Source organism: Chenopodium album, chromosome 9, assembly GCF_948465745.1.
Source record: "Chenopodium album chromosome 9, dcCheAlbu1.1, whole genome shotgun sequence".
Taxonomy (NCBI): Eukaryota; Viridiplantae; Streptophyta; class Magnoliopsida; order Caryophyllales; family Amaranthaceae; genus Chenopodium; species Chenopodium album.
The window spans coordinates 4725402-4789701 of record NC_137842.1 but is presented as its reverse complement, the minus strand read 5'-3'; the positions used below and the strand labels follow the sequence as shown (position 1 = coordinate 4789701).

General features: G+C 35.3%; 4 protein-coding genes and 1 pseudogene across 4 annotated transcripts; 3 read left to right on the top strand and 2 right to left on the bottom strand.

The window, feature by feature from the left end:
* Positions 1–29692: 29692 nt before the first annotated feature.
* LOC145557355 (uncharacterized) lies at positions 29693–31343 on the bottom strand. Its single transcript, XM_081618541.1, has 2 exons — positions 31314–31343; positions 29693–30112 (listed from the first exon to the last, which is right to left on the bottom strand). Exons 1-2 carry the CDS (start codon positions 31341–31343, stop codon positions 29693–29695), a joined length of 450 nt encoding a protein of 149 aa, XP_081474667.1.
* A 4538-nt stretch (positions 31344–35881) lies between these two features.
* On the top strand, positions 35882–38513 carry LOC145557354 (glyoxylate/hydroxypyruvate reductase HPR3 pseudogene; annotated as a pseudogene).
* A 6556-nt stretch (positions 38514–45069) lies between these two features.
* LOC145557353 (putative acetyltransferase At3g50280) lies at positions 45070–45750 on the top strand. The gene has a single exon (XM_081618539.1). It carries the CDS (start codon positions 45070–45072, stop codon positions 45748–45750), a length of 681 nt encoding a protein of 226 aa, XP_081474665.1.
* A 59-nt stretch (positions 45751–45809) lies between these two features.
* On the top strand, positions 45810–46433 carry LOC145557352 (putative acetyltransferase At3g50280). The gene has a single exon (XM_081618538.1). It carries the CDS (start codon positions 45810–45812, stop codon positions 46431–46433), a length of 624 nt encoding a protein of 207 aa, XP_081474664.1.
* A 13936-nt stretch (positions 46434–60369) lies between these two features.
* Positions 60370–62573, bottom strand: LOC145559437 (glyoxylate/hydroxypyruvate reductase HPR3-like). Its single transcript, XM_081620858.1, has 2 exons — positions 62085–62573; positions 60370–61108 (listed from the first exon to the last, which is right to left on the bottom strand). The coding sequence occupies exons 1-2, from the start codon at positions 62571–62573 to the stop codon at positions 60584–60586; spliced, it is 1014 nt and encodes a 337-aa protein (XP_081476984.1). The 3' UTR covers positions 60370–60583.
* Positions 62574–64300: the final 1727 nt, after the last annotated feature.

The following is a 64300-nucleotide window of genomic DNA, read 5'->3' as shown; positions in this document are numbered from 1 at the left end:
TTTCAAGTTCTCTATCCATGTTATAATTGACCGGCACATACTCTTAGGCAATTTAATTGACTAAAATAAAATAGGACGTAAGTGGGGTAGTTTAGGTATTTAAAAATTGTAAAAGAAATATAGTGGAGTTAATAGTTTATTTAAAAGTAATGAATGTGACAGAAAAGAAATAATAAAAAAATAGTAATGGGTTTGGGTGGGACCATGAGAGGAGAAAGATATTATATATAAATGTAATTTTTTGGAAAAAGAGAAATTGTAACAATTATAAAAAACACGGTCGCATTTGATAAGTGCAACACTTATTAAAACATAGATGGAGTAATTCATATTATAAGTGTAGGGAATAATTTCAAGCCTTTAAAATCCCACTAGCTTGAATTCCACTGTGATCATACACTAAAGTACGGTGGCGTCCAAAAGGGAAGAAGATAGAGCAAAAGAGTCGCCAACAAGTTTTTAAGGAACTTGTAAACCGTTCACGAGGTGAAAGTTACACCCCTTAACGATCCAAGAGATCGTCAACTCCATAAGGTCATGAACCAAATAAGGGTTCGGGGATGAAGGTAAAAATCCAACCTAAAAGAGATTGAACCTGCCCTAATAATAGGCCTCTACTTTATTCTACTCGTATTCATGTGCGCTTTCTGACTAACATGCAATCAATAGGTTTAACCCTAAACCTGTTTAATCTATGTTGGTTGAGTATTAATGCACAAATAAACTATTATTGGCGATCACTTGAATTATAATCATATTAACCCTAACAAGATTATTAATATCTTATCAAGCATGATTACAAGTACAAAATTCCCTTTAACATGCAATAAAAGGTGTGATCAAGCAATAAAGAAATAGCATTAAGCAACATAAAAATAATCATCATCAAAATAATAATAATAATAATACACATAATCATCATAAATTATAACAATTATAATAATTATCATGTTCATGTTAATATTAAAGCATAATAAACATAGCAAGATCCTAGGCATGATACTAACAAGATTAATAACAAACCCTAGCATGTCACTAAGCAATAAAAATCAAACCTTTAACCCTAACATGATACTAACATGAATAAATATTAGGAAGAATATAGGAAGCATCATAACAATCATATTTAATATTAAAATTAACCTAGACATGATACTAGGAATATCATAATATCAATGTAAACATGATTTCTACATCATAAATCAATTAAAGTACTTACTTTGATGCCTCGTACCTCTTTCTAATAACAAAATACACACGTTAGTAACTTCAAGGAAAATAATAATCAAACAATTAAATTAAATAATAATTGAAATAGGGATTTGGGACCAAACCCTCAAAAATTAAACCTTTCACGTCTAGGGCGAAGGCAACTTCGAATATGGCTAGGTGTTTCTAGATCTTGTGAATGCGGAATTTTGTATGAAAACAAAGTAAGAAAGAACGCTAAAGAATTAATGATTGTTTGATGAAAGCTTGCGAATGAATAGAATTGGTGAATGAAAACGGAGTTTTTGATACGATATTTATAGAGAAAATCAGCCAAAAAAGATAATTTAACAAAACAGAGTCTGACGCTCAGGAAACAAGGTTGGCGCCAACCCTGACTAGCAGGCGCCAGGCACCAGTGGCTGGCGCCAGGCGCCAATGGCTAGCGCCTGGCGCCAAGCCTGGTTCCAGGCGCCAAGGCCTGGGGTTGGACGCCAGTCTTGATTCTAACGCGTTTTCGAAAATCCGATAAGTTTACCGTACTGGAGGATAAAATAATATAATTTCTTCGAAAATACTATTTGATTTTGATTAAAACTCTGAAAAGTCAACAAAGTCAACTTATCAATGCTAATTGAATTAGGAATGAAAAGAACCTTCTAGAAGATTCTAGAAGACTAAAACCATTCCTAATATCATTAGGAATGATAAATCATATTAGGCCCTCCCCTAGATCATTGGGCCGCACATAAAGTTCAAACCGGGCCCAGTTTAGTAAATTGGCCATAACTTCCTCAATATTCATCGGAATTGGGCTTATAATATATCGTTGGAAAGGTCTTTGTAAGCCCTATCCAACTACACTACTATTGGACCCATATCATGGACCAACCAAACTGGATTGACTGTTTTCTTAAATTTAAGTTTTTTTTAAAAAAAAAACAGAGAGAAGAGAAAAGAAATTAAAACTTTCCGCAACACTAGACCTTTCCACACTTTCGTTTCATTCGATTATGATTCAAAGTGAAAGGTACTCATCACTGGGTTTGGTTTTGGGGAGACACAAATGGGTGTCTACAGAAGCCCCCACTTTGACTGAGTTTGGAGAAACGCAAGTTTCGAAAACAAAAGTCAAAGTACTGATAGGGACGGAGAATGACTTAAAACGTTCTGCGATCCTAAATAACTCTTGTAACGCCGATACCTGCAAAACTAGCGTTAGTTAAACAGATAAAAGAGTTAAGAAACGCGTATCTTGCACCGTCGAGCACACGTCTCTGAAAGTAACCGATTTGCTGCTTTACTGTATCCTCGCTGTTTTGATGACCTTCTGCAAGCTAGAGAATGCCATCCCGCTTGAAAACTGCTACGCCTGTAATTGCTTCCAAATTAGAAGATTGCTTCTCCTGAAACTATCCTCCCCGCAATGATAATATTCCGCGTCCAAGGGAACACTATCGAAGATTATTTCTTCTTGAAACAATCCTCATCCGCATTGATAATATTCCACATCCTAGGGAATATTATCAAAGATTATTTCTCTTGAAATAATCCTCATCCGCATTGATAATATTCCACATCCTAGGGAATATTATCGAAGATAACTTCGCCCGAAATTACCTCCAGTTGCTCGTGACAACTCTCCGCAAGCTAGGGAATGTTGTCGAAGATATCTTCTCTTGAAGTCATCCTCATTCAATGCGATAATTTCTCAAAGGAAATTACCGAAGATCCACGCTCGTCGATCTTTAAAAGTTTGCCTGAACTTTGCCTCCACTATACCTGTACGTCGGCGCTCTTTTGCTTTGAACCTGTATTTCGGTGCCTTTTTCTCTTGAACCTATATGTCGGTGCTCTTTGCTAATGAGCCAATGCTTAGGCGCTTTAAGCTAAGTGAGACGATCTCTTATCAGGTCGATCACTTTATATAATCAAGTCGATTACTTAAATCATCTCAAATTGCTTACAGGGGCTAACTGGCGTACCTAGGAACCCAAAAATATGTTGCATAAGACTAGCACAACCTCAACAGGTGGATGAGTACTTTGGCGTCGCTGAAAAACCATCAGCGCCAGAAATATGGTGTTAGCGCCAGGCGCTGATGTTGGCGCCAAACGCCGAGCCCAGATGGTGACGCCAATGCCTAGGGACTGGCGCCAGCACGAGATTTTCTTTAAATGCCCGTTTCTTCTTCATTTGCTGCTCTGTTCGCCGCGAAATTGCTCGAAAGAAAGTCCGAAACTTCAATTGCTCATTGCTTGCTCGTTTCTCAACCGAATTCGCTCAAATTTGTTGCAAATCAAAGCTCTTCTCATCTATTTTCCCGATCTATGTAAGTTTTCCTCAAACTCACATCGGTTTTTATAAATTCTTGGCACAAATATTCACGAATTCCATGAAAATTCAAATTCTATGATGCTCAATTTGCTTTGTTTGTCAAGTTTTATGCCATGAAATTGCTTGTTTATGTTTATATATTGCTTTGGGAGTAATTTGAGACTTGTTTGACTCAATTTGGTGAAGAAATGATCAATCTGCCATTACTGGACCTCTTAAGGTCGTGAAGAACAATGTGGTTTGTTCTTGACATTTTTGCTAGCAATTCTTGTCCAATTTGTCACAATAATCACTATAGTGTTGCAAGAAATTGTTTGATTGCTTGAAAAAATGCTGTCATGCTCAATTTGAATTTACTCTGTTTTAGTACTACGTACTCTGTTTTTGCGAACATAGTATCATGCGGCTAGGCGAACCTTAGATACTATAGAACCTTAATTTATGATGATTCTGCACAATGTAGCATGGCTAGACAACGAGGCTCGGGTTCACGGTCCTGAAACACTAGACAGGAGCATGAGCCCGTGGAGGACGACGCCACGCCGTCCACTTCGCTTGGTCGGCTTCTGGAGTGGGACGAGCAGACTCTGGACTCTGTTCTTTGCCCCTGTCCACCACATTTCCGAGAGGGTGAGACGGGGTACCGAGCCCAGGAGGACACGGCATCACGGCTCTAGCTGTGACGGTCTAGGCGATTTGTACAGGATGCACATCGCCAGGGACCTTGAGACGAGACTCCTATGGGAGTCTTGCGGGCTAGTTACTCTGTTTGAGACCTCCGAGGCTATGGTCGCCTCCAGCGGGGGTCATCACGTAGTGCGCGCTTTGGTGGAGTTCTTCTGGGACACCACCAACACCTTCCATTTTCCCTGGGGCGAGATGATGGTCACCCCTACAGGCTTCAGTCTCATCACAGGACTGGAGTTCACTTCTGTGCCACTGCCGTTCAACGGTGGGATCGACGTCTTTTCCTCAGAGGTCGAGGAGTTGTTGGGGCCGATTGCTATTTGGGCCCGAGCTGAGGTCGAGATGACTCAGTTCAGTGCTAGAGGGACTCGACGCTGGCAGCGACTCTTGATGACGATGCGACCACCCGAGAGCAGCGGGTGCGCATCTTTGTGCTGATGTTGTTGTCAGGGACATTCTCCCCTGATAAGGGTAGTAAGGCATTGCTTTACTACCTCCCTGCTGTCCGTGATCTCCAGCGGATCGGGACTTATGACTGGGCCAGCTTGGCCTATGCTGATTTCGTTCGTGCGCTGAGGGACTCGTGTCGTCATCGGTCCTTTAGGACGAACGTTGCTTTGTCTGCTTTTTGGAAGGTCGTAGAGGTAAACATTATTCTTTATAAAGTTTAGCCTTACCCATTAGCTAGCATTTATTCACACTTCTAACTCTTTGTAGATCTGGTTCTACGAGCACTTTCCTTCTGTTACGCCGGCGAGACCATCGCCGAGGGGATTTCCGGTGAGCGCCTCTTGGGGCGGCCACCATGTGGACATGTCTACTGCACGTGTCCGGAGCTGGATCATCTTGGTATGACTTTTAATGTTTATCTTACTCTTCCACGATGTTTTAGATATATTCTTGCCTGATTAATGCTTTTTATAGGGACCTGAGGTGGTATACCGACCGTGGGGCGGTTGGATAGTCCCTAGATTAGCCGCACAGTACTCTGCTGAGCGTCGCTATTTTCTGGGGACCTACGGAGCGGTCGTGTACTTAGGAGAGATAGTCGCTAGACAACACTCTTCTGATGTCTTCGTCGTTCCTGCTCCTCCGCCACGTCACATGTTCGACGAGGGACGGTTATCGAGCATGGCTGAGGGAGCTGGTTCCCTCTGGCGGTCCCATGTGATCCTCGGGCGGTGTTACGATGAGGAGCTACTACCTTTATTAGCTCCAGCCCCTGTATCGGCTAAGGATGTGAGGGTAAGATTCTTAGCTTTTTATTTTTCGCTAAGTAGCCCCCAAGTAATACTTTACTGATTTTTTCTGTTTTATCAGGATGGTCCTGCTGAGTTTGTGCCGCCCCGTATGTCCATTCACTACCAGGGGATATACGGGCCGATTGAGGAGATGATTTCTCCGGCTCCCGAGGGCGAGCGCTTCGTAGAGCGGTCGATTCCTCGCCACCAGACTAGTGTAAGCCTAGTTTTAATTCAGAATTTTTTGTGTTCATTTATCATGCATTTTCACTGACTTATTTTTCTGACCGTTTTCACGCGAGGTGGTTTCGGCTATGGCACGATGCATAGATGCCTTCCGGAGCCAGCTCGTCCAGATGAGGAACGCGGCCACCTGTCGTCGGGATGACGTTGTCCGAGAGGTAACCTTTCTTCACTCATTATTTCTGTATTATGGCTTCAGTTTTACCTTGTTTCTGATTTAATTCTTTTTGCAGGGCCAGCCTATCGCTTCTCACACCCGTACGAGACCTGAGGGGCGGAGAGATCCGGCGAGGTCTAGCTCGAGACGTCGTCGTACTTCGTCAGGGGGTAGAGGCGGTCGTTCTGAGGCTGCTCAAGCCGACGTTGCTGAGGGCTCGGGATCTTCTTCTGAGGGTGCTCCTGCTGCACTGGTAGGAGAGGCTACCTCGGCTTTCAGAGGTGGTGGGATGTACGAGGTCGGCTTGTCATCGCAGCAGCCTCCGCGGTCTCAGCCTCAGGTTGATCTTGGCTGGAGTGGTCCTATCTTGAGTCTTCCTCCTCCTACGGAGACTGGAGCTGGTGCTGAAGCTGGAGCTGGTGGAGAGGTGACTCCTCGTACGGCGCAGTTTAATGGCATGATGGGCCTACGTCCTTCGGCGCCGTAGTCTGTTTCTGTATATATATTTTATTTTGACTTTTTATAGAACTTTGCCTTTGACTCATTATTTAGACGCATTTTGTATTTTTATGTTATCGTAAATTTATTTGATTGTTTATTATTATGTTAGTGTATGTTAATGTGTGCAAAAGAAGTGTGATAACAATTTTTGCGCAAAAATTCCGTCATTTTTATTATTGATGGAGGATATTATCTGACTCTCTCCCCCAAAAAGAAAAAAATAAAAAGGAAAAGAAAACGGAAAAATGCCGGTTTTTTGAAAATTAAAATAAAGTCCAAAAAAAAAGAATAATATAAATTAAAAATAATTGCTATATTTAATTAATTAAGAAAAAAGATAGAAAAGATATTTAGGAAAATTAAACGGGGCCATAAAGTCATTAACCGACTCAAGTTTAATATCGAAAACGCAAACTGAGCACGCGCGGCTGTCATGGTGACTTGGCGCCAGGCGCTACACTTAGCGTGTGGTGCCAATGTCGGGGCCTTGACGCCAATTGACGCTGGCTCCGTATTTCATTCAGATTAAAATTCTTTGCAATTTGTGCATAAATAGCCCCCTACTCAGCCGATTCTTCTCATAATTCCAGCGAAAAAAATTTATTCTCTTCTTTAGAAAAAATAATAATCATGTCTTTAGCCCCTAAAACCTTCACCCAATACACTCATGAATGGTGTCGATCTCTTAATGCTAGAGACAAAAAAGAATTAGATTTATTTCACTTAGGGGGAATTTATGGCATCAAAGGGGTAGATCTAGACCTAGACTTCATACATACCGCTTTAGAATTTTGGAATGTTGATACGCATTGTTTCAGAATAGGGTATGATGAGATTAGCCCTTTGCCAGAGGAATTTGGTGCTATCTTAGGCTTCCCTGCAATAGACCTGGTAGTAATCCCTAGAGTAGATGCATACTACTATAAGGATTTTGAGCGCTTCTTTAATTTAAAGGAAAAGGATTTATCAAAAATAGTAGATGGCAATATAGTTAATTTGAAAGAATTCGCACGCTATTATTTTGATAAACCTCTTTCTGAATCCTTTCATATATATTGAAGAAGGGCGTTTTTATTTTGCATGCTCAATCAATTCTTTCTTAGTAGTGGTAAAAATAATGAGGGTCAGTCAATTATCACCACTGTACTAGAACAAATTGAATCAGGGAGGAATCCAATGCCATTAATAGTTGGAGAGACCATGATTATTCTTGATGAATTGAAAAGGGACCCAAAAGCGCCTTTTCGCGGTTCTCCAATATTATTACAGGTAGAAAAATAACACTTTTAATTACATAAATCAAAAAATATATTTTTGTATTGTAATAATAATTTTGTTTGCATTGCAATTTTTTACAGATGTGGCTAATGGAGAGGCTAGGATTAATTAGCTCTCCGGATGACATCGAAAAATATACTCCCAATTGCTTCGTGAGAAGAAAGAAGCGCATCCCTAAGATTGGGCGCCATGGGTGGAGAAAAGTATTTGAATCACGTGATTTTTCTATCAAGTGGGTCATCCCATGGTGGAAAATATAAAGGATGGTTGGTGTTAATAAGCAACCTTTCTGCCGTCTTCCAAGCTTGTCTCGCGTAACATATTATTATCCTTGCAGGGTAAAGAGACAATACGGCTTACTTCAAAATATTCCTTCCGGGGATCTTCGTCCTCCCTATGAGTACCCTGTATCTCAAGAAGTAGATAGATTCGACGCTTACTGGAGCGTTAGACCTTTATGGGAAGTGATTACCCAAAAGGTTCCCCCTTCTTTACCTAATGATGTAAAGAAGTGGTTGCTGAAGAAATCTTCGATTGATCAGGGTAGAACCGATGTGAAGAATCGTCTAGGTGACAGGGTGACACCTGCCCAAGAACGCTTAGGTGCAAGAATTGAATTCAAAACACCTACAATGCCTAGGAAGAAAAATACTACTAGAGACAAAGGAAAAAGGAAAGCTAACACCACAGACAAAAAGGCTTGGGTGGAAAAGAAGCATGAAGTGCTAGCTGAAGGGGAGACAATCTATTCCAAAATTGAATGTAGGTCCTCTAAAGGATGCCTACTAGCTAAAGTGATGGATGAAGAGGAGGAAGCAGAAAAGAATTGGAAAAGAGCTAAAAAGGAAAAGAAAGATTAAAAGCATTGCTTAGCTTTAGATTTATTTAGACTTAGATTGTTATTTTTATTTAAAGTTAATTTATTTCAGCCTTATTTAAATTCCATCAATAATGTAATTTTATTTTATTAATGAAATTTCAGCTTTCAATTAAATTGTTACTTTAAATTTATTTTATTAAAGCAATGAAAATCGAAAAAAATTAATTTTCCAGAAGTTCTTCGAGTACGGAAGTCGAAAATTTTCCGAAAAACACCGAAATTTGCCCAGGTTTTATTTCCAAATTGGCGCCAGTAATTGGGGTTTGGCGCCAGCTATTGAGGTCAGGCGCCAATCCCATCGGCTGGCGCTGATGACTTCTGGCTGGCGCCAGGCTATGTTGTGCGACGCCAATTATTTGTCGATTTTCTGTTGACTTTTTAATTGATTCTGGAATGCGGAGATGTCGAAAAATAAAGTGGCCGCACCCGTAAAGGGTTGCCTACGTATCCTTTCCTAAGGAATCAGGCCGAACGTAGCTCTCTTGAGTATCCTACTCAAGTAATTATGGGTAGTTTCTCTTAAGTTGGTCAAGATTGGTCATGTTTGAGAATTCATTGCCATCCATATCAGTTAGTTTTGCTGCACCACCTGACATGATTGCTTTGACAATGTAGGGGCCAGACCAGTTAGGTCTAAATTTTCCCCTTGGGTCTAAAACATTTTTCCTTAGTGCTTTTAATACCAAATCCCCTACTTTGATATTTCTTGTCTTAACCTTCTCATTAAAATGCCTAGCCATACGAGTTTGATAACACTGAGTGTGATGTAGAGCTTCTAGTCGTTTTTCGTCGAGTAGAATCAATTCTTCATATCTTGCCCTAGTCCATTCAACTTCATCGAGTTTACTCTCTAGCGCAATGCGTAGAGATGGTATTTCTAGTTCGGCAGGTTGTACGACATCCATTCCATATACCAAGGAAAATGGCGTATTTCCTGTTGATGTACGGATTGACGTGCGATAACCCCACAATGCGAAGAGGAGCTTGTCAGGCCAATCCTTATAATTTTCTGTCATTTTCTCGATGATAGTCTTTAGATTCTTATTAGCTGCCTCGACTGCTCCGTTTTCTTGAGGTCTATAAGGGGATGAATGATGATGTTGGATGCCATATTTTTGTAGCAATTCTTCTCATTCGGCTTGAAAGTGAGTTCCGTTGTCACTTATCATTTCATGTGGGACTCCATATCAACAGATAATATTTCTCTCGATAAAGAGTGCTACATGTTTTGCAGTGAGTTTAGCGTATGATTGCGCTTTGACCCACTTTGTAAAGTAATCAATTGCTACTAGAATAAATTTGTGGCCTCCTGTCCCTGGGGGGGTGATTTTGCCAATTATGTCAATTCCCCATGTAGAGAATGGTCATGGCGATGTGTAGGTGTAGAGCAAAGATGGAGGGACATGTTGTAAATTGGCATAAATTTGACACTTAGGGCATCTTTTTACGTATTGATGGCAATCCCTATTCATTGTAGTCCAATAATATCCTTCTCGCATTATTTTCTGGACTAACATTTTGCCATTTACATGAGTTCCACAGATTCCTTCGTGAACTATTCTCATTATTCTTTGTGCATCCACCTTTCCTACACATAGGAGAGCTCGACCTTTAGGTACCCTTTTATGTAGCTCGTTGTCTATGAGTACATATTGAGAAGCCAAAAGTCTCAGTGCTCGCTTTGCTCTTTTGTCAGCATGAGGAGGGTATTCTCCGTTGGTGACATAGTTGAGTATGTCTGTGTACCATGGTTCTTCTTCTTGTTCTTCTTCTTCGTCTTGGACTAAGTCATCGTCTTCTATAGCCTGGATATACGCTGGTTTATGCCTTTTTTCGATAGTTAGAGGCATTTGCTCGATTTCCGTGGGAATCCTAACCATTGAGGCTAATCTCGCCAAGGCATCAGCAAATTGGTTTTCTTCTCTAGGTAGATATGTTTATTCTACCTTCTCTAACTGATCGGTATGAGTTTCCAGATAGGTTTGGTAAGGGGCTAGGCTTTCGCTCCTTACTTTCCCCCTTTTAGATATCTTATTGATGATCAAAGAAGAGTCTCCGAATATCCTTAACTTCTTTACTCCCAATGCCAGGGTCGTTTCAAGGCCTACCACGCATGCTTCATATTCAGCAGCGTTGTTGGTAACGTCGAAATCAAGCTTTATTAAGATTGGAACGTGTTCTTCTTTAGGTGATACTAGTAGCACTCCGACGCCACATCCCTTTTGGTTTGAGGCTCCGTCGAAATACAAGGTCCAAGTATCATCTTCAGTAACCATCAAATCTTCATCTGGAAATTCATTGTCCTGTATTGGTGTCGAGTCTTCTATTGGAAAGTCTGTCAGAAAGTCTGACACCACGGATCCTTTAATAGCTTTTTGTGGCATAAACCGTACATCAAACTGGGCTAGATTGACTATCCATCTTGAAATACGTCCATTGAGTGTTGATTTCTCGAACAGATACTTGAGTGCATCCAATCGGGAGACTACGAAAACGGTATGTACCAACATGTAATGTCTCAACTTAGTTGTGGCCCATACCAAAGCGAGGCACAATTTCTCGAGCGGTGTATAGCGTGTTTCATATTCGGGCATCTTTTTACTTAGGTAATAGATTGCGTTCTCTTTGCCTTCTACCTCTTGTGCTAGCATGGCTCCCATTGTCTCTTTGGTAACCGTCAAGTATAACCTAAGAGGTATTCCGGGAAGTGCTGGCGCTAATACGGGAGGATTTGCGTGATAGGATTTGATCTTGTCAAAGGCTTTTTGACACTCATCATCCCATATTACTGGTACATTCTTCTTGAGCTTCTTGAAGATTGGTTCACATATCGTTGTCAGTTTTGATATGAACCTACTTATGTATTGCAACCGGCCAATAAATCCTCGAATCTGTTTCTCGGTCTTGGGCGGTGGCATCGACATGATTGCTTTAATCTTGGTTGGATCTACCTCTATTCCTCTAGAGTTTATGACGTATCCCAAGAGCTTGCCCGAGGTGACTCTAAAAGCACATTTTGATGGATTCAACCTCATATTATATTTTCTTAGCCTTTCGAAAAATTTCCTTAAGGCTACTTGATGGTCTGGACGGTCCTTTGATTTCACAATCATGTCGTCGACATATACTTCGACTTCTTTATGCATCATGTCATGGAGTAAGGCAGTTGCTGCACGTTGGTAAGTAGCACCCGCGTTTTTCAACCCAAATGGCATTACCGTGTAGCAGTAAGTGCCCCATGGTGTGATAAAGGTCGTTTTCTCCATGTCTTCTTCTGCCATGAGAATCTGATTGTACCCTGCGTATCCACCCATGAATGAGAGAAGCGCGTGATTTGCCGTGTTGTCTACCAGAATATCGATGTGTGGCAAAGGGAAGTCGTCCTTTGGACTTGCCTTATTTAGATCTCGATAGTCGACACACATCCTTATCCTTCCGTCTTTCTTTGGAACTGGGACGACGTTGGCGACCCATTCGGGGTATTTGGATACCTTGATGAAACCTGCAGTTATTTGTTTTTGAACTTCTTCTTTTATTTTAAGAGCTACGTCGGGTTTCATTCGACGCAACTTTTGTTTTACAGGTTTCATTCCTGGGATTAGTGGTATAGTGTGTTGAGCTATTTCTCTGTTAATGCCTGGCATATCTTCATATGACCAAGCAAATACATCGATAAATTCTTTAAGCAAGTTAATTAAATCGATTCTTTCTTGTTTATTCAATGTTAGTCCGATTTTAACTTCTCTTTTATGAGTTGAATCATTTGAGATGTCAACTATTTCAGTTTCTTCAATTACTGGTGTTTTCTTTTCGAGTGTTTCCATTGCTTTAATGATTTCTTTGTCTTTTTCATCGTTAGCTAAGCAATGCTAGTCATCTTGGGTTAGGGTTGAACACAAGAAGTAAGGAGAACGAGAAATATTATTATACTCTGAGATCATTACATCAAAGAGTGATATGTTCTCAGGGACTGGATCACTAACTATCCTAGGAGAAGAAATAGGAAGGGGAGGTGTTATTGCTAAAGACTAAGAAGACTCTAAAGGGAAAGACTCTGACTCGGACTCTGACTCCGACGACTCTTCGAACATCGGCCCTTGCCCTGTCGTGATTGATATCTTCCTTCTACTTGGAGTAGTCACTTTGATAGTCTTGCGCCACCCTTATAGTGATCCTTCGGCTGGAGTAATTAGCTTTGAGGGGTCGAAGTTTTCGCTTTGTAGGACTGTTTGAATGAGCGAGGAGTTATCTTCTTCATAGGCTGGCTCATTCTTTTCTCGCCCAAACAGTAATCCCATGACGTTAAAGTCAAAGCATGGGGGTGCTTTCTCCTTATGGACGGGAGTTGGGGTTTCATCAGTGAAGTAGCAATCCAAGAAAATCTCGAATCCTAGTTGTCGTATGCCATTTACAACAAATGGCTCGGGAAATTCATGGCATGGATAGTCCTCTCCTTCTTTTATAAACTGACCATTAAGCGTAAGAGGGTACTGATCCATTGGAATTGCTTTCTTTTGAATGCGAGCGTCCCTACATGCTTTCAACTTGTCCTGGGCTCGCTTGAGATCTTTCCGAGTCGGTTCGAAACCAAACCCGAAAGTATCTAGCTTAGGGAGGCCAGGTGACTCCAGCGATTTTGCTATCCCCTTCTTCTTTCCTAGGGTCATCCCAGGGAAGTGTCCTTGTTTCTTCAGCATGGTGTTGACAATCATGTTGGAATGGGGGTCATGGCAAAGAGATGTCCTTTCATCTTCCTGGATTAAGGAGACTTCTTCGTTAAAGCCCCTTAGGTCTTCATCATCTTCGTCGTGCTCCACATTGATGATTGGATTATCTATGGATTTGATTCTCATCGGCGAAGCATCAATAGTGATTGGAATTCCTCCAACTATGGCTTTCACTTGTTGGTGGAGAGATGAAGGGACGACTTTTAGATCATGAAGCCAAGGGCGTCCCAACAACAAATTGAATAAGGCTTTGATGTTTACTACTTGGAAAGTAGTGGCATGTTCTATTACTCCTGCCGTCACATTTAGAGTTATTTTGCCAAGAGCTTGACGGCGAGTATTATCGTAGGCTCTTATTCCTTGTGTAGACGGAGTTAAATCTTCATCCGTTATGCCGAGCATCCTCGCAGTTCTAAGTGGACAGACATTGATAGCTGATCCATTGTCTACAAGAGTCATGGGAACATTCATCCTTTTGCAGACTACCGTGAGGTTTAATGCCTTGTAGTGTTTGTCACCTTCTAGGGGTAAATCTTTGTCAGAGAAGGTGATTAGATTAATCGGACTAGGAAGGTCACTTGTGAGGAAGTTAGCTAGTCCCTCAGGAGTAGTGTCAGAATCTATCCCGATTTTATCCAAGGCATTCATTACAGCCAACCTATGTTCTCGAGATGTTGCCAGGAGCTTCCACACATTCATCTCAACTTTTGTCTTCTTAAGCTGTTTAACAATGTCGTTGTCTTCGATGATAGGTATGGGAACTTGTTGTACGGTAGGCATAGGTTGTGTTGAAACTGGAGGTTGCATCCTCCCGGATCTTGTGAGAACGTCTATTGATGAATCTTCTTCAGCCCAAATGTCGTCTGTGGTGTATGATACAGAAGGTGAAGGTCCTACTATGTCCTTTAGGTAGACATCTTCTTCATCCTTGTCCCACACTCCATTAACGGTTATATCCTCTTCTTGTTGAACTTGGACTAATTTCTTTTCATTAATCATTTTCTGTACTAAATCCTTGAATTTGAAACAGTTTTCTATGGTGTGCCCCCCTGATTGATGGTACTGACAGTAATATCTATCTGTCCTTTTTAATGACTCAAATGGTCTCGTTCGAGAGGTTTGACCTTGCCACTCTCGGAGAGCATTTCGAACATTTGCGCATATGGGATCCCAATTGGAGTGTAAATTTTATTGCTCTTCTTGGGTTTTTCAGTGACTTGTAAGGGAAAGTACTTTGCCTCATAAGTCGTTTCCATGCTAGCTAGAGGTAAAGAGATCTTATTAGCTTCCACAAGATCTTGAATGAGGTTTTGAAACCTGTATCATTCATTTGTAGTATGACCGTTTCCTTGATGGTACTTGCAGTAGGATTTGGGATCTCATCTTGGAGATCGCTTCTCTGGTGTTGGATCCTCTGTTGGACCAATAGGTTTGATTAGTCCTTGATCAAAGAGACGGTCAAAAGTAGCATCGTAGGTCATTCTTATGGGTGTGAATTCTCTTTTAGGTCTATCTTTCAGAAGTGGAACCTCATCATATTTCTTATGGAGTTCGTTCATAACTTTGAGAGCTTCACGTAGTAATTGTGATGCCTCCTTCATAGACAGTGTGAGCAATTGTATGTCTTCCTTATTTGTCGGTTCTGGAAGGTTATCTCTGACATCGAAAAAGATCTCCTCTCCTTTTTCTTCGACATTGATTTCTTCGACAAGCTTAATGAGAGATGAGGGGTCAACCTTGTTTTCTTCATCGAAGATGGCCAAAGTATGAGCTAGAGGTGCATTGTCAATGCTTGGCTTCTTACTGGCAGGGGGCAACGGCAGTTTGTTATTGTCGATTAGGTCTTAGATAGCTTCCTTAAGCTTCCAACAGCTTTCAGTAGAATGAACCCTACCTTGGTGATACTTGCAATACGCGTTGGGGTTCCAGTTAACCAACCTCTTCTCAACCGGGGGATCTCCAAATGGTCCAATGGGAGTTATAAGACCTTTTGCATTTAATCGATCAAATGCGGTGTCATAACTCATGCCAATAGAAGTGAAGTTCCTCCTAAATGGTTTCCTTTGTCCTTGGTTGTTCATGGCGAGGACTTCTCCTAGATTAAAGGTTCTAACGTTATTTGAGTGGGCAGTTTTGGAAGAAGAAGGATTGTGGTTCTTCTTTCCTTTCCAGCCACTGTTGGAGTTATTGTTGGCAGCTTTAGACTTAGCCAAGTCATCTTCAATATTGATCCCAATATCATAAACAACCTTAAAGGTATGGAGGTTATTTTGATATTTAAGATGTTTGGAATATTTTTCTTGGAGATTCTTGATAAACAGTCTCACAGACTCTTTTTCACTTGGTACCTCAATCATTTTAGCTGAGGTTTCTATCCACTTGTTAAAGAAATAAGTGAAGCCTTCATTCTCTTTCTGTTTGAGGATTTCAAGTTCTCTATGGTCAGTCTCGACTTGAATGTTGCATTTGTACCTATCAACAAAAGCGTTTGCTATAGACTCCCAGGTAGAGGTCTTTTCTTTCTCGAGAGAAAAGAACCATTGTTGGCAAACGGTCTCGAGAGATAGTGAGAACAGAGAAGGGAAGACCTTCTTATCAATGCCCTTGATACTCATTATTGTTTCAAATGCTCTTAAGTGTTAGTAAGGGTTGTCAATTGCTCTGAATTTTGGGATGTCGTTGGCGTTGAGCTTCTGCGGAAGAAGATCTTTATCCACCGAGACCCCTTGGGATGTGAGTTCTTGAAACTTGTAGTCGCTGGACAACTTGCTTAGGCTCTCTTGCATGAGGTCCATTTGTTGTTGTTTCACGGGATCATCGATTCTAAGTGCGAGAAGCTTCAGTGTCTCGGTCACAGTAGCCAGTTAGTTCTTAAGATCATTGACTTCTTCTTGAGTTGCCATTATAACCCTTGCTTTCCTCTTGCGGGCTATAGGTTTGTCGAAAAGTTGGACTTGTACGAAGAGGTTATCTTTGATTAATCGTCCTTCCTTTCTTGACCACGCGCTGTAAATTAAACCATTTTGCGTTTTAATTACTTGACTCGAATCAATTTGACTTTATGGTTTATTTTGAAAAGGGTGCATATTTTTGGCAAAAATAACGTACATATTTTTAGGGAACTAAGTATTATTATTTATATTGTAGGATTAATATCCGACTTACCCCCCTAAAAAAAATGACGGTAAAAACGCGCACACAAGACTCTCTTAATCATGGTCAAAGTATGTGTATTGGTGTGTGCATTGAGTGTAAGTGACATGCTTGGACTCTTGTGTAAGACCATGGGACTTAGTGCCTAAACTCGATCATTGATTCAATTAAGCATTATTGTCAGCAAAATTAACCGAATTAAACAGAAGACTGATTAATTAGACTTTAGGTGATGACTCGACAAATAATCCAAACTGTCGGCCAAGCGACAGGACTGGCGTCACAATGTGGAGGTTGGCGCCAGACAATTTAGCTATCGTCTGGCGCTACACACCATAGTGTGGCGCTACAGCTCGGACTTTGGCGCCAATAGTGGAGCTTCGGTCTGGGACTGTTTTCGGTATTATTAGTCAACTGGGGTATGCCTAAAGTCGTACTAGGTCAATTCCGATTAAAAAAAATAGACTTTATTGACTCAAATTAATTAAATAATTAATTAATTAGGCAAAGTTCTTCAAGTCATTAATTTATTTATTCTCAACACAAACCAACAAACTGTTATGAGAAACGTAGAATATATATGCACAACAAGTCAAGTAGGCACGATATGATGCAATGAGTTCGCAACCTAACCATGGCTCTAGTTCTCTAAAGTTCGGGATATGGTTTAGTCAAAGAGGGTCCATGGTTAATTGTCCGGATGCACCGCGCGGAAGCCTAACCGTGAAGGGTTGGCGCGAGTGGATGGGACACCGCGAGTTTTAGAAAAAACTCGCTTCCATGGTTTGGTGAATTCAACAATCTCGGATGTACCCTTTGTTGCACGGAGCGTTCAATCGGGTAGATGGAGCATGAATTCCCAGAGGGTTATGTCCATATGTAGAACACATATGGGTTTCAGAAAAGTGAGAAAAAATTCAATCAGGAAGTAGGATCGAGCAAACAATACGAAAAACCGGTCGAAATTAGAACGCATATTTCTGGCTCGGTATTGGGGGAAATTGGCGCCAGCAATCAGAGACTGGCGCCAACTTTTAACTGTAGCGCCTGGCGCCAATACTGGCGTCTGGCGCTACGGCTAAAAGTGTGGCGCCAAGCTCTGGCCCCTGACGCTACTTCCCACATGCCTCAGCAGCTTTCTGTGCTCGATAAAATCTTCCAGTTTCGTGCGGTGTTATTTCAGTCCTAGTTGTGAAAGACATTCCTCAAATTTCCCACGTGTAAAATCCTATGTTTTTGACTCATTACGGATGGTCTTTCCAATGAGATCCTTTTTATGCATATGTGTAGGGAATAATTTCAAGCCTTTAAAATCCCACTAGCTTGAACCCCACTGTGATCATACACTAAAGTACGGTGGCGTCCAAAAGGGAAGAAGATAGAGCAAAAGAGTCGCCAACAAGTTTTTAAGGAACTTGTAAACCGTTCACGAGGTGAAGGTTACACCCCTTAACGATCCAAGAGATCGTCAACTCCATAAGGTCATGAACCAAATAAGGGTTCGGGGATGAAGGTACAAATCCAACCTAAAAGAGATTGAACCTGCCCTAATAATAGGCCTCTACTTTATTCTGCTCGTATTCATGTGCGCTTTTTGACTAACATACAATCAATAGGATTAACCCTAAACCTGTTTAATCTATGTTGGTTGAATATTAATGCACAAATAAACTATTATTGGCGATCACTTGAATTATAATCATATTAACCCTAAACAAGATTATTAATTATCTTATTAAGCGTGATTACAAGTACAAATTCCCTTTAAACATGCAATAAAAGGTGTGATCAAGCAATAAATAAATATCAAGCAACATAATAAATAATCAATATCATGAATAATAATTATAATCATCATAATAAAATAATCATCATCAAAATAATAATAACCATAAATTATAACAATTATAATAATTATCATGTTCATGTTAATATTAAGGCATAATAATAGAAAGATCCTAGGCATGATACTAACAAGATTAATAACAAACCCTAGCATGTCACTAAACAATAAAAATTAAATCTTTAACCCTAACATGATACTAACATGAATTAAAATTAGAAAGAAGATAAGAAGCATCATAAAAATCATATTTAATATATTTGATATTATAACCTTTTTCCCTAAACATGATACTAGGGATATCATAATAACAATGTAAACATGATATCTACATCATAATATCAATAAATCAATTAAAGTACTTACTTTGATGCTTCGTACCTCTTTCTAATAACAAAATACACACGTTAGTAACTTCAAGGAAAATAAATAATCAAAGCAATTAAATTAAATAATTGAAAGAGAGATTTGGGACCAAACCCTCAGAAATTAAAACTTTTCACGTCTAAGGCGAAAGCGACTTCGAATATGGCTAAGTGTTTCTAGATTTTGCGAATGCGGAATTATTTATTTGAGAAAAGGCTAGTTTAGAAAAGAGAGAGAGAATAATCAAGAAAATCTTGATGAGAGTTGGTTATTGAAAAAGGGGAGATATGACCTTTATTTATAGGAAAAAAAGAGAGTCGAAGAATTAAGAAAAACATCCAAATTCGAATCGAAATAAAACTCGTAGACAGCAGTTTTTGCGGATTTTATTTTTATCATATCTTTTGATCCAGGAATCGGAATAAGATGAATAAGATGTCGTTGGAAATATCTTGAAGTCTAATTTCTAACCCAATTGGAATCAGATTAAAATATGTTGTAGAATAAAAGATATGAACGAAATAGTGAGACGGTGTCATTTTTGGATAGAGTTTGATATCTTATTCATATCTTTTCCGTTATAGCTCGGAATTATTATTATAATATATCATTGGAAAGATAATTTCAAGATCTATCCAACCATATAAAATTTGGATAAAAAATATGAGGCATGAAAAAAATATCTGACCGTCTTTGAACATGTTTAAATCCGAATAGAATTAGGACTTTAAAAAAAGGAAAGTTTTATAAAAAAGGAAAGTTTATATTTAAATCAAATTCCTTAATCTTATCTTTTCAAAAAAGGATAATTAAGATATTTTAGAAACTTATAGAAGATTCTAATCAATCCTAATTATTTTAGGAATAGGATTAAACCTTTGGACCCTCCTCATGATCATTGGGTCGTAGGTAAAATCCGGTTTGGGCCCAGTTTAGTATTTTGGCCATAACTACCTCATTATCCATCGGAATTGGGCTTATAATATATCGTTGGAAAGGTCTTTTCAAGCCTCATCCAACTACACCATTATTGGACCCTTATCATGGACCAAACTAAACTGGAATGGTCGTTTTCATAAAATAGAGTGGGTTTTCGAAAACAGAAAGAAAGAATTTTAACAAAAACTAACCGCAACACTAGACTTTTCACACTTTCACCTCATTCGATTATGGTTCGACGTGAAAGGTATTCATCACTGGGTTTGGTTTTGGGGAGACACAAATGGGTGTCTAAAGAAGCCCCCACTATGACTGAGTTTGGAGAAACGCAAGTTTCGAAAACAAAAGTCAAAGTATCGATAGGGACGGAGAATGATTCAGAACGTTCTGCGATCCTAAATCAATCTTGTAACGCCGATACCTGCAAAACTAGCATTAGTTAAACAGATAAAAGAGTTAAGAAACGCGTATCTTGCACCGTCGAGCACACGTCTCTGAAAGTAACCGATTTGCTTTGATGACCTTCTACAAGCTAAAGAATGCCATCCCACTTGAAAACCGCTACGCCTGTAACTGCTTCCAAATATAGAAGATTGCTTCGCCTGAAACGATCCTCCTCCGCAATGATAATATTCCACATCCTAGGGAATACCATCGAAGATTATTTCTCTTGAAACAATCCTCATCCGCATTGATAACATTCCACGTCCAAGGGAATACTATCGAAGATTGCTTCTCTTGAAACAATCCTCAGTTGTTTGTGACAACTCTCCATAATCCAGGGAGCGCCACCTTGCTGTTTCGATGTTCACTCGTCTCTGAACAAATAGCTTCTTTTTGATATGTTCACGCGTCTCTGAACAAAGAGCTTCTTTTTTATATGTTCACGCGTCTCTGAACAAAGAGCTTAATAATAGGATGCCCACGCGTCTCTGAGCAAAAGAGCTTGTAGGAAATGTCCACGCATCTATGGAGCAAAAGAGCTTTTGAATGATATGCCCACGCGTCTCTGGAGCAAAAGAGCTTGATGGAAATGTTCACGCGTCTCTGAACAATAGAGCTTCAGTACTTGAACGTTTGTTGCGATAATGTCTTGAAAAAAAAAATTCCGAAGACCAACGTTTGTCGATCTCTAAAGCTCGCCTGAACTTTATTCCGCTAAAACCAGTTTGTCGGTGTCTCCGTGATTAGGCGCTTTAAGCTAAGTGAGACGATCTTTCATCAGGTCGATCACTTATTGCAATTGTAATCAAACTGACTACTTAATCATTTCAAATTGCTTATAGGGGCTAACTGGCGTACCAAGGAACCCGAAATTGCTGTATGAAGTCAAAATCACCTTTCTGAGAGGCTTCGAGCTCTGTCGTTGCTGAAATATTTCTAGCGCAAGGCGCTGGAGTAGGGTCTTCCCTGTTCTGCTGCACCTGTATTTATTTTTGACTATAGAACTTTGCCAATTTCTTTAATTATCTTAGGGTTGACCTAAGGTTTAATGTTGCTTGACTCATCGACTTGACACGACTCAAGGTATAAACTTGACTCGCTGATTGACTGACTCGAGGTTGACTCGACTCAAAGTGAAATGACACATATCTTAGACTCATGACCCGTGTGTGCATTGTGTTGATTATGCGACTCGAAAATGCAAAAAAAAATAAAAATTTTCCGTCATTTTTGTGGAGGGTACCGACTTTCTCCCGAAAAAGAAAGATGCAAAAAAGAAAGAAGCGAAGTTTTGAAGATACATGTTGAATGAGCTTAGTCAAATGTCATTTGATACTATCTCAACTGTTGACTCAATGATGAAAGCATTTGGGTAACTTAGGCACGGAGGCTAAGTACTTCATGCTTCGTGATGCAATGATGAGTGATGTTGATATGACAAGGCATGCTTCAGCGTTGTATTAAGATTTCATGACAAAGGGTTCCTAAGGGAAGTATATTTGGTCATATCTCTGTGCAGTGTGTGATAGTGACACTAAAGCTAGGCCACAAGAGCTAAGTGTGTGAAAAGATATTATTTATTAAAAGAGTCAAATGGTGGTGACTCTTAAGCTAGTTAAGCTAATGATGTAGGGATCAAGCCCCAAAGTCTAGCTTTAAATGAATAGGGATGAGCATTGGAGATCCCTTGATATGATCATGGTGTAAGTGTATGAATGTGAATATGAATGCATGTTTATTACGGCCGCACCTCGATGTGAGGTTGCCTACGTATCCGTTAGGAATCAGGCCGAACGTAGCTCTAGCCGAACCTCGCACAAGTGTGTATACCACAAAAAAGGTCTTTTTAAGGGTTGTAACGTGGTTAGGCTAAAGGTTTAAAGAAGAAAGGGATAAAGGCTCAAGACCCTAGATAAGCCCCCAAGGTGTGCAACCTCGCTTTTGAATCTTTGTATTTTCATGTTTGAATTTCTATTCTTTTTTAGCTCTTTTTGCTTTAGCATTTATTTTATTTTTATAAGTGTGGGAAATCCCGATCATGCGGTCTATCACTCACTTGGCATTCATGTTTCTCAGGCACGGTACCAAGCACTCGATAAGAGACGCAATCTGAGACATGTTCTTATCGAAGATACTTTCATATCAAAGACATTGGAACACTTACCCTTTTGTACACTTGTTTTCGTTTTTTATTATTGCTTATTTTTTGCTATTGCTTTCTTTTGAATTTGCTCAAGCTTTCTTTAGAATTGCATAAGTTGCACGACATCCCATCCCAAGGTTAGGTAGATGTAGGTTGAAAAAAGAAGAGTCTATCGTTAGACGAGGCTCAAAGTGGTTTATGAAGAAAGGATTGTATAATTGAAGGGCGAAAGGAGATATGATGTGGCTACAAGGGGTGCCTCAAATCATTAGTATACCTTGTGCTTAATTCGACATGGTTTTTTTTTTTTTTTGAATGCAATGTAATGAAATGGTCATATGCAAGAAAATAAATGCTCATTTTATTAAAAAGGGGAAAAGGAAAAAATCTACAAAATTAATCTAGAAGAAAATAAAAGGTGCCTATGCTAGACTTATTGGGGAAGGGGTAAAATGAAAAAGAAATAGAAAAAGAGGTCATAAAATCTTGTCGTTGAAGCTCATCTCTTGTCTTGTGTTTCTTTCCTTATCATTACTCGCTCTTCTTGTTAACTGGAGATATGGGAAGCTTGTTGTTATCAATCAAATGCCGGATGGCCTCCTTTAGCTTCCAACAGCTCTCAGTAGTATGACCCCTACCTTGGTGGTACTTGCAGTGTTCGTCTGGATTCCAACTAGGCAATCTTTTCTTAAGTGGGGGATCTTTAATAGGTCCTATGGGAGTAATGATTCCCTTGGCATGGAGTCGATTGAAAGCATCATCGTAGCTAGTTCCAATAGGGGTAAATTCCCTTTTCGGTTGCTTTCGATTACCCATGGCTAGGATCTCACTAAGGTCGAAAGTACCAAAACTATTACTAGAGTAGGTGTTTTCGGAAGAAGAAGGATAGTCGTTCTTCTTCCCTTTACAGCCACTGTTACCATTGTTACTAATCTTGGCCTTCTTGTCGCGCGGAGGAACATGAAGGAGATTTGAATCAATGAAGTCTTGAACACGATCCTTGAGGGTGAGACACTTTTCAGTAGTGTGACCGCGACCTTTATGGTATCGACAATAGGAATTTGGATCCCAATTAGGAGAACGTTTTTCAGATGGAGGGTCTTGACTGGGACCAATGGAGTGAATGAGACCTTGATCGTGAAGACAGTCAAAAGCTTCATTGTAAGTCATTCCTATTGGTGTGTATTCTATAATGGTCCGTTTTTCCTGTGCCTTAGGAGCATTGAGTTCTTCATTAAACTCTTGGCGAGAATTTTGTTCGATGGCCATCACCCAATTTGCTAATCCTTCTACCACATTCAAGAGCATGGCAATGACATCTTGCAGTTTTCGAATTTCCTCTTTTAGACTTAACGAGTCTTCCTTGGTATTATCTAAGAAAAGACTTTCATCCTCCTCAATTATGGCCACTTCATCGAGAGAGGTCATATAAGCTGTCTCGATCACGGGCTCTCCTACAGGTGTGATAAGAAGTGATGGATCAAAGGATGCTTGGTCATCTTTGATGGCTAGAATCTCGGAAGTTTCATTGTCATCGATCAGATCTTGAATAGCTTCTTTGAGTTTCCAACACTCTTCAGTGTCGTGACCCTTTCCTTGATGATATTTACAATGCTTATTAGGATCCCACTTAGGTGGCATGGCTTCTGGAACCGGATCTTTGATGGGCCCTATGGGCATGACTAGTCCTTTGTGATGTAGCTTCTCGAAAGTCGTTTCATAACTTATACCAAGTGGAGTGAACACCCTTTTTGATCTTTGGATTCGTGGTTTAGAGGTGTTTGTAGCATGTACCTCACTAGAGGAAGAAGAAGGATGGTCGCTCTTCTTTCCTCTCGCACTATTATCTTTCAGAAGGTCATCTTCAATGTCAATGCCTATATTATAAACACCTTTGAAAGTATTCAAGTCGTGTTGGTACTTTAAGTGCTTTGAATACTTCCCTTGGAGATTCTTGATAAACATCCTCACAGATTCTTTTTCGGTAGGAGCCTTGACCATATTAGCAGAAGTTTCCCTCCATTTATTGAAGAAAGAAGTGAACCCTTCGTTTTCCTTTTGTTTTAACATCTCAAGTTGTCTGTGGTCTGTCTCGTCTTAGATGTTGCACTTATATCTATCTATGAAAGCGTTTGTTATCGACTCCCAAGAAGAGGTTTTTTCTTTCTCGAGAGAAAAGAACCATTGTTGACAAACGGTTTCGAGAGATAGTGGGAACAGAGAGGGGAAAACCTTCTTATAGATACCCTTAATGCTCATTACAGTTTTAAAAGCTCTTAGATGGAAGTAAGGGTTATCTGTTGCCTTGAATTTAGGGATGTCAGTGGCGTTGAACTTATGCGGAAGAAGTTCTTTGTCCAGCGAGACCCCTTGCGAACTCATGCCCTGAAATTTATAGTCACTAGATAGCTTGCTTAGACTCTCTTGCATGAGGTTCATCTGTTGTTGCTTCACGGGGTCATCGACCCTAAGTGCGAGAAGTTTCAGTGTCTCAGTCACAGTAGCCAATTGATTCTTAAGATCATTGACTTCTTCTTGAGTTGCCATTATCTTCTTAGCCTTCCTCTTTTGACGAATCGGTTTATCAAAAAGCGAAACTTGAATAAAGCGGTTGTCCTTGATTAATCGCCATTCTCTCCTCGACCAAGTACTGTGGGAAAGGAATTTGGGGATATTCATTGTTAATTATTTGACTCAAACTTTATTCAACATACAATGGACGGAGGAAGTGAATAAAAATTGGAATAGAATGTGAAAGAAGATTTAGATGGAGGGATATGAAGAATTAGGAATAGAATGTACCCCCAACTCAAATGACGGAAGAGACAGACTCATGCATGAACCTAAGACATGGCCATGGTGATGTATACTCAAAGTGTGTGCTAAGACTAGTGAGTGTAGGTGACATATTAAGACTCGTGTCATGACCATGTGGCTAGACTATGTGACTAGACTCAAGCAAAGACTAAGTTAAGACTTCACGTATATGCATTAAACTGGACAGACTGTGGTATTTTAGTCATAACTTTTGATCTGCGATTCTGATTGGGATAAAACCAATGCCAAATTAAAGAAAAACCTCGGGGCTACAGATCCATAGGTTTTACGACTCGTAGTTCTGTATAGAACTCCAGATATGACCAAAACAAGTTGACGTTTGTGCAGTATACGGGAATAAAAAATCCGGGTTGACTTAAAGGAACTATGACTCGATTTTATGTTTATTTATTAGCTCAAATTAATTAATTAATTAATTAAACAAAGTCCTTTAGTAATTAATCAGTTTATTTAGTCTTAACACAAGTCAAACAAATGATTAGGAAAAATCACATAGAGTATGCACAACAAATAATGCACAATTAGTCAAGTAGGCACAATATGATGCAATGAGTTTGCTACCTAACCATGGCTCTAGTTATCTAAAGTTCGGGATATGGGTTAGTCAATAGAGGGTCCATGGTTAATTGTCCGGATGCACCGCGCGGAAGCCTAACCGTGAAGGGTTGGCGCGACTGGATGGGACACCGCGAGTTTTAGAAAAAAACTCGCTTCCATGGTTTGGTGAATTCAACATTCTCGGATGTACCCTTTGTTGCACGGAGCGTTCAATCAAGTAAATGGAGCATGAATTCCCAGAGGGTTATGTCCATATTTAGAACACATATGGGTTTCAGAAAAGTGAGAAAAAATTCAATCAGGAAGTAGGATCGAGCAAACAATACGAAAAACTGGTCGAAATTAGAACGCATATTTCTGGCTCGGTATTGGGGGAAATTGGCGCCAGCAAACAGAGACTGGCGCCAACTTTTAACTGTAGCGCCTGGCGCCAATACTGGCGTCTGGCGCTACGGCTAAAAGTGTGGCGCCAAGCTCTGGCCCCTGACGCTACTTCCCACATGCCTCAGCAGCTTTCTGTGCTCGATAAAATCTTCCAGTTTCGCGCGGTGTTATTTCAGTCCTAGTTGTGAAAGACATTTCTCAAATTTCCTACGTGTAAAATCCTATATTTTTTACTCATTACGGATGGTCTTTCCAATGAGAACCTTTTTATGCATATGACAATAATGTTAATCAAAATTACGCACATGAAATACTTAGAACTTTTCGAGTCTCATCCACTCATTCTAAATCATTGCCGAAACAAATTCAGGAATTAAAATAGAAATCCTCCCCAGTGGAGTCGCCAAAAACTGTAGGGAATAATTTCAAGCCTTTAAAATCCCACTAGCTTGAACCCCACTGTGATCATACACTAAAGTACGGTGGCGTCCAAAAGGGAAGAAGATAGAGCAAAAGAGTCGCCAACAAGTTTTTAAGGAACTTGTAAACCGTTCACGAGGTGAAGGTTACACCCCTTAACGATCCAAGAGATCGTCAACTCCATAAGGTCATGAACCAAATAAGGGTTCGGGGATGAAGGTACAAATCCAACCTAAAAGAGATTGAACCTGCCCTAATAAATGGCCTCTACTTTATTCTGCTCGTATTCATGTGCGCTTTCTGACTAACATACAATCAATAGGATTAACCCTAAACCTGTTTAATCTATGTTGGTTGAATATTAATGCACAAATAAACTATTATTGGCGATCACTTGAATTATAATCATATTAACCCTAAACAAGATTATTAATTATCTTATTAAGCGTGATTAGAAGTACAAATTCCCTTTAAACATGCAATAAAAGGTGTGATCAAGCAATAAAGAAATAGCATCAAGCAACATAAAAATAATCATCATCAAAATAATAATAATAATAATACACATAATCATCATAAATTATAACAATTATAATAATTATCATGTTCATGTTAATATTAAAGCATAATAAACATAGCAAGATCCTAGGCATGATACTAACAAGATTAATAACAAACCCTAGCATGTCACTAAGCAATAAAAATCAAACCTTTAACCCTAACATGATACTAACATGAATAAATATTAGGAAGAATATAGGAAGCATCATAACAATCATATTTAATATTAAAATTAACCTAGACATGATACTAGGAATATCATAATATCAATGTAAACATGATTTCTACATCATAAATCAATAAATCAATTAAAGTACTTACTTTGATGCCTCGTACCTCTTTCTAATAACAAAATACACACGTTAGTAACTTCAAGGAAAATAATAATCAAACAATTAAATTAAATAATAATTGAAATAGGGATTTGGGACCAAACCCTCAGAAATTAAACCTTTCACGTCTAGGGCGAAGGCAACTTCGAATATGGCTAGGTGTTTCTAGATCTTGTGAATGCGGAATTTTGTATGAAAACAAAGTAAGAAAGAATGCTAAAGAATTAATGATTGTTTGATGAAAGCTTGCGAATGAATAGAATTGGTGAATGAAAACGGAGTTTTTGATACGATATTTATAGAGAAAATCAGCCAAAAAAAATAATTTAACAAAACAGAGTCTGACGCTCAGGAAACAAGGTTGGCGCCAAGCCTGGCTAGCTGGCGCCAGGCACCAGTGGCTAGCGCCTGGCGCCAAGCCTGGTTCCAGGCGCCAAGGCCTGGGGTTGGACGCCAGTCTTGATTCTAACGCGTTTTCGAAAATCCGATAAGTTTACCGTACTGGAGGATAAAATAATATAATTTCTTCGAAAATACTATTTGATTTTGATTAAAACTCTGAAAAGTCAACAAAGTCATCTTATCAATCCTAATTGAATTAGGAATGAAAAAAACCTTCTAGAAGATTCTAGAAGACTAAAACCATTCCTAATTGCATTAGGAATGATAAATCATATTAGGCCCTCCCCTAGATCATTGGGCCGCACATAAAGTTCAAACCGGGCCCAGTTTAGTAAATTGGCCATAACTTCCTCAATATTCATCAGAATTGGGCTTATAATATATCGTTGGAAAGGTCTTTGCAAGCCCCATCCAACTACACTACTATTGGGCCCATATCATGGACCAACCAAACTGGATTGGCTGTTTTCTTAAAATAAAGTTTTTTTTTTAAAAAAATAAACAGAGAGAAGAGAAAAGAAATTAAAACTTTCCGCAACACTAGACCTTTCCACACTTTCGTTTCATTCGATTATGATTCGAAGTGAAAGGTACTCATCACTGGGTTTGGTTTTGGGGAGACACAAATGGGTGTCTACAATAAATAATCCCTAAATTCAAGTAGTAACTCCTAATTTCAAGCAGTAACCCCTAATTTCAAGAAAACCATATTATAAGTATTACCTAATATCCAGAAAATAAGACAAAACCAAGTAACCCATATTATAAGTAAACCAACCCCCCCTCCCCCCCTTTTTTTTTTGAACAAAAATAACCCTTAATTATTTCAACTTTTCAAGTGACCTATATTATAAATTTCACATAATTTCAAGTAACCAATACTATCAACAACCCTTCAATAGTTAAATTAAACCATATTATAATAAGTAACCTCTTTTCTTCATCTTCTACTTCAATAGATCTCAATGGCGTCGAAGATGATGACGACGAACAACCCCAACTCCATCAAATAAATCTACCCGAAAGCCCTACAACCCCGTTTTTATGCTTTTGTGACGCTAGGCGGAGCTAGGGTGGTTCTCAGGGATGAGAGATAAAGCAATAAGGGTTGGTTTCGGCTATTTTGGTGTGGACAGGAGGTGCCGGCGACATGCATGGGTTAGGCTGTCATTGTAGCTGGGAAAGGTGGTGTCGGTGGTGGAGTTGGCTGGGTTCTGTTTTGGGGTTGTTTTTTCTTTTTATTATTTTTTTAATAAATTTTTAAATCAACAGGCATTTGGCACATGTCAGTTATCGCCTCACTAACGGATTCCATAAAAAAAATCCGTTATAAGGTGGTGAAATTAAGTTTTTGATTTTTTTTGGGTATTATATTAAAAGGTTTTTATTTTATTTTGGTGTTATAATCAAATTTTAGGTTTTTTTGTGGTGTTAGTTTTTAAAAAATCCATAATTTAATTATAATTTTATAATGCTACCAGTACCATACAAATAACAAGAAGTTCAACTGTATCTTTCTTTGACATAATAATTAAACCTTTAAATTCTAGCCTTCTATTAAGCTTAATTTTCCTATATCTATTAAATTTATTTCAAATATTCAGTCATATGTATAAACTGTACAATGTTATTAAAAATTAATAATAAAAAATAAAAAATAAAAAAAATAAAAAAAATAAAATAATCGTACAATGTAAGGTATGTAAATGATGTGTGTGTTTTATTTAAAAATAAATAAATAAATAATAATTGATGTGTGTGTTTTGATAATTGAATTTACAATTGCTTTTGTATTGTGTAGCAACCAAGCCACTTCATTCTATGGCGTATATGCCCACAGTGGCGGATCCAGGATTTTTCGGGTGCTAGGTCACCACCGACTACTAATCAATAATTAATGCAAGAATATTAAAAAAAAAACTAATATTTAAAAAAAAAAAATACATTCCAAAAGTAATAAATATCCATATTACAACCAAAAACATATCTCGCTCTATATAAGTAACCAAGCAATCATTCAACATTTGATCTCCCATGCTATTATGCAATTTATCTTTCACTTGCGTCATTCCTGAAAAATACCCTTTCTACACTTGCCGTTGCAACGGGTAGAGTTAGAACCAACTTCAAAAGCAAGTACACTCGTTCATGGGTTTCATGCTTTCCCGTCTCAACAAGTTTCACGGAAAGCTCACTAAGACTCTTCAAATTCCAAAACCTCTCATCATTTCTCATAGCAATGATGAAATTATCAAGAGAATAACCAAAAAATTTCAATTCATTACTTGGAAATTCATTAGGATAAAATTTGGCAAGTTGAATCAATTTACTTTTGTCAAATGAAGCAAAACGATTAGTGGGATTAAAGTAAGACATACATACAAGTAGTTCCTTACTTACCTCCGGGAATCTATTTTCCAATTCTTGTAGTTGAAGATCAATGACACTAAGAAAAACTTCCTTTTCATTCTGAAAATTAAGTTACATTAACAATTAGATTAAGAAAACCACAAATGCTTCAATTACAATCCACATATGCAATTATCTAAACTAATCAATTCCAAAAAAAAAAAAAAAACCAGAAACCCTAAGTTCTAATATGAAATCATCAATTAATCAATTTTACTGTCAATTTATAATATCAATTTACAGGAAACAATTTATAATATCAAATTATCAATTTATAGGAAACAATTTCAATTCCTAAAAAAAAAATCAGCAATTCAATTCCTAAAAAATCAGAAACCCTAACTCCCTAAATTGATAAATTATCAACAATTTCAAAAAACAATAGAACACACACTAATTGACGAGATTAAGTTACATAATCAACTCAATTAATCACAAATTCAAGTACTCAACCCAACAATTCAACAATTTGGGTATAATTTACAAATTTAAAAACTTAAAAACAAACTTACTACTTACCTGGCAGAGTGGCAGCAAGAAGAGTTGAAGAGCACCGAGTTGAAGAGTTGAAGAGCAACGGCCGGCGAGGCGGTGCGCCGGTGCGGCGGCGAGTGGCGAGTGGCTGTACGCCTGTGCGGACGTGCGATGGCGAGTGAGTCACGAAAAGCGAAGAGAGAGATAGAGATTTGAGAGTGCGTTTGTTTTGTTTTGGTTTTTGTTTTGTTTCTTTTCCCCTTCCAGTATTGTCCGTGTTTTTTTTTTAAATTTTAATTTTTTTTTTTTTTTTTTTTTTTTTTTTTTTTTTTTGCTGCTAGGTCACGTGACCCACCAGGACCAAGGGTGGGTCCGCCACTGTATGCCCAACAACTCTACATTATCATTCATTCATGCTCAACTCTACAAATTGAATCATTTAAATAACCTAATTAAATTAAACAAATACTTAAATTTTCAACTAATTATCAATGCCAATATTGCCAACTAAAATTAAATCTTGAAGGGTTGTACTCAATATTTGATATCGAATCTCATCTTACATCATTACCCGATTTTATGAGTCTCTCTACGAGTCTACGGTCAACACTAATTTTTAATTCTTTATGACTGCATTATTTTACTTATTATAGTTGTTGGCCAGTTATACTCAAAGAAATGCATTTTTTTTTTTTGGCTAGAAACAGAACATAGATTAATAAATCAACCCAGAAATACATTGATTACGCACTTATGATATAAAATCCGATTTGGTAATAATACTTACCTTCTTGTGCTGTTGAAATGATTGACGCATCTAAATAAAAAGATTGTCTTAGCTAGGCTGGCAAATCTATCTATCTATCTATATACTATACTAAAAGACAAGCGCCTCAATGTGAGACTGACAAATGTCTTATTATGATTCGCTGTCTTTTATTAATTTTTTTTTTATTTTATTATTATACATTTATGTTTCCATATGTATAAAAAAATCTATACATTTTATTCTAAATAAATATATAAACTACCATAGTAAAGTCTATTATAGTAAAGTAATAGACATATACACATGCACGGTATATTAAGAAAAGTATCATAAAATATGTTAGTATATATAAATAATAATAGCTACATAAGAATAAAAAATCTTAGTATAAAAAATATCAAAGTAACATATGTATGTATGGTAATTCATATTCTCTCTAGAATATTATGTTTATAATGAAAGAAGATAATTCGGTAAATATTAACAAGCCTATCAAAAGCATTATATATATTGTAAGCTACATATGGTAAGCTATAAAGTAGGCCTAATTTCCTACAATTAAGGGAAGACAAGTATACGGTAAGCAAAACTATGCCAAAAAATGATGCATACATAAAATAGTTTCTGGTTTTAACATAAATAATATCTAATGAAATTTGTATGAAAAAATATTCTCATTCTATAACAATTAAATTTTCATATTTTCTAACTCTTGTAATGCTCATATTCAAATTTTAAATAATTTAATATGTAATTTTATGAGTTTTATAACATTCATAGTTACTGTATAAGAATACATGTTCGTAAAAAAAAATGCATTATATACATGATTGGTTAGTTGATAAAATATGTCTTTAATTCTTATTATTTTAATAAATATTTTTTTAATCATATAAAATTTATCAATAACCATTTCTATATATTTGTGTTGTATATTCAATCATCAGTTGTTGATTAGTTATATGGATATTATGTAAAAGTTTTTGACACAATGTTTAGCTTTGATAACTGTAAAATATGGCGGTGAATAAGATATAAGGTTAATATCGTGTTTGTAGATAGTGAATACGACGGGTAAAATAGGTTTAGATTGTATAGATACCGAACAGATAGTATGACAAGTAAATTTTAGTTTTTCTTCCATTGTTCTTCTATAGTAATATGCGGAATGTATGACGAGTAAATTTAGTTTTTCCTCTACTTCTCTTACGTAGTTATGTGGGGCAAAATGATTAGAAAATAATTGCAAATGACATAAAATATTATTCAAATCACATCTTTCTTTAATTTATTTACGTATCAACCATTATTGCAACTGGACAAAAATTTAATAATTAATTAATTGTTAGAGAAAATAAGCCCTTTATTACTAATTGAATTATCTTAGGATTTAATATTTCATGCTTTTGTCAAAAAAATAATGATTTGATTTATAAACCGTGCAATGCGACACTATGCTAGTGAAATAATACAATACCAAAATTAATTAAAGTTGTCTATATTATTAATACTTGAATTATAATTACTTAATTGCGTAAAAGAAAATAAATCAATGATAAGGATTTCACAACCTACTGATCTCTCCTACACGTGATTTATCATGTATGCAAAATTATATGCTAGTCAATTATATTGTTTGTCAACTGATGATTAATAACCGGTTACTCTGTATTTAAAACCGAAAACCGAGGTAAAAAACTATATAGTTAATTAAACTGAATACATATCAAACCGCAACCCGTTTAAACCAAATTACTTACAAACGGATCCACTTACAAACCGCAAATCGAACCATATATGGTTTTCAAAACACATCATTTAAAATTTAATGTTCAAAGGAATTTAAATAAAATTTAATTATGCGCACATGGATCCGCTTCCAAACTAACTCGTTTCAAACAAACACGATTATGGCCTAACCGTTTACTATTCGAGTTGTTTTCGACCCAAAGGGATTTGAATCTGAATCCACATTAACCCTGGTAAATTAAACCCATTCCAAAACCGATCCATTTCAAACCAACCCAATTAAAACATGAACCATTTATTATCCGAACCGTTTATGATCTTAACTGATAAGAACCCAAATAATCCGCTTCAACCTGCTCCCAAACCGAACCGTTTCAAACCAACCCGATTATAACTTGAACCGTTAATTATTTGAATCATTTACGACCCAAACCGAATGAAATCCATATAAAAATAAGCTGAAACTGAACCGGACCTAACTGAATCGACCCATCAACCAAATAATAAACCTGTCTCGAATCGACCTATTTCAAACCGAACTATCTTGACACTGGTAAATTGCTAATTGTTCGGCATACAAGTTACAACACAATTACATACACCTATATATACACCTGCGACTACTATTTAGGGGATGGTTATGGGCGTGTTCGGCGTTAGCTTTTGAGTAGCTTTTAGTGGTTTGACCAAGTCAAACCACTACTCAACAAAAAATGTGAGTGTTTGGCAAAGTAGTGGTTAGGGTAGCTTTTAGTGGTGGAGGTAGCTTTTGTGAAAAGTTAGAAACATTAGCTTTTGAAATTAGAGGTAGCTTTTCAAGTAGCTGTTGAAAATTTAATCTATAGTTTTAAAAATAAAAAATTGATTTTTATATTTAACAGCTAGTCAACCACTACTTTACCGAACACTCATATCTAAATTATTTATCTTCACAGCTAACAGCTTGTTGACAGCTAACAGCTACCTACACAGCTAACAACTACCTCCACAGCTACAGCTACCTTTACAGCTATATTTTGCCGAACACGCCCATATATTGTGGTCCATCCAATTTTTTACTTTTAATTAGTTGACATGATTTTTAATTAGTTATACACCAGCGAATATACTTTATTTTAGTTCGGCAAAATATAGCTGTGAAGGTAGCTGTAGCTGTGGAGGTAGCTGTTAGCTGTCAACAAGCTGTTAGCTGTGAAGATAAATAATTTAGATATGAGTATTCGGTAAAGTAGTGGTTGACTAGTTGTTACATATAAAAATCAATATTTTATTTTTAAAACTATAGATTAAATTTTCAACAGCTACTTGAAAAGCTACCTCTAATTTCAAAAGCTAATATTTCTAACTTTTCACAAAAGCTACCTCCACCACTAAAAGCTACCCTAACCACTACTTTGCCAAACACTCACATTTTTTGTTGAGTAGTGGTTTGACCAAGTCAAACCACTAAAAGCTACCTAAAAGCTACTCAAAAGCTAACGCCGAACACGCCAGTTGGTAGAGATTTTTACTTTTTTTTTATAAGTACTTTTTCTTAGCTTTCATTCTTATAAGTTATTATGATTTTCATTCTCTGCTTGGTGCTTACTATTTAAGGGATGATTATATGGTAGTCAACTTAAAATTCAATTGGTGATACTATATAATATTTACTCTCTCTATCCATAATTTAGTGCCGGTTTTCTGTTACGCGTTCTAAAATGTTATGCGTGTTTCTAAAAATAGCATATTATAATTTTTATTATTTTCATACAATATTCTCTACTTTTTATTATTTTCATACAATATTATCTACTTTGATCTTTTCAATAGAATATTCCCCTACTTCCACCATTCTCATTAATTACCGTATTTTTTGAGAAATAAGCACTTAATTATGGGACGGAGGGAGTAATAATATGTATATACACAGAGTATAACAAAAATTGATAAACTTAAAATTTATAGACGATTTTAATAAGATTTTACATGACTATATTTTTTTCTAATCAGTTAATCGAAAAAATATCTTAAAGTATAGTTTGCAAATTGAGAATATTGTAAATTAGTCTTGTAATTTCTACAATATAATTATAATTTTTGAAAATTTTAATCCAACATAAAATTATTATTTTTCGAGAAACTATATAATAAAGATAAAAATTACGTAAATAAAACAAAAAATTTGATAAATCAAAATAATCATGATAATACTATTTTTGTATCAAAAATAAAGTAATATAATTAGTTACTTGGAAAAAAAATATATGAAGTATGAACTATATAATCATTAAAACATTATGCTAGTTATATTTCAAACGACTATTGTAAAATTTTTATAAAAACAAGGGTAAAGGGATATATTGAGAGTTGAGACTAGTCTATTGAGATCCAATTTTTTTTTTTTTTTTTTTTTTTTTGACAATGGTATTGAGATCCAATTTATTCTATAAAAAAATATATTTAGTAAAAATGATATGATTAGTAAAAAAAAAGTTGAGTTTAGTAAAAAATACTTTCTATTCAACAAAAATCAGTAAGTTGAATGAAAAAATATAACAAAGAATCGGTAAAAAATTATTTTATTAGCTTAGTAAAAATAGTTTTAATTTAGCAAAAAATATTTAAATTTAGTAAAAAAATTTGAGTTTAGCAAAGGTAAAGTGAACAGGACCTAAATCTTCACATAACTTTTTTAACTTTTTTTTTATTTATCTACATGTAAATCCTATTATGTGGTATAAGAACGTTTTTGAAAAGTTTCCTGGCAAATATTTCAACAAATATATTGTTCCGGCCTCCATTTATAATTGAAATTGATTTACAAACAAAATATAACAATCATAGAAAGCGAATAAATGGCAGACAACGTAAACTCTTGTATTGAAGAAGTCAAGGAAAAACCCCTCCTTATTATCCACCGTTTACCCTCCTTCACATGCTTCTTTCACCACTGCCTCGCCACCCATTTCACTCTCCTTGATCCCGTTGCCACTGTGGGCGCTGACTCCTCCGCTGTCCAATCTTACTTAAAATCCGACGGTAGTGGCGCACGTGCTCTGGTCTGTGTATGGGCCTCTCCACTAAGAAAAGACACCTTAGATTGTCTTCCCTCTTTGGAGCTTGTGGTGGTTGCTTGCGCAGGCTACAACCATATCGATCTTTCTGAATGCCGCCGTCAAGGGATCCGTGTTGCTAACGTTGGTAACGTATTTTCCGACGATGTCGCAGATTATACTGTTGGAATTCTCCTTGATGTGGTCCGTAAGTTTTCGGCTGCGGATCGATTTGTTCGGGTCGGGTCTTGGCCTCAACCAGGGGAATTCCCTCTTGGCTCTAGTGTGAGTGGTCTTCCCTTTTCTTAGCTTTCATTCTTATGATTTTCATGATCTGATGCTTACTATTTTTAGTAATTTGTTTAACTTTTATTACTTCTAATTTTAGAAGAATAACATCTAATGATGGCACTATTTGACAACGAGAGGTTGACTATTATTTATCTAATTTTTTTTAACTAGCTGATTGAATTGATTGGTTTAACTATTTTAATTAATAGTTTGTGTTAAAATGTTTGGTAAATACAGAGTATAAAAGGACTACTAAATACTAATGTTATATGGATTATGCATTTATTATATTCTAGCTTGAGCATTTTTTATTTTCACAAATTAGCTTGAACAAATTTGGTAAAAGATACTCCGTAGCGAAGCAAATTAAAGTAGAGCAACTCTCTTAATTATCATTAAACAAAACGCTCACATACGAGGATTGATTAAGTCGGAAGACTTTTCAATATATAGCTACAGAGAAATTGTGGCCATTGTACTTGTACTTATTTTCAATCTTAACCTTTTATTTTTAAATACCAATCTTGTCCATCGATCTAATTGAATTGACTTCAAACTTTTATAATAATATAAAATATTCACAATCGCAAATTCGCCATTGTTTTGAAATTTTAACCTTCAAATTATGAAGAAAGTATCTTGAATCTAGATTGTTGTTTCATTAATAATAATTATAGAAGTAACTAAGGTCTACAATTTTTCTATCAAAATTAATATTGCAACAAGAATGAAATTAAACATCTCAAAGCACATTTTATCGGTTAAATATCTACAATTGTATAAGAGCAAGACTCAGTACACTTCACCATAAAAAAAATAATACTCAGTAAAAATAATTTTATTTCTATAAAAATAATTTTAATTCAGCAAAAATAAGTGCAGTTCAATAAAAATAAGTTCAGTTCAGTAAAAATAATTTTAGTTCATTAAAAATCAGTAACCGTAAAGAAGAAATATAACCAAAAATCTGTAAAAATAATTTAAGTTCAACAAAAATAATTTAAGTTCAGTAAAATTAATATCAGTTCGATAAAAATAATTTAAGTATAACAAAACTAATTTCAGTTCAGTAAAAATAATTTCACTCGATCGGAGAGGAGTTTTCCCGAAATCTAACATTTACTAACAAAACAATTATATGGCAAAGCTGATAGATTTTTTTTTTTCCTTCTAAATTAACCCTAACTCACAATAATTACCTAAAAGGAACGAACCACTACACCAACTATCAACAACTACACCAACAGCTCCACCAATCCACCATAGGGAGACTAGCAAATTTACAATACCCATGGGGATTTTTGAAACCAACAATGAAAATTTAAACCAAAACAAGGAGAAATGCATGGGTCGAAAATAGTTTAATTTTGTAGAAATTAGACTATTATTTCCGACCTAATGGCCAAATAAATTAAACCTTGGCCTAGAGAGAGAGAGAGAGAGGTACCCTTTTACAACTACTCTATACAAATTACTTGTTATCTTACAAATTTTAGAAGATTATTACCTTTTTATTTTTCTAACTGTACTATAAATTATCGTTTATGAATATTGCTCTGCATCTACTTTTATACTTCGTAGTTCGTACTAAAATTAAGTATGTTAATGTAAATGGCAGATGCGTGGAAAGCGAATAGGCATAGTTGGCCTTGGAAGCATAGGTATATTGGTTGCAAATCGACTTATGTCATTTGGTTGTACCATTGCATACAACTCTAGGGAGAAGAAATCCTCTGTTTTGTTTCCCTACTATGCCAATGTCTATGACTTGGCCCTCGACAGTGACATTCTCATCCTTTGTTGCTAGTTGACCGAGCAAACTCACCATATAATCGACAAGAAGGTATTGAATGCTTTAGGAAAGGATGGATATGTCATTAATGTTGGCCGAGGTGCTCTAATCAACGAAAAAGAATTGGTGCAATCTTTGGTGGAAGTCGAAATTGGAGGAGCTGGTCTTGATGTGTTCGAGTATGAGCCTAATATTTCGAAAGAGTTATTTGGTTTAGAGAATGTAGTTTTATCTCCTCATCGAGCTGCCTTTAATCCACAATCCTTTAAGGCTGTCGAAGACATTGTTATGGCAAATTTGAAAGCCTTCTTTTCGAACAAGCCCTTGATCACTCCTGTAAGATTGGAGTAGACAATATTAACAATAATTTTTCGTCTAAGTAGCATCAATTTGTTTTTCTTTTTGGTATTCAGGGGGCTACAAGTGCAAGTAGCATCAAATTGTATTGATGTATTAATATCGATAGATGTTCATTTGAAAAGAAGGTATTGCGTGCGGACGGACGCACAAATTGTTTGGTGCCTGAGGTTTGGATGATATATTTTATTCGTTTGCTGATATGTTTCATGTGTTGGCTGATATGTTTCATTTGTTGGCTGATATGGTGCGACTCGAAAACATGTCGAGTCTCCTTATACAAATTAGGCGATTCAATAGGTGAATTTTGTTATCTATGACTCTCACCTAATGAGTCGCCTGATATGTATAAGGCGACTCGATAGGTTAATGAGTCACACCTTATATACAGGTGACTTTAAAAATCTAATTTATGCCACCAAATAAGTCAGGTTATAGAGTCACATGCATATATGGCGTGGCAGTAAACCTATCAAGTCACCTCATGTATATTAGGCAACTCATTAATTAGGTTCTTTGTTGATTTTAACCCCAACATAATAAGTCGCATAATAAGTATGAGGCGACTCAATATGTTTACAAGTCGCGCCTTATATATAGGTGACTCTAAAAGTCCGACTTGTTAGATGCTTTATTATATGACCACTACCTAATAAGTCTCCTAATATGTAAGATGCGACTCGACAGGTTAATTCTAAGAATGTATTTAAAATAGATACAATATCATGTATATATATATATATATATATATATATATATATATATATATATATGAAAATTAACTTTGGCATAATGGCAAGCACTTCAACCTTCCAGGCAAAGAACCAGAGATCAAGCATGCTGAGTGTCATAAACACTGACATTATATGAGCTAATAAAAATAGTTGGAAAAAAATGTTGATTTTTTACGTGTCGCCTCTTTCAACACAAGCGACACAATAGATTAACCTATGGAGTCGCCTCTTTCAACACAAACGACACAATAGCTTAACAAATAGAGTCGCCTAACAACTAATAGGGGACTTATATAAAAGCTATCAGAGGCGACTCCTAAATTTGGAAGCTATTGTGTCGGTGGTTGTGGAGTCGCCTTTAAAGCGACTCGTAAGGTCATTTACAGACAACTCAATAGGGGTATTTTGTAGTAGTGTAATATCACACATTAATTGGCTAATATGTTACTTTTATTGGCTTATTTACAAAGTATGTACAATTACAATTATTTCTTTCTCTATCCTCTTTCCCCTTCTTCCTCTTCCTCTCTTCCTTTCTTTCTCCCGATAGCTCCTCACGCCACCCCCATCACTGAACTCCAACAACAGCAACACCCAGAAATTGTCATCAGTATCACATCTTTCCTTCTCAGGGGGCGTTTGGTATCAAATTAATAAAGGTAATGGAATGGAAACAAATTAGAGGGGGAAAGGGTATTATTTAGTGTTACCCTTACTAGTTGTTTGGTATCACTAAGGAAACGTAAACGATTATAACCAATCCGTTTCCTCTTGTTTGGCATAGATAACTTAGAAAGAAATTGTTTTCCTTTCTTTTTTTGTTGTCTTTGCTAATTTTTGCTACACATTATACAGTACCTGTAGAGCAACAATGATTACCATAAAATGTCATATGCTATATATAAGAAAATTAAAGTCACATAAATTATTGATTATAAAAGAATTGAAATTCTTGTTTCCAAAAAAAAAAAAAAAAAAAAAAAAAAAAAAAAAAAAAAAGCATTTAAAGTTAACATTGACATATACAAATATTTTCCCAAAAGAGTCGGATACATCATGCAAGGAGGTAGGCAATCAAATAATCATCATCATTCATACACAAGCTCTTCAGCCCTCTTATACTTTCCTTTTACCTTAGCCTCCTTCGCCTTATAGAGCGTTTTTCGGATAGAGTAGTAGAATCAGTTGCAGAAGAATGAGTAGAATTCACATCATCTTTTTCATCACTCTCGACATTCAATGGTTTCTTATCAATATCTAGATCCTATATCTTCTATAGCATCAACGAACGATTAACTTGCATCTTCGGTAGCTTTGTCTTTTGCGTATATATGAGTAAACCAAGCTGAAACAATACATTTAAGAACAAGTGGAATACGTTACGAATTCACTTAAGCAAATAATGAAGCAGAATACTGCAATATCAATTTGCTTGACTTTTGGCATGTTGGAGCGGGAACTATAGTATGTCCAAGTAAATTCCAAGATTGTGTTTGGTGGAAGGGGTCTAGATAAATTTTATGTTCTAAGAAAGCAAATTTATCCTATGACTTGCTCAAACACAAAGACAAAAGATCAGACAAAAGAAATATAGATCAAGATCAAGGGTCTAAATGCTTGCAAATAGTTCAATCTTTTATAAAACTAATCCTTCTTACAGAGTAGTATGTGGGTGGGCAGAAGTTACTAAAGGCACACAGCTTAGGCAAAAGGTGCTTATAACGATTTCACTACCAACACTAGCAGGTTCGAGGTTCTATTACATAGACCATGCTTAATTTCTCTCCTCCAACCACCATGGAACCACCCCCTCACCATGGAACCACCACCACCACCTCCACAACCACTACAAACTCAGCAACCTCCCTCCCAACCACACAATGCTTCAAATGCGGCGCACCCGACTCAACCTCTCCTCCTTCCTACATCCATATCTGCCTCCCCGTCAAACCAATCCAAATCAAAATTCTAAATCAACACCTTCCTAAGGCACTTCAAATCCAAAAACAATCTCCAACTATACAATCACCCCACCAAAATCATGGGAAAAAAATTGGAGGAAAAACACAAAACAACCAGCAAATAAAACACAAGAATATGCTTATTACCAAAAGAAGCATTGTGACTGTTAACAGCAGCAAAATTCTTAACATAAGAAATTCTTCAAGCCAAGACAAAGTCCAAGTCCAAATTCTAGCTCATAATAATCATCAGAAACCTCATAATTAACATTCTAATGATGATGATGATGGTAGTTGGTATGGAGTTGAGTATGGTGGTTTAGGTTTACTGCTCAACCCTAACTAATTAACTAAATTTGGCCCTAGGAAAACCCTAATTTCTAAAAAGAAGTAGTGTAGATCGAAAATAATAGTAAACTCAAACCAAAATTCACCAACACCATGGATCGAAAATAACAATCAACAAAAAATTGAAAATAGCAATCAACATATAGATCGAAAGCATAAATCAAATTGAAATCATCATAATACAAATAATCATGAAAATATACAAATTCAAATCAAAATTCTACACAAAATTTAACACAAATTCAAAATCTAGGGTTTCTTTGACAAAAATTTGATAGATAACAAACCTATGATGCAATGGTTAGGATTGGTGATTACTGGAAATTCGATGTAGGAAAACTGATCATCTTGAGCGAAATCTGAAGATTGGATCGATCAAAGCTGAGAATTTTCTGGAGAATTACGGAATGAGAGGAGAGAGAAAAAGGGTAAAGTTGTGTTTTTGGGGTTAGAGGAGAGTATGTAACGTGATTTGTTTCTCCAGTTTTTTCACTGGAAACAAAGTGATGGAATGGGTTACCACTAAAAAACGGGTTTTGTTACTTTATTAATAACCAAACATATTGTAACGGAAATGGTTTCTTGATTCCGACACCTATAAAAAATCCATACCAAACACCCCCTCAATTTCGACAACTCATTCAATAGTTTTGCCCCAATTTTACCCTTTTTTTACATTATTAACACCAATTTCATCCTTGGCACCGGCACCAAAGCTAAATGAAACACCATATGAGCTATGATTATCTGTATTTGCCTTATTCTCATTAAAGCTAAATTTTTTCTTTGCAAATTACTATCTATAACCCAAAAACAGATGTTGCTGCTACATTACTATCAAAATTAAATTTATTACTATTACTATCATTTGTATTCGAAACCCCGAAAACAAAACCCACATTTTGAAACTGACCAACTGATAAATTATTTATGAGAGAATGAGTTGAATTGTATTGATGATCTTGGCTAATATTTATAGCCTACAAAAGATAACCTACACAATATAAAACTCTATCATATAAACTTCCATAAATCTATCTTTGAATATCACTAAGATATATTATTATCTTAAATATAATATCATAAGATCTATATGGAAAATATATCACAATAATATATTTTCCTATATTCCTAACACCCTCCCGCAATCGTAACGGCAGTAACACAAACGTTACGGTTGGAAATTTGCACTTTGTTGAAGTCGATCGAGTTGCACTAGCTACTCTGTTGTCGCTTTCAATTTTATTTTATTTTAAAAAAAAAACAAACATTTGCTACCACGACCCTTTGCTGGTGTCCATGGTCTTCTGCCACGGCCCTTTGTTGGTGTCCAGGGTCTTCTGTCACGACCCTTTGCTGGTGTCCGTGGACTTTTGTCACGGCCCTTTGCTAGTGTCCGTGGTCTTCTTTGCCACGGCCCTTTGCTGGTGTCCGTAATCTTTTTCTTCCACGGCCCTTCGCTGGTGTCTGTAATATTCTTTTTTGTTAGGCCCTTCACTGGTGTATGTGGTCTTCTGCAAAACTTTTTTATATGTAATAAAAAATACGTCAAACGTGGCTTTTCTTCATCTCCATGGAGATGCAATAATGGAGGAAGCACACTCAAACACTGCAACCTAACCAAATCACATATGATCATTCATATTGATCACATACACCAATAATAACCCACGTATCACATGGTTATTCCATAAAAAAAAAAGATTAAATCAAAAAATAGAAATTTCAAAGAGCAATACTATTGCATAGCGGAAGCAAATTTATTAATCCCACCGGTGGGTTTAATATTCTAACCCACCGGTGGGGAGTATTTGTGTGAACGGTCCCAAGATTTAACATGTTCTTGATACCATGATAAATTATTTATGAGAGAATGAGTTGAATTGTATTGATGATCTTGGATAATATTTATAGCCTACAAAAGATAACCTATACAATATAAAACTCTATCATATAAACTACCATAAATCTATCTTAGAATATCACTAACATATATTATTATCTTAAATATAATATCATAAGATCTATATGGAAAATATATCACAATAATATATTTTCCTATATTCCTAACACCAACAAAATTATTACTATCAGATTTAATTTGGGGTTTCAGCATTTAGGGAACTTACTGATCAGAAAGGGTTGATCCTCGAACCAGGTTCCGACAAACCCGAAAACGATTTCGAGCTCTTTTCAAATAGAGCAAATTATCAATTTTGATGAATTTATGATTGTTTTATGTAATATAATTGATGTGATTCTGATTTAGGTTATAATTTTGATATGGAAAAAGGAGGAGCAGAGGAAGGGGAAAGAGAAGGGAAGAGAAAAAGGAGAGAGAAAGAGAAAGGAGGAGAGTTGAGCGGTAGCCGCATAAACTGGCACCCAATAGTTTTCGTCATATGAATTAATTCTGATTTTTATTTAAAAATAAAAATTAAAAAAAAAACTTGAACTATCGATAGTTGCGATGGATCTCCCTAAACCAATTTACTACGTTTTCCCCCCTAAAAAGCAGGAGAATGTTCTTATAAATAGTGTGAAGATAACTATATCCCTCAAAATATCTGTTTACCAATTTACTAATAAATAATATTTACATTATTGAATTATTTAGATATTACATTATAATACTTTTAGTTTTGTAGTATCTTAGTTAGAGTATTTTTCATAGCTTTTAAAACTTAGACATTTTTTTTCAAATTTTTATGTGCTTTGAGTAATGTGTAAACCATAAACATGAACGAAAATCCATTTTTCCAAATAATTACAACAAAATACCATATACTGATAAACGTAGTCATACAGAATTAGTGACAGGCTGACAACTACAATTACTCTTCTCGAAGGGCTAGCTATATCGCGTCGTGCATCACGTGCATTAGACCCTTAGTGTTATTAAATATCTCAAACTAATGATTTGGGTTCACCTTGCTCGACCTATGCCTGTAAGAGGGTCTAATGGAATCCAATACTCGATCAATCTATCTTCAATCGCCTCTCGAAATGCCCTACCTATTTCACTAATTTATACTCTATGTTAGATTATGTTTTCTTTGTTTGTAAAGGCCTCGAATATGTGTTGTGGTCTCATGTTCGAAGGAAAGCCGTCTCTCATATCACCTTGCTAGGCTAATGCCTTCCAGAAATGAACAAGTTTGGGTGAACCATCATCTCAAAGAATTTTCCTTGTATATAGTAATTAATTATCTTTGAACATGTATCATTACCAAAAATTTAAAAAGAAAGTGAGTGGAAACGTGGATGTTCTTTAATTCCACGTGATATATATAGGAGATTAGAGTAACAATTTGCATTTAATACATATCAATTATTGAACTCAATAATTCAAGGCTCTTATATTTTTTTATTATTATTTTTTTTTTTGAATAGTTCAAGGCTCTTATATGAACTACTAGTTCTTAATCAGTTTAATTATGCTCTTTTCCATTCAATTCATAACAAATTGAAATCAATTTTAAAACTTTATTTTCCTTCTAACCAAAAATGGAATTACCCACCGTCAAGCGCATCAATGAATGCTACATCAAACCAAAGTTGGAAGAAAATTTCAACAAACCATATTTCTTAACTTCATGGGATTTAAGATTGCTTTCTATTCATTACAATCAAAAAGGTCTTTTATTCACTAAACCTTCACCAAAAGATAATGAGTCTTTCTCATTTGATAACCTTTTAGAGAGTCTTAAGGACTCTCTTGCTCTCATCCTTGTCCATTTCTATCCCTTAGCCGGTCAGCTCGCCACACGAATCGACGAAGACCAACAAAAATGTGTGGTCTTCGTCGACTGTAACAAGGGTCCTGGAGCTCAATTCCTCCATGCTACCCTCGATATGACCGTGTCCGATATACTCTCACCTACCTACATCCCTAAGGTTGTACATTCGTTATTCAACCACGACGAATGTACCGTGGTTAACTTAGATGGATGGTCTAGACCATCGTTATCGATCCAAATTACCGAGTTGGTAGACGGTGTATTCATAGGCTGCTCCGTGAATCATGCAATTGTTGATGGAACCTCATTTTGGCATTTTTGGAAGGTGTGGTCCGAGATACACAACGCGAATTCAAGGCCGATTTCTACCTCACGCCCACCGTTACTAATAGGCAAAGATTCACCTCTTTTGCTATCTATAAACAATAACGAACTCGACGATTTGTAGTTCGTTACAAACCTCCATCCGAGTTGATGGAGAGAATGTTTCATTTCACATCCGAGTCAATGAAGAGACTAAAAGCGAAGGCCAACAAAGATAATGTTAACAACGATGTTATAATCTCTTCTTTTCAAGCATTAGCCGCGCTTATTTGGCGTGCAATTGTTCGAGCTTATGAACTAGCACCAAATGAGGTGACTAATTGTCACCTAGCAGTAAATGTTAGGAAAAGGCTAGATCCGCCACTGCCTGATGATTATTTTGGGAACGCGCTAAGTAACATCATGACTAGTACAACAGCCGGTGACCTACTTAGCCAAAGTTTGGGGTTGGCAGCATCATTGTTGAATGAGAGTATAAGAAAATACACCAGCGATGGGGCTGTTGTTTCGGACGACCATTGGGCTGAGGCTCCGTATTTTATTGATCTAAGTACATTTTCAGATTTGAGAAGTGTAAGGTTTGGAAGCTCGCCGAGATTTGAAATATATTGTAACGAGTTTAAGGGTCTAGGGAGACCCGTCGCAGTTCGAAGTGGTAATGGGAATAAATTTGTAGGGAAAGTGAATACTTACCCTGGATGTGAAGGTGGTGGAAGTGTTGATTTTGAGATTTGTCTATTACCTCAACAAATGGCTCTTCTTGAATCTGACCAAGAGTTCATGGATTTTGTTTCTCTTGCTATCTAAAACCACAATTTTTTATTTTTTATTTTAGTGTTAAGGGAAGTATTTATCTAGGATAGATCTTCCTATATGTTTCTCATGTTGTGGTTAGTTTATTATTCTACTAGGTTAGAACCCGTGGATGCACGGTTTATATAAAACCTATTTTTAATTTGTACATTTTAAAAATAAATCGCTATTATACATGAATATAAATAAGAAATACATATTTTGTAATTTTTAATTTTCATCAAAATTATGATATAGTATCTGTTCAACGTTGTTTAATTCATAGTTCAATGTAGGAGGTTATTTATTAGTGTGCTATTTAAAATTGTTTCAATTTCCTAAGATAAATTGATAGGTTTTAATTGTAATGTAGAACCTTCCAATATTTGAATTTCAAAAATGTTAAATATGATAACTCTACCATAAAAAATGACATCATCATTGCATTTAGGCGGAAAAATTTTTATTGCTGGGAAATCGACACGTGAGCAATGGTAACGTCAGCAACTTCTGTTTTAGTAATAGTTAATAGATGTGGGGCTGCCTAGTTTCTTTTCGATGGCACAATGGTAAATAACATCAAAAACTTTAATATTTTATATTTTTTTTGCTATACTTATTTTTCGAAACGTTTTTTTTGTTGTATTCCTTCATCTTCGTTGTCTACCTCCATCATTGAAATTCCAAAATCACACTGTAACTAGTTTCCTCCTCCATCTACTAAGGCTTTCCTCCTCCATTAGAGCTAGCAGCACATAAACCACCATCTTTACCACTGAATTTCCGAATTAAACAAAAACCCTAAGAAAAAAAATAGAGAAATTAGGGTATGGTTAACCCAAAACGGAAAAGGTTATCGTCATCTTCCATTGAAACTATTTTTCAAGCTTTGATTACTTCGCAGAATCTGCTTCCTCCTCCATTGAAGCTATGAATATCTCCATTGAAGTTCTAGCTTCTGCTTTCATTCCTCCTCCATTGAAGCTATGAATATACTCCGATCCCCTATTTTTATTACAATGAAAAAATTGTGAAAAAAGACCTTTTAAATGGTCGACTTTTTGAAAAAGGACTTTTTAAGTGAAAACTTGTGAAAAAGGACATTTTAAGTTGTATTTTGTTTGTATGGGGTATTTGGGTGAGCTTGTGAGGTGGTCAACACCGGAACTTGGCGTTGACTATTACATGTTAGTCACGTGACTTTTTTAAAAAAAAAAAATCCCCAAATTTCCCCTATTTCCCAACCTCCGTGAGAATACTATATGAAAGGGTTAGGTCGAGAAATGAGAGAAATTTGGGAAAAAAAATTATTTTTGCTCTAAAAAGACACGTGACTAATACGTGACAGTCAACCCCGAAGCTCCGACGTTGACCACCATGCAAGTTCACCCAATTAAGTACCCCTTACAAACAAAATACAACTTAAAAGGTCCTTTTTTAAAAAGTCGACCACTTAAAAGGTCCTTTTTCACAATTTTCTCTATTACAATTGACATAATCGAATTTGGTACATTTATTTGTGCACTAATTTTATCGTAACTATTATTAGTAAAAGTTGTTTTGAAAACGTTAATATTATGAAACTTTAGATCAATTTCTATTTATTATCAATATTTTGTATGATGGATGGTTTTTTTTTTAATATTGTAATATATTAATAAAAATGAATAGTCAAAGGTAAGGATCTTTTATCAAAATGGCTAATTTTACAAAAGTATTTACCAAAACGGCTAATCATAAATTTTATTTCCAAAACTAGCTAAATTATTGACTTGAAAGAGATATTATTTTATTTCTTATTTTTCTTTGAACCAATTTGGTTCCATTTATGGTTTTTTTTGTTTAAAAAAAAAAAAAGAAAATGGGTTTTTTTTTTTTATTTTGGTTTTTTCAGTTTTTTTTTTTGGGAAATTATAATGCCATAGTTTAAAATATTATATTAATTTGAAAAATAACATTGAATGTAATATATTTGTAACAATTTTCAGGAGACTCTACTATATTTAGTGGTGTCAACATTTTTTAAAAAGTTACACAAAATAAAAATATGTATAAAAAAACAAAAATCACTCAAAAAAGTTGATCTAAAAAAAAAAATCAACTTGAGAACATATTCATTGTTTGTCATGTTATATATCACATAAATATATGTTCATTATATATGTCACATAAATATATGTTCATTATATATATCACATAAATATATGTAAGTTTGATTTATTATACACATTAAACTCAAAAATATTCAAATTAGTCGACATTAATAGAGAGTATATACAATTAAGAGGCATGTAAAGATGAAAAATGCCTTAAAAACCGTTATTGTTGTATAAATTTGCGATGGTATAGATAGAACAATACTACTTGAAATTCCAAATTTTTGTGATACAATCTAGACTTTTTTTTTGTGATCAAAATTACTCTGTATATTTATATATGGCTTAGATTTTCCAACTTAAAAAATCCCTAAATCAAAATAAAATAAAATAATTACAAAAAAATCAATAAAGTGAACCAACCTTGTTTAAAGGAAAATAAGAAATATCTAATATCTTTCTTTGTCAATTATTTAGCTAGTTTTGGAATTAAAATTTATAATTAGACGTTTTGGTAAATACTTTTATCAAATTAGTTGTATTGGTAAAAGATCCCAAAGGTAAAATATAAATAGAGAAAAACATTCAAATATACGAGTATTAATTATTATAAAACAGAAGAATGGAAGTAAATAAAGACAGACAGCAAAAACACTGAGAACAAGACCAAAACCATGATGAGCAAGATTGCATGTCCAATTCTAGAAAGAAAATCATTGAGTACCCCACAAATTAAATTGGACAAATAATTTTGTCATCAATAACCAAGCAATAAAATAATCTTGTCATAAATTGACTTATTAATTTATTTGTCCAATTATATTAGCAAAAATATCATTAGAATTTCAATAAAAAGTTGTCAATGACTTGCTTTATCTTGTGAAATATCTCTATCTAGCATTCATACTACAATTCATCCCCTTTTATAGTGTCCGTCCATTGAGTATGACAAGTTCTTTTATCTCTCTTCTACTTGCCACTATCGTGACTCATCGTCTAACTACTGAAGTTTACAATTTTTTACAATGCCATACACTTTAACATGTGCAATTCATGCCAACAATCCTGTCTACTAGAAAAATCAATCACATTTGAGATTCTATTAAATCACCTAACTTATTCAACAACTTACGCTGGTTGAAATCAATGATTGGTTTACAATCTTTATATATTTTATCACGCCTTCTCAAAATAAGAGTCCATTAAATTTGAAGTTCGGAAGTAGCATGCATGGGCCCACTATACTCAATACTTATTATTCCATTTTGAAAGGAGCAGCGGATGAAATTCAAACTTGTAATCTTTAAGTCACGATGGTTGCGAACTTGTGACACCATATTAATGGACCAACTTGTTGTTAGGTTTTGATGACAGATAACAAATGATGATTATCTAACTAATATGTGTATTGAGATGAGCATGAACATCCCATGAAACATGAAGAATGTTGATTACAAATTAGATCATTATTGAAGATTACAAAGTATGAATCGTGCTTGAGTTCCACAGGGGACCACAAGAAGACGAGTTCCTTAAGGAAACAGAAAGAGAAGAAAAGTTCCTCAAGGAAACATAAAGAGAAGAAGAGTTCCTCAGGGGAACACAAAGAGAAGAGTTCCTCAAGGGAACACAAAGAGAAGAAGTCTAAATGTTCAAACGTTCTTTTAGGCTTTATATGCAGCTCCTAAGAAGCACTAGAAGTCGGTTCTTTGACGAAAGGAACAAGCAGCAGTTCCTCAATGGAACAAACAAAGTGAAGTTCCTTTGAAGGAACTAGAAGTTTTGGAGTAGAAGCTTCATCAGAGAAACATGAAGACGACAGAAAAATAGGAGTATATTTTTCTAAGAATCATGTAAGTATGTTGGACAAGAAAAATTGTTTGGAACAAGCCTAAGGAACTAAATTAGAGCTTTAGTCTAGAAGGAACTGAGTCTGACAGCTTGGAAGGAACTAGGTGACCAGTCAGTTCCTTATGGGTCAGTTAAAGAAAAATAAGTAACGTTCTGTTAATGAATGAGTTTATATTTAGTTATTTTTCTTTAAAAAGATAAAGTTTTTAAATGTGATAAAATTAGTCTTCGAAAAATTTTTTTACTGTTTTTTGGAAAATAAATCTTTGATATTATTTTACAAAAAGATTTTATTTTGTTTTTGGAAAATAAATATCTTAAATATTATTTTACAAAAATATCTTTTTCATCAAATAAGATTTTAACTGCTTACTTTATCTTCTCTCCAAGAAATCAGTTTTCCTGATTTTACTCCACGTTCAACGTAGTGCATAAGACTTTGACTACCACATTATCACGTTTCTCTACTGCCCAAGTAATTGGCAGTTACCTAGAAATAAGGGAACTGATTGTTAGTGGAGGATTTAGTGGGAGTAGTGGTCAAGTCTTATGCATGCTATAAAAGGAGAGTTAAGTTTTAGTTTCAATTGGTCTGACTTTAGTGAGTCATTCCAAATTAGCGTATATCTCAAGTGGAAGAGCAGTAGAAAAGAATTATATTTTCTCTCCACGTTTTTGAGTCAGTTCCTCCAGGTTCCAAGTTCCTTACATATCTCAAATTGTCCAACATATTAGTTTTATACATTATATCTTTTATAAGTATTTGAGAGTTGTTCAAGGGTTTGAGTGAACTCTTGTAATGGGGAATTTATGAGGGTTTGAGTGAACTCTTGTATTGGGGTGAGAACTTGAGTGAGTTCTTTGTATTGAGAGAAAGAGAAAGCTTTGAGTGAAGTTTGAGAGAAAGAGAAAGATCGAGTTAGGCTTTGAGTGAAGTCTTAAGTTAGAGAGAGAGTTAAAGTGATCAACTGATTGAGGGATTAGTTGATTGGGGAACTCGGGTTCATTGAGGAACTCGATAGAGGCTTAAGTTCCTTATAGGTTGTAACAGAGTCGTCGGCCTATTTTAGTGGAATGTTTTGAGTCAAAATCCCTTGGGGTCGAGGTTTTTCACTTCCTATTTGGCCTAGGAAGTTTTTCTCGTAAAATCTCTCTTGCACTATTTCTCTACTTTCGTTTAGTTTCTTTTATTTTCGTAAAAAGTGACTAGAAACCTCCATACTACAATTCACCCCCCTCTTGTAGTATTTCATCTAAATAACAATTGGTATCAGAGCCAGAGCTCTTGATGAAGCAGGAAACCCTGACGAGCAAGTTCTTGGCTAAGATGAGTGCGTACAAGAAAATTGAAGAAAGGAACTCAGCCCTTCGTTGTTCCAAGCATCATGTTGAGATTAATGTTTACTGGAGAAGTGAAAGGTATTCAAAGACTCATACTTTTGAGGTAAGTATTCTGTCTTTGATTTCTTCATTGTATGCATACATTAGTTTAAGCTTGTTCCTTGTAGTATTTTTGTTAATATGATTTTAATTCTTATGGATTTTTTTCATCAAATTTGGATAATGTCTATTCTGATTTTTAGTGTGTTTAAAAGTCAGTATATTAGATTTCATGTTTGATTATTTATTCATAACAAATTGATTGATTAGAAGTAGTTCAAGGAACACATCTTGTGGAACAACAAACTTGGATTCCTATCAAAAGGAACTTTATTTTTCTGACTTGGTAGTATACGAAAATTTTGAATATATGTCAGAAAAATAGTTTTTCCATGTATCTTGAATGATTTGAATATATATTATATAGATATATGTTGTTTCTTGGTTGTAGAAGTAGTTATATTAATTTTTTGCTACTGTTACGAACAAGAAGGAACTCAATTTATCTTGGGTTCCAAAGAACAAGATGTACGACATATGTACTGTATATAAGAGGAACCAACACATAATTATTAAGATGTTGGCTCTTAAGAAAATTGTACAAGTTCCTCTCATTTAAATTCTTCATTAGAGAAATGGGAAGGTGACATTTGTTTGTACAGGTAAATGTGCAAGTCACTTTTACATTTTTTAAATCTTGATCATATTATATATAAACAGTGATATAAGTTAATATTTTCAATTATGCTACATCATTTTCTTGTAAGATCACTAATGCATGATTGTAGAAGATTGTAGAAGAGATGATTTACAGATTTATAAATCATGATTGATACAACATTTGAAGCAATGGTCAACATCAAATTTACCGTGAGAAAAGAAGAAATGAAAACCTATTTGATTCGTTGAAATAAAGAAGAGGAACTAACGCACGGTGATACTTACAATATTGAATAAGTTTCAGTTCCACCAACAGGTTATTTCCTTTCGAAGATTGCAATACATATCAACGATTCAACCCATATGAACTAATTAATAGAAGTTCCCTTAAGCATTTTATAGGAATTTTTTCTTGTGTGATGTGAGTAAGGATATTATATTTTCAACTACTCATTCTTTTTCTTATGATTAACTCATGTTGTCTATTTTGTTAATATGATGATAAACTTAATAATTTCTTCGTGATTTTTGTGCAGTTAAATTTAAAATTATATGTAGGCTTTATATCTTGATTTAATAATTAACAATGCATGATATCTAGTCTCATAGACCTAAGGAACTGTACCTAAGGTCTGTTAGTATTAGATTAGTGAATTCAAGATGCAGGAACTATATGAATGGTACAGGGAACTGCCTGGTATAATATTAATTTAAGATGTTAAAGAGTCTAATGAACAAAGTTACTGTCTTGTTTTCTATTTTTGAATTCCAAAACAAAAGATTTCTTGTGATTTGGTATTATTATCATGTTTAAGTTATTATATATCTTGGACTAACCTACTGATCATAACATTGCACAATATGATTAAAAATGTTCATGGAAACCAAAAGAATATGTTACAGTTTAATAGATCAAGAGGAACATGAAGAGAAAGACGATATCTAGTGAGGGAGAACAACTCATGGTATCTCGACATTGGGTGCTCCTAACATATGATAGAAGATACGACAAAAGTTAGTGGCCTACGATGGAGGAACTTTAATTCAAGTTTTGGTATTAACTTAAAAGGTTGGTAAGTTAAGTTCCTTCTCCATTGTGAACATTCTTTCGAGATCATGAAGCACATTACGATATTTTCAAAGTTTTGTAACTTTATTTGTTTTACCAATAATAGTTCATCATCTATAAAACTAGAAGTGTCATATTGAAAGGGAATCAAAGAAGGAACTCATACTATGTATGAGGGTCACAATTTGGTTCCTTACAATAACCTGACATTTCAAGAATTTTTTGAAAATGAATTCTTCTGTGTTTCGAACATATATTTGACTTGCTGGTTTTCCATACTTGATAAACGTCAAGGAACTTGGTTGTTACTTTATCTTATATCAAGTTCCTTACCATAAGTTTGTGAAGTATGAAAAGTCAGTGATTTTGTCTAATTTATCTTCTTTCAAGCTAAATAATGATAAGGAATACAAACCTATTGGACCTCATTCAATTGGATTTGTGTGAATCCTTTAGTATTTAAAGTTGGAATTGAAAGAGATATGTTTTGGTTATATTTGATAATTGTTATTCAATCACTTACCTTAGAATGTAACAAAGATTATATTTTTGTTATCTTTTCCATGAGGGATTAAGTGATTAAGCAATAATCAAATGTTATATTAAAGATCTAACCATGGAACCAAGTTCCTTTGAAGTTTAATGATTTGTGCAGGAATAAAGTGTTGATTACAAGCTCTCAATGTTGAAATCACTACAAAGTTATCCATGCTACTTGTTGCATCATATACAAGGAAATGGTTAGACCTTTGAGAAACAAGACACCCTTCATTTGAAAAAGGAAGTTTGATAACAGAAGTAGTAAGGTGGTGTTCTTATGGTGCACCTCCACGTGTGAAACATGTACATGTTACAACAAGGTATTAATGTGCATTGAGTGACTATAAATTTTATGAATCTAACATGTTTATTCCCAGCATGCAAGTTTAAGAGAATTTAGTGTAGAACTCATTAGTTCCTTTGAAACTAGTGGAATTTCTACATAAGTATGTCACTCTATAAAGCAGCATCAATCAGCTACATTGTCATGCAGTTCCTTAAGCTCCAACGTATCATAAAGTGTTGGTTCCTTGAAGGAACTTAAAAGATATCTTGACCAAGGAACATATGAAGCTTTCCAACAAGGTGTAAAGGAATTAGCTAAGGTGTAGAACCGTGAACTTATTCAGGAACACCAAAAATCATTTGGTAAGTGTTTATGTATATATATGAGCATAGTTCCTAAATCAAGGAACTTTGTCAGGTTTGTGTTTTTGTAGCTAGATAATGAGTTGATTGCATATCATTTATATTGCTGCGTGCTTACATGGGAATCAAGTTGTTTTTAATAGATGTCTAATATGAATTTTCTAAGTATTCTAATTAAGGATGTCTATGAGGAACAACCCTTAGGATTTGAAAATCCTAAATCTTTTTTCCATATTTATGAACCTAACAAAACTCTTTAAGTGTTGAAGCAGGTTCATACTCAACGGCATAGGAAATTATTCAAGTTCCCTCTTGAAACTAATCTGAAAGTTAATTGTTTTACTTTCAAGAGGAACTTATTGATTTATTAGCTGTACATACTTATATTGTTTATATTTTTGGTGCAACTAACAAGTCTTTCTGCAAGGGCTTTCTAACCTTGTTAAAGCATGATGGGGAACTCAGTTTCTCTTTGGATCTGCATCCAAAATAAGAGAAAGGCATGGTGGTCTAATCGACAAAAATACGGCAAGGAACTTCCAGTGACATCAAATTCACTTAATGAGTTTCAAGACAAAAGTGATTGTTCGCATCGGATGAGAGGACATCAAGAGGATGGAACGAATCCTTAAGGAACTTGTATCATAGCCATCAAATTTCAGTTCATTGCAAATTGACTGTGATACATGGTGAAATATATATAGCTTGAGGTACATCCTTTAATATTCACGATATTGCATAGTTGATGCTTAAATGAGTATTGTTTTTACTATATGGAACTTGCAATATGTTGTTTGAATATGTGAAACCTCTTTCTTATAATTTTGCTTAATTAGTAAAGTATGGACTGTTTTAAGGAATAAGATTTGTTGAAGTATGGCATGAGCATATATACATATTCTTTTCTTAAATAATTGTCAAAGTGTGGTTTCTTGTGCACATTACAATAAATTAAATTATATACGTCTAAGTGTAATGTGTCACACTTAATTATTGTGCTGTAAAAGGCATACTCACTTGCCTAAAAGTGTCAAAGGTCTCGTTGAGAATTGTGGATGTTGTCAAAAACAAAAATCCTAAGTTGCCAAATGAACAATGGAAGAAACTTTGATGGAATAAGACAGGTAAATTCCCAAACTATTTTATCTCATATGGTTATATATTCTAGAGGGAACAAACCTATCTTTTTTCCAACTTTCAAATTATCCACACCATTCATCTTCAAAAACAACATTATTCTACAACATTATGTTGTGTGTCCGTGTTGTGTTGTGGTTTGTGTTTCTCATTTTCATATCTTACATATACATAAATTTGATGATCCTTATTCTCATTATGTTTTCCTTAGCTCATTCATATCTTCCCACTTTATTTTTACACAGCCCATGTGCTTTAAGTTAAAATTCATCCATTTTTATGGTTCAATGATATATGAAGAGTTGGAAGAATACATGTTGAGGGGGAAGTTGTGAAAGGATTGAAGTGCTTGTGATTTATCATTTGATGTCTTGGAGGAAGAATCAGCTTGAGGAATTTCTAAAATAAATTCCAAGATGAAAAAGAATGATAAGGAATTAAGGTGAAATAAGGGAGGAACCAATTAAAGTGTGTGGTTCATATATTTGGTGTTGAAACTCAATAGTATATGAGTAAGTTCTATCTTCATTACTGTACGTGAATGAAAAAAAAAATTGAAAGTCGCCAAAAAAAAAAAAAAAAAAAAAAAAAAGAAGAAGAAGAAGGGTGATTATTAGATGATGAAGGATTTTATTCATGAAGTTTGAGAAAGCTAAGGAACAAAAGGAGATATTGGAAGAACTTGATTATGAATCTAAATTCAAGTTTAACGTGTTCCTTAAGGAAGGTTGGTGGTTGAAGTGAAGGGAACTTGGTAAGTACATATATACCAAGGTAATTATGCGTGTTGTGTTCGTTGAACATTTAAGAGTGTAAGATGAAGATCATTTAACTCTTATGATTGTTAAGAACCTTATTATCTCAATCTTTCTAAGCTAAGAGCATAACATTTGTCTCAAGTTCCTTCTACCCAAAATATTTCCATTATCTCTTCTTTCGTATCTTTTGAGCTAAATATTCATTATCCTTTTCTCTAACAAACTTTTTAAAACCGATCTTTGCTTGATATTGTATCTTATTTGTCAAGTTCCTTCATTGGTTTTGAAGTTGAGTCTTTGGATTGTGAATTGGAAATTTGTGTAGTCGTATCCCAGTTTGAAAATTGAGTATCTTAAGCTTTTAGGAATACCAAGTGTTTAAAAATTTCTATGGTGGTATGTGTGACACCTGCCCTTTTGTATGTATGCATAAATGATAGATTTGAATAAAAAAAATGTGTGCAAGAATACCCTTTTCGATAATGACAAAAGGGGGAAGAATATGCGTGTGATGCTTATTCCTATTTGATGTTAGATATGCTTAATCATGAGTGATGTGTTATTATTCATAAGTAATACTTATTGAATAATATAGTCAGGTTAACTCATATTGGTGTACGTCCATGTATAATATACTTCCAATATGTTATTGTCTTTAAATAGTAGTTCCTTGTCGAACATGCATGAATTGTTCAATAGATCCTAATTTGAAAGATTAAGGGGGAATATATGTACATCTTATATTATTTAATTTGTGATAAGCATCATTTGTTTGTCATCATCAAAAAGGGGGAAATTGTTGTTAGGTTTTGATGAAAGATAACAAATGATGATTATCTAACTAATATGTGTATTGAGATGAGCATGAACAGGCCATAAAGCATGAAGAATGTTGATTACAAATTAGATCATTATTGAAGATTACAAAGTATGAATCGTGCTTTAGTTCCTCAGGGGACCACAAGAAGAAGAGTTCCTTAAGGAAACAGAAAGGGAAGAAAAGTTCCTCAAGGAAACATAAAGAGAAGAAGAGTTCCTCAAGGGAACACAAAGAGAAGAGTTCCTCAAGGAAACATAAAGAGAAGAAGAGTTCCTCGTGGGAACACCAAAAGAAGAGTTCCTCAAGGGAACACAAAGAGAAGAAGTCTAAATGTTCAAACGTTCTTTTAGGCTTTGTATGCAGCTCCTAAGAAACACTAGAAGTCGGTTCTTCGACGAAACGAACAAGCAGCAATTCCTCAATGGAACAAACAAAGTGAAGTTCCTTTGAAGGAACTAAAAGCTTTGGAGTAGAAGCTTCATCAGAGAAACATGAAGACGACAGAAAAATAGGAGTATATTTTTCTAAGAATCATGTAAGTATGTTGGACAAGAAAAATTGTTTGGAACAAGCCTAAGGAACTAAATTAGAGCTTTAGTCTAGAAGGAACTGAGTCTGACAGCTTGGAAGGAACTAGGTGACCAGTCAGTTCCTTATGGGTCAGTTAAAAAAAAATAAGTAACGTTCTGTTAATGAATGAGTTTATATTTAGTTATTTTTCTTTAAAAAGATAAAGTTTTTAAATGTGATAAAATTAGTCTTCGAAAATTTTTTTTACTGTTTTTTGGAAAATAAATCTTTGATATTATTTTACAAAAAGATTTTATTTTGTTTTTGGAAAATAAATATCTTAAATATTATTTTACAAAAATATCTTTTTCATCAAATAAGATTTTAACTGCTTACTTTATCTTCTCTCCAAGAAATCAGTTTTCCTGATTTTACTCCACGTTCAACGTAGTGCATAAGACTTTGACTACCACGTTATCACGTTTCTCTACTGCCCAAGTAATTGGCAGTTACCTAGAAATAAGGGAACTGATTGTTAGTGGAGGATTTAGTGGGAGTAGTGGTCAAGTCTTATGCATGCTATAAAAGGAGAGTTAAGTTTTAGTTTCAATTGGTCTGACTTTAGTGAGTCATTCCAAATTAGCGTATATCTCAAGTAGAAGAGCAGTAGAAAAGAATTATATTTTCTCTCCACGTTTTTGAGTCAGTTCCTCCAGGTTCCAAGTTCCTTACATATCTCAAATTGTCCAACATATTAGTTTTATACATTATATCTTTTATAAGTATTTGAGAGTTGTTCAAGGGTTTGAGTGAACTCTTGTAATGGGGAATTTATGAGGGTTTGAGTGAACTCTTGTATTGGGGTGAGAACTTGAGTGAGTTCTTTGTATTGAGAGAAAGAGAAAGCTTTGAGTGAAGTTTGAGAGAAAGAGAAAGATCGAGTTAGGCTTTGAGTGAAGTCTTAAGTTAGAGAAAGAGTTAAAGTGATCAACTGATTGAGGGATTAGTTGATTGGGGAACTCGGGTTCATTGAGGAACTCGATAGAGGCTTAAGTTCCTTATAGGTTGTAACAGAGTCGTCGGCCTATTTTAGTGGAATGTTTTGAGTCAAAATCCCTTGGGGTCGAGGTTTTTCACTTCTTATTTGGCCTAGGAAGTTTTCCTCGTAAAATTTCTCTTGCACTATTTCTCTACTTTTGTTTAGTTTCTTTTATTTTCATAAAAAGTGACTAGAAACCTTCATACTACAATTCACCCCCCCTCTTGTAGTATTTTATCTAAATAACACAACTCAATCGAAAATTTGTACTGATGGCTAAAATCCAGAATTGGTTTGTACATACACTATCATATTCTTCTCTTCAAACCTAAAATGTAGGGCATGCATATGTACGTCAAAGATATGTCTAATACTCCCTTTGTCAATTAACATTAATTATACATACGCGTGAGATCAACCATGAATATTTTGACGTTGGAAAACTGTTTATAAAAACTCGGTATTAAAAAAAATATATGCCATCTAATTTACCCCCTTATTTTACTTTTAAAAAAATAAGAAAAAAAATTGTGTATAAGAAGACGTTCCAAATTTCTCATGTATTTTACTTTTTAAAAAATGCCAGCAAAATAGCATCGAACTCTTAGCTTACATAATGATCTTCATTTCAAAATAAAAAGGTTACATGTAGCATTTGCCATGGTGTTCATGGCAATTGGATTTATAGTCATGCAAATATGCAATTAGTGTTAAAGAGTTGGTATGATCGTTGCATTAGTGTTAAAGAGGTGGAGGAGGAGGAAGAGGGTTTGGGTAGGGTGGGGTAAGTGGTGGTGGTGTAGAGAGGAGAGAGAAAGAAGAGGAGTGAGAAGGAAATTAAAAAAAAAAAATAACCGGTTTAACAAGTTAAAGGTCAAATGGACCTGTCAAAGAAGGTGGGGTGCAAAGGTTGAATTTTTTTGAGATTAATGGAAAGTTGGATTTTTATTGTCAGACCGGCCAAAGGTTGGATATTTATATTCCATTTTTCCAATTTAAAAAAACAATTTAAATGTACATTATGGAAACTTTCCTTATATTAAGCAATCAATTACACAAATATTAAAAAATTCAACGCATTTTGGGTGCGGTTGATCATACCATGTAGGCCGATGTGGCCACTTAACAAGAACAAAATAAGAAATTAATATTTTTACTAAAAAAAAGTTCTTATACAAAATAACAATTCACATATGAACAAATTATTAATATTTTTACTAATACATTAAAAGGTGTTACTAAAAACGTCTCTGTGCCACATAAACCACGCCACATCACCTACTTCATCCCTCATTATGCCACATCATCACTATTCAATCAAACTTAATCATTATGCCACGTCATCTAATATTGCTTTACATAAAAGATTATTATAAAGGGAATCGAACACACAACCTCTTACGAGAAGGATGGTTATTTAACCTCTAAACCAATTATCAACTATGTTATAAAATGAAAATAAATGTATATAATTCATAATTAAAAAAAAATTATAAACATTAAATACATATTATCACAAGGAATAATTAAAGTAGCAACTCGGTGCAACGCACGGTCTACACAGTAGTTTTTACTAAAACAAAAAGGTCGATCGTTTAATTATACTTGAATATAAGAAATTATTGCAACATAAATAACAAATTGTACATATTATACTCTACTCCAATCTTATAGGAGTAATTACTGGTTTGTTAGAAAAGAAGGCTTCCAAGTTTGCTACAACAATGTCTTCGACAGCCTTAAAGGATTGTGGAGTAAAGGCCGCTCGATGAGGGGATAAGACTACATTGTCTAAACCGAATAGCTCTTTCGAAATATTAGGCTCATACTCGAACACATCAAGACCAGCCCCTCCAATTTCGCCTTCCACCAAAGATTGCACCAATTCTTTTTCGTTGATTAGAGCACCTCGGCCAACATTAATGACATATCCATCCTTTCCTAAAGCAGTCAATACCTTCTTATCGATTATATGGTGAGTTTGCTCGGTTAACGAGCAACAAAGGATGAGAATGTCACTGTCGAGGGCCAAGTCATAGACATTGGCATAGTAGGGAAACGAAACAGAGGATTTCTTCTCCCTAGAGTTGTATGCAATGGTACAACCAAATGATATAAGTCGATTTGCAACCAATGTACCTATGCTTCCAAGGCCGACTATGCCTATTCTCTTTCCACGCATCTGCCATTGACATTAACATACTTAATACAAAGTATCAAAGTATGTACCTACATACAGATGTGATACAACCAAGAAAGTAACTTGATCGTTGAGAATTTGATATATATAACAAGTAATTATCATAAAGTACACTAAGAATTAGAAAATACATTCTAATTTATCCCATTATGTATAATATAAAACATAGTCAATTGGAATTACATTTAATTTGTCTCAACTAGTAACAATAAAGAAAAAAAAAAGTGTATTAGCAAACATGTACCTTCAAAGTAGAAGAACAAATGATCGAAAATAGAGAAGAGTATTCAATATTTATAGTTCATCATCATAGAGTTTCACTTCTTAAAATTAACGATGAATTGTTTGGCCGAACATATAAACATGGAAAGTCAAAATCACCTAATCAAGCAAATTAAGCAATTGACTTCCACATAGTTTTAGGCATCTTATTTGTTTTTGTTAGAATAATATGTAAGTGAGGTTTGTTGATAAATTAAAAATTATAGTGAATAGATAGTGAATGAATAATTTATTTTGAAATATGCAATGATAAAAAGGATAAAGATTAATATAGAAAAAAAAAAAAGGTAATATTGCGAATTTGAGATCATGAATAGAGAATATTTAAAAGTTTAGATAATTTTTTTGTACAAAAATATGTAGTAGATGAATTTCATTTTTTAAATGTTGCACTTTATACCAAAATAATAAAAAATAAAAAAGGTAATGTTATATGCAGCCCTAAGCATTTAATATACTTCCTTTTTTAGTATTAATTTGAGAATTTATCGACAATTCATGAGTAAATGTATAGTTTTGGTTAATTCTTTTCATTTTAACTTTTTATATACAGCCGTATTGACTGCATATATCTTTTTTCTTTCATTAAAAAATCATTTTTCTAATTACGTATCAACCAAATGAGGTGTCCTTGGATTCATTTAAAAAAAAAAAAAAAAAAAAAAAATCTACTCACACTAGAGCCCAAAGGGAACTCCCCTGGTCGGGGCCAAACTCCGCCGCGAACAAACCGGTCCGCGGCAGAAAACTTACGGAGCACATCAAGGAGCATTCCAACAGTGTAATCGGCTACATCTTCTGAGAATACGTCGCCAACATTAGCAACAAGGATCCCTCGACGGCGGCACTCTGAAAGATCAATATGGTTGTAGCCTGCGCAAGCAACCACAATAAGCTCCAAAGAGGGAAGGCAATCTAAGATATCCTTCCTTAGCGGAGATGCCCATACGCAGACAAGAGCACGTGCACCACTACCGTTGGTTCTCAAGTAAGATTGGATAGCGGAGGAGTCAGCGCCAACGGCGTCAAAGGGCTCCAGGAGAGTGAAATTGGGGCCGAGGCGGTGGTGGAAGAAGCATGTGTAGGAGGGTATGCGGTGGATAATGAGGAGGGGTTTTTCCTTCACTTGTTGAATGTGAGAGTGGGAGATTATGGTGTCCGACATATTGTTTTTTTATTTTTTCTATTATTATTATTATTATTATTCTTAATTGAATATGTCTTGAAAGACTAATTTAAGAGTTTGGAAGATTTTAAAGGAGGAGACAGGAGAGTACATTGTTGCATGAAAATAATTTAGGCTATAAGTAGATACTCCGTATTACATTTACATAGTAGATTCTTTAGAAATCATTATTTGATCAGAGTACACCGAATCAGGTCAGGCCTAGTCAGATTAAATGACCAAATTAGATGTTTTTTGTTATTTAGTCTTTAGTTTTGTTAAATATAATTAAGGAAATTTTGCAAAAAAAACACCTTTTATAAGCAATTTTTTGCAAGAAACCACCTTATAAATTTTTTTTTGCATTGACACACCTTAATCAAATTTTTTTTTGCAAATCAATACCTTTATGTCGGATAATGAGGTTTGACCCCATTTTCCGGCGTTGACTACCCCAATCTACTCACGAAACCATCTCTCTCCCCAGCCCCACCCACGAAACCACCGACCTCCCTCCCAAGCCCCACCCACAAACCACCCTTTCATGGCGTTGACCACCATAAAAACACCCTCTCTTATGGCGTTGACCACCCTAAACACACCCCTTTAACGACGTTGACCACCCTAAACACACCCCTTTAACGACGTTGACCACCCTAAACCTTCCTTTATAGCCCTAGCCACCCTTCTCCCCTCCACTGTCAGTTTCATGGGTGCAGATGGCATAGTCAACGCCGAGAAATAGGGTTTGACTCTATTTTCCGGCATAAAGGTATGGTTTTGCAAAAAAAAATTTGATTAAGGTGTGTCTTTGCAAAAAAAAAAAAAAATAAATAAATAAAATTATAAGGTGGTTTCTTACAAAAAAAAAATGCTTATAAAAGGTGGTTTTTTGCAAAATTTCCTATAGTTAATTTTGTTATTATAAAAACTATAAATATATGTAGTATATGTGTATAAACTTATATATGCTTATGTTTTAAACTTCATTCTATATTCAAAATTTTTTTCTGGTTATGTTCTAAAGCTTTTCCCATATTCTAAATTTTTTCTACTTATGTTCCAAATTATTTTCTATGTTCCAATTTTTTTTAGCTTATGTTCTAAATTTGTTCCTATGTTCTAAATTATTATTTCATCTTATGTTCTAAATTTTTTCCTATATTCTCAATTATTTCTACTTGTTCCAAATTATTTTCTATGTTCTAAATTTTTTTAGCTTATGTTCTAAATTTCTTCCTATGTTCCAAATTATTTTTTCAGATTATGTTCTAAATTTTTTCCTATATTCTAAATTATTTTTTCAGCTTATGTTATAAATTTGTTTCCTATGCTATAAAATATTTTTTCAACTTATGTTCTAAATTATTTTTCTTATGTTCTAAATTTTTGTGTGCTGCTTATGTTCTAAATTTTTGTATGCTGCTTATGTTCTAAATTTATGTCATTATTAAAGATTCATGTTAGATGTTTAGATCAAAACTAATAAAGGGTTAAAATTGGCTCTTATCACTCTCTCTCTCTCTCTCTCTCTCTCTCTCTCTCTCTCTCTCTCTCTCTCTCTCTCTCTCTCTCTCTCTCTCTCTCTCTCTCTCTCGAATTAGTGTATACAAATAAGGTTAAAGTTTGGTTAAATTTTAAAGATCAAATCAAATCAAACCAAGTCACATCATATCAAACACAATTTAGATCAGATCAAATGATGTCAGACAAAATTAAAATATAAT

Excerpts from the sequence above, each read along its gene's own strand:
- LOC145559437 (XM_081620858.1), bottom strand. The coding sequence starts at position 62,573 with ATGTCGGACACCATAATCTCCCACTCTCACATTCAACAAGTGAAGGAA. Across the intron at positions 61,109-62,084 it reads AGTTCCCTTTGGGCTCTAGT|ATGCGTGGAAAGAGAATAGG; the intron begins GTGAGTAGATTT and ends TGTCAATGGCAG.
- LOC145557355 (XM_081618541.1), bottom strand. The coding sequence starts at position 31,343 with ATGCGTCAATCATTTCAACAGCACAAGAAG. Across the intron at positions 30,113-31,313 it reads CATTTCAACAGCACAAGAAG|AATGAAAAGGAAGTTTTTCT; the intron begins GTAAGTATTATT and ends CTTAATTTTCAG.
- LOC145557353 (XM_081618539.1), top strand. The coding sequence starts at position 45,070 with ATGGAATTACCCACCGTCAAGCGCATCAATGAATGCTACATCAAACCA.
- LOC145557352 (XM_081618538.1), top strand. The coding sequence starts at position 45,810 with ATGAAGAGACTAAAAGCGAAGGCCAACAAAGATAATGTTAACAACGAT.